The following is a 72,089-nucleotide window of genomic DNA, read 5'->3' as shown; positions in this document are numbered from 1 at the left end:
CAGTGGGATTTGATCACAGACCATGTGACATGGGAGTCAGGAACCTCACCCACAGTGCCACCGGCAAGGTCACATCCAGAGTGCTGAAAAAGCACTACAGAAATATTATCAACAGACAATGTAAAGTGTGTACTATTCTTGTGTTGCGGTACATGAACATAATTATATCGTTATTGATTTATTTAAATACGCGATTCCATATTAGTGGGATCATCTATTCTTTTTATGCTCAGGCACTAAGATTTCCCTTCAGTTGTAAAATTCCATATAAATATTCAATACTTAAACGGGCACAGTTAAGACATTAAATATACATATACATACTGTATACAGTACAGTTTGCATACGGTAATATGTTTATGTTCCTAAATCAATCTCTTTTATGAGCATGTGAAAGGCATGGTGAATCGATTCTCAAAAATTACTGTACTTTGCATGATTGGAAACAAATGTGTGATCGCGAAATGCTGTGGTGTTACTTTTACAAAGACGGTCAATGAAAAAAAAGTATGTGGACCAGGGCAATACTTTGAGTACACTTACATCTTGTCCAAGGTCATTCATTATTAATACTATTAGTGATATCTTCGTTAAAGACTTTGATGGCGACAGCTCAAACATGAGAGGTTGCTCTTAATTAGCTCCACCTTGCGGAAATTCCGGATACTGTTATTTTGCATACGGTATTATAGGAGAATTTACGGTAACTAGCGGTATTTACCGGTAACTCGCGGTAGACTGCATACAGCGCACCGGAAAATAATGCAGTATCGCCCGCGCATTTTAAATGGCTGCAACTGTATGAATTTAGCCCCAACCAAACAAAGCCAAGAGAAGTCAAAAGGTCTGCACCTTCAGTTTTTAATTAAACAAAACATAAAGATTGATTTAATTACAATGGCTTGAAACTCATGAAGAAATTTGCCAGAATTTGGAGCATTAAGGCCACATTGGCACTATTTTTATGATAATACATGCTTTATCTTACAATGAGTTCTAACATACAGTAAGTATGTTCACTTACAGATGCAGCCATTCAAAACGGGTGGGGTATTTCGCGGTATACTTCCTCCCCCCTACATTCTCAGAGTAGAATAGAATTTATTATCAGCACAATTTATTACTGTGCTAAATTTAATATTATTGATTACAAATAGTTTATGCTAACACCTAGCTTTCTTAATGCGAGAAGTACTACCGTAAGTACTGTATAGTAAGTACTTACTGTACTGTACTTAAGTACTACTACTATAACCAAAAAAAAGGGGTTTTGGAGGGGGGGGAGGTGTCTTTCGCTGGAAGACTTCTACTTTGAAAATACCTGTGAAACCGGTTTAATTCGTCACAGCCAGCACTCCCGCAGAGAGCGATGAAAACCGCACTGCGCCAGGCGAATGCACATAATGTTGGGCTTTTGGGCTCAGGTGGATTTGCACCCTACAGTTCAACCTGCGATACCGCTGTGTACTGTACATACAGTACAAACGTGTTATTTTGAAATATAAAAAATGTCAATATACTGTAGTGTCCATAATATTTGCTATTTTAGTTTTTCAAAGAAGTGTTTCTGTTAAAAGAAAACCTCATAGCGATTGCTGGATTTGAACACCCGACCTCACGTTTATACAGTACTGTAAATCGGTCGCTTAAGCCGTGAGGCAAGACATGTGACACACACCGAAACAGCAATACAGATATTACAGTAATATGGTCGGAAGGTCAACCACGTAAGACTTTGGTGCTTAAAATGTTTAGGGAGAAATTGAGTATTGGTGTGTATTTTTTCTTTAAAATACCAATAACAGCAACATACAGTTTACATAATATGTTTATGTTCCTAAATTAATATTGTTTATGACCTTCGTTATGCTCCTCTGCGTTTTATGCTTAGCTACTAAAATTTCCCCTTAGTGGTAAAATTCCATATAAATATTCAATACTAAGCAGATTAAAATGTGCACAGTAAAGAGATTAAATGATTAAATCTTTTCACTAATGACCAATACACCACATTATCTTCCATGTCGCATTAACATTGGAATGTTTTTTTACAAGTGTCAAAAGAAGCGTTTCCCTTTAGTGGTAAAATTCCATATAAATATTCAATACTAAGCAGATTAAAATGTGCACAGTAAAGAGATTAAATGATTAAATCTTTTCACTAACGACCAATACACCACATTATCTTCCATGTCGCATTAACATTGGAATGTTTTTTTACAAGTGTCAAAAGAAGCATTTCCCTTTAGTGGTAAAATTCCATATAAATATTCAATACTAAGCGGATTAAAATGTGGACAGTAAAGAGATTAAATGATTAAATCTTTTCACTAACGACCAATACACCACATTATCTTCCATGTCGCATTAACATTGGAATGTTTTTTTACAAGTGTCAAAAGAAGCGATACACATCCTGTCTCCTCTATAACTCTTCAGTTTACAGAGAAATTCCGCCAGAGCCTCACAACATTGTCCAATAATACTCTTCCTGTGTCTAATTTTTAGTTAAGCAGGATTTGAGCTACAGACCATAACAGACCAAAAAACAGAATCCACCTGTGATTCGGGTGTTAACAAAATGTGTTTACAAAGAAAGTGAAATACAGTAATACTACCAGCTATATAGAAACAACAGTGGTTGGGGGTTGAAAATACCTGTGAAACCGGTTTGTTCACAATGTACTTTAGATACAGAGTGTTACACCAACGCATTAGCATGTCAAAGCGATTCCATTGAGGAGCCGGGCGTGATAATTGTTTTGTTTCTTGATTTTCTGATCTGCAAGGCCATTTGGCTGCAGCGAATGTGAATTCTGTCTGGCGTTACCAGATTGTGAAAATATAAAAGTATTTTAATCAAGATTCCCTTATAAAATTAACGTGAAACAAAACAAAAACTAAAAATAAGATACAATCTACAGACATTCACAACATAAAATATTTTAAAACATTTACATATATTGTTAAATTATTACTTTAAATATATACTTTAGGTTACTGAAATAGCCAGTTAATAAAATCATTGCAATTTTGTTCTTGTTTGGAGGTGGGGATATTCTGACAACAACTGATTTAAAGACAATCTGTCAAAGTGCAATGAAATACAATAATTACACTGGGTGAACGTTCCAAGGTCAAATTCTTCCGCAACAGGGGTATCTTTAAAGCGCAGACAACGGCACCGAAAAATTTTGGCGCGCCCTCTCTTTAAAGCCCTGGCCAAATACGAAGACAGTACGTACAGTTATAATTCAAAGTGAATTAAAAACTACTCCTATTTGGCATTTTAGTTGTGGAGGCGGAAAGACGCCCCCCATCTCTGGGTGCCTGAGTTGTCGCCATCTTTAACCATTCCGTGTCCGAGTTGCAGTAGGTAGAGACACGTTCGAAAAAAAGTTCATCCCAGCTACAATACATAATTTTTTATGTTTTTGTGGTAAGAGGGAGCATAGCATCAGTATTTACTGCTAGTAATTAGTGTACAATCTATAATTGAAATCTGAGCCGAAATAAAAAGAAAAAGCATTTTCAGAGAGCAATTACGCTGAGTTTATGTAGAATAAGTGATTAGGTTTATGAGCAATCTAATTACTTATTTGTTTAAAACGCTATATAAAATAAAGTTTATTATTAATTTGCTGAATGGAGTGGTGAACATTATTATGCAGTAGACAAAGATAACGATTTACGTTAAAAGACATTTAATTAAACACTGGTTTGCGATTTAAATGGAAATGGGGGTGACGGGAACTCTTAATCTAAATAAAAATAAAATAAACAAAACAGGTTTCGATAAGTAATAACCTCTTTTTATGCACGAAACACGGGCAATTTTTCTTCCTCCTATTCAGCTTAGAAATCTGTGTACGCTGTAAGGTTTTTACTTAATTAAACTGTTTGGAATAGAAACAACATATGTTGTTGACTTCCTGGTGCGTAGAGCAGATCAGCACGTTTTTTCCCCAATTAGAGGGGTGTCAGATGGTGTCAGCCAATCACCATTCTGAAGCCCTACCGTAATCTCTGGTATAGGAAGACCCCAGAATTCTCTTCCATAGTTTAGATAGATAGATACTGTATTGATCCCGTAAGGGAAATAAAGTAAATTATTTTCATTTTAGGAAATTATGAAACACTCGGTTAAAAGCAAGGGAGATTGTCTGCTATAGTGGAGATAAAAACAGGAGTTTGCCGCGGCGTTATTGGAAACCCAAATTTAACAAAACATTGCTGGCATTATATCCTAGAAGACACAGACTGGCGCCAGACCGGGAGAATGCCCGCAGCGTAAAAGAAAATGCCTGATGAACTAGGGATTGGACAGTTTCCAAGTGCTTGTACAATCGATGGAAATGTTCAAATAAATGTGCAAAAGAAATAAAATAATCATTTATTTCTTTATCATATTGGCTAGCTAATGTCCTCTCTTTGCTAGTTAGTGGCTGTGAACGGAAAATGTGGTAAAAAGGGTGACGTAGTGGCACTGCTGCACACTGCTGCACAGCCACCCTGGGTGTTATACAGTAATTGCCATAGGTTATCGTAACCTAAAGGTCAAAGGTCATTTGACCTCAGAAACAGAGCTGTTGGTTGTCTGCCTTTTCTTGTTAGAGAAGTGAGTGTAAGCAAATAGACTGCACAGTCACTTGAGAAATTGTTTCTAACTGTTCTTTAAATTACAGTAAAGAGTGTTGAATTTAATCAAAGTGTGCTTATTGAAAGTGACCATACTGGGACCCTGGGTTCATTTGCGTGCTATTTGCATAGAGTTTATACTGTATGATCTCCTCATGTTCACGCGGATTTCCTTTGGGTGTTGTTGTTTCCTCCCACAGTCCAATGAAATGCTGGTATGTTAATTAGCTTCTGGGAAACTTAGTCCTGCTGAACAATCAAAAGCAATATGGTACATTTTATTTGAATATTTTAGGTTACCTTAGCTTACAGGAAGAAGAAACATACTTGAAGTTATTTGTGTGAATGTTGCACAACTGCAGTACATAAATATTCTCTGATGCTAAAACCATTTTTAAAAGGCCAAGTAGGTGGCAGTAAAAAAATACTGTAACTAAACAGCAAAATATAAATTCACGGTACATTTAAAGTTATTGCTACAAATGACTGAACACACTTTAATCTACTTACATTTACATCTTGTACATCTTAACTCATATAACTCACTTTACTTACTGAAGGAATATAGTTTCTTAACACCAGTATTATATTAGACGTGACAATACAAAGTGTATATCAAATATTTGTACAATTTGAATCTCAAAAAACAAAGTTAATAATTTTATAAGCCTTAATGGGACCTTTGTAAATCACAGTTCCTGACATGATATTTGAATGTTGTATATTTTAGTCACATACAGTATAAGTAGGTGTTCTAAAATTTATTTAAGAAAAAGTATTTAATACTTAATATTAAAAGAAATCACACTCCTTGTCAACTTATTCTTTTTTTTTGGGAGTTGGAAGTATACTACTGTTTACCATTACTTTGCTCCCGCCAATCTTGAAAAACTTTCCAGTTCCTGCTGATGAGAAGTAAACATACAGTATAGAAAGTATAACATAATATTGCCATTACTCTTGAGATGATGCTTTGCGGTAGGTGTGGTGTTGACTGAGTGATGCATAATGTTGGGGTGTACTGTACATCAAATGTGATGCTTTTAGACCACAGAGTTCCAATTTTGTCTTGTCTGACCACAAAATCTTTTGCCTCATACTTGTAGTATTATGTAAAGTAGATGCTTTGGTGCAAACCCCATGTAGGATCCCAGATATTATTTTTCATTTCCATACAAGCTCCTTTTCTGGAATGATTGGAATATTGTTGATCCATGAACATTTTTTCTCATCTCAGCCATGGAACTCTGTAGATTGTCTCATGGCGGCATCCCAACAGATTCCTACTAGCCTGGTTGTTTAGTTTGGTGGGACAGCCAGATCTAGTCAGTGTCTAGGTGCCTTCCACTTCTTACTGATTGACTTTTGATGCTCAAAAAATATTAATGTTTTTTTTAAATGTTGTTATATTCATCTCCTTATCTATTCCTTTAAACAACTTTCATTATGGAATTGTTTGATAGCTAATTGATCTTCCTGGTTGAATATTTGATTGAATTCTCTGCCTGACTGAGAGACCATACAGAGTATTGATTCTCCAGTCATGTGAAATGCCATTATTGCGCACAGAGACCCATAAATTAATTGTGTAGCTTGTTAAAGTAATTTTGTGGACTTAAATTAGGTGTGCCACACCAAACAGTTGGGATATGAATGAAATTATGACTTTGTCTTTTTATATTATTTATCAATTTACTTTTTTTCTTTTTGTCTTTTATCTTAAATATGTGGAGTAGTTGTTTGAATAAAATCTATTAACCGCTGTTGGAAAGTAACATTACTGCAGGCTTTAGAGCAACAAAATGTGAAAACCATTTTTACAAGGCACTACTATATTTAAATAACTAGACTGAATATATGGTCATAATTACTTTATAATTATCTTCTGTTTTCTGTTTTCTTCTTTACCAACTGCCTAAAACAGCTTCTAGTTCAGTCTTGCTCCTTGCCTAAATACAGTATGTTCTTGGATATTTAGAAAACTGTGAAACCCACCTTTGAACCCATTCTATGACTGCCTCTATTAGTGTTCATTCGCAAAGTGCTCTTTTCTCTGGAATATACTGTCGGTGCTAAGCTATTATTGTTTTTAGAAAAGCAGAATAAAATGCCTAGGCACCTGGATTCTGGTCATTGTGGCTGCCTGAATCAAATAAGGGAGAGCTGTGGAGTTTCAATGAGTCTTACCAAGTTTCAGTTTTCTTACCTTAAACAACTTAAACAAAAAGAATACTATAATTTGCTATTCATTTCTTGATACCCACACGCTTGTCTCCCAAAAATATTTTTCAGAACACCACTAACCTTTGTGATATTTCCGTGTTCAAATTGAACTTGTGAGCAAGACCTAGCTGTCTTTTTCATTCTACATTAGTTTGGTTAAACTGATTTTTAGTTGGATAGAAAGGTGTCAGGTTGGAGTCTTCTTAATATGGAAACTGAAAACTCTGACCTACAGTACAGTACCTCTTCCAGCTGGCTGGATTATTGTAGAGATTTCCTAGGCTACAGAGAACTTGGTTCATCCAGTTATAACACTGAATGTGCTCTGATATTAAGATCATATTTTGATGATCAAACAAATATTTTTTTTTGTTTCAAAGAATCCAGGGCTTAATTTAGTTTATGTATGGACTCTCTTTCAGCCTAGCATTTTGAACTCAAGTTTAAGTCCAGTGGTTGCAGTCATATTATTGGTGATGTTGTCAGATTACCAAGGTTTGAGCTGTGCAAGACTTCTAAACCGAAAAATCAAGGTTTGTCTTTCTCCATCCTTCAGGTTTCTTAATGGTCATCCTCTGGGTTATCGACTATGACCTTTTGACTCTGGGATTTAATTGTTACGCCCTCTGCAGCCAGAGGGCTCTCCTTCTCTGTCCTGTCTCTCATTTTCGTTTCTTTGCTGTCCTTCCGGTGTTTCTCTCTCCGAGCTATATATTTCAGGGTCTATCAGTCTGCCTTGGCTCAGCATTGACGTTCGGATGTCCTGAAACATGCCTAGCACCAGGTCGCCCCACATCCGCTACCTGAGGGCATAGGTTTCTATACGGCAATTCCTGAACAGCTGAGCCCGGCCTTACCCCCGTCTCGCTGCTACGCATAGGGTCTTTTCACTCTCCTGTCATTCCATGGTTCGTCCTTTCCAACATCCGTGACGTTAATCAATGTGGTCTCTCCTTGTGCAGCAGACTCAGAGATGATGTTGGACAGTTCATCATTAGGGAGGTTGTTTGTGGACCCAGGCTAAAGTGTCCTAATCTGTTTTATAAGAGGGATATGCAACTTAATCAGAGAAGCCTCTTTCAGATGTGTTCCTAGTACTTTGAACAGATCCCAAAGCTGTTAAAGCTGATTATTGTCTGTTCAAGCAACAGAAAGATTATTACAAATCTTTAATAACACTTCATTCTTAGTTTAATAGTACGCCTTGATGTTATACCATAATTTCTGTTTATTATTCCTTCCAAAAGTTATACCTAACTCCAATGCATTTCTTCTGATACTGTTAAGATACTGTATATATTTATACACTACATGTTCTTGGTTTTGACATTAGTCTAAAACTAGCAAATGTAGCAATTTTATTCTGATTGTTGTTTATGAGAAAAACATGATTTTATATCGATAGATTTTTACACTAGATTTATCAATCTTCAGATCAAATACCTGCAAAAAGAAACAGCACAAAGCATATATTTCCAAACTTTCAAGCCTTATTCAGTGCTTTGCACTAAATTCTAATGATAATAAAAAAGTCAATACAGGTGCAAGTAATTATCCCATGTGTGAGAAATAAGTGTTGAGAGATTAATTATCAGTTTTAAACAATGTTTTAAATTGGAGGGAATACAGAGAGACCTTTAATTAAATTCAATCATAAGAAGCAGCTCATGTTTACTATGCAAGTTCCTAATGTTTATCCATTTCATCAGTGTATGAAAACTAATTTGTTACTCATGAAAACATAATTAGCCCAAAAATAATTACTTGAACTTTTAGCAGATTGCTAAAGACACTTATTGAAACAGAATGTCACACCCATTTAAGTAGTCTTTTTTGTTTTTGTACAAATGTAAAAGATCTTATTAATGCATACATGTCAAGGAATCACACATGGGAGTTTGTTACAAATGTATTCCTTTCTTTAGGGATAGTTTTTTTAATTTGATATTATTATTGAAGGAGGGGTTTCTTTTTCCTGGTAATGTTTACAAGACTTAATGATAATTGAGGGTGAAACAAAATGAAAAGATAATAAATTTTAAAGGACAAAAAACTGTAATTTTCAATGGTTGAAATCTCTTTTCCTCACTCTTCTAAGATACAAATATATCATATATCCAGATGACTGATTATTCAGCCAATAAAGATGAAACCATCTTGACTTCTGAATTCATCCCTGTAAATTGAGAGTAATTCATTTCAATACCTGTGATTACTTAACTCTATTTTCTGCTGATAAGGTGGATCAAACTCTTTAGATATAGACAATTTGTTGCCCTTTTATCCTTAGAAAAGGCATTTTTATCCTTAAAAAAGACTGAAGATGCCAGTTGAAATAAAGAATCAAATCACCAAAGCATATGCAAGATACAGCTATAGCACCGAACTGATTACTGCACTCTGCGTTGCATGAAAAACTGCAATTACTAGTATTTGTTACAAAAAGGCATACTGTATTTGTTGGTTCTGATTACATGTGTATCTTCCAAGATTAAATTAATTTTCCATGAAAAAACGTTGTACTATCTTGTACTTGCAGTATTTCATCCCATGAGAATGCTGCAGTTTCCCTAGATAATATTCAAAGGAGACAAAGTGGGTAATATTTAAATCAGCAATTTGTATGACTAATTAGATTCTCAAGTATTTTAAAAGCCCTAAAACATAATGTATCTATTTGGCTCCAAACCTGGTTCTGCTGTGGGATGAGGTGGGAGTCAGGAATGCAGCTTCAAAAGGCAGGAGGTGTATTTCCCTTTTACTTACAGGAGTGTCCTATTCACTTGGGAGAGATAAGAAAGAAGAGAGACTGGGGTAAAGATAGAAAATGGAAAGTGCAATCTCTTTCTACTGCCATTATTATTATTATTATTATTATAAGAAGTCATTAAGCAGAGAAGTCATTAAGCCATTCAACTGATTTATACTAACTTTTATGGTGGTCTTAGAGGATACTTTACACCTAAACATGTTCATTAAAACATCATGCAAAAGTGTTTATTAGTAAGCAAGCATACCTTTCACTTCAACATTCCTGAATATCAAATATCAAATTAGAATGTGATTTGTCTTAGTAATCACTACAATATATTTGTATATACTGTATATATCTATCTGTCATTATTTACTTTGCTGTTTATGACAAACAGAACATGAGACACAAAGAAACTCTGTAAGTCTAAATAATGCTACATTTTCTTTGGCAGTTTCAGGTTTCCATGATTAGTAAGTACAGACTTGTTTTTTCATATCTCTTTATGTTTCATTGTGACTGTAGCAAAACACAGTGATATCATGGTATATTTCACCATTTCATGAAGGCCTGTTTTTCTTTTCTAATTACAGTCCAGGTAAACAATGTTAAATAGAAATCATCAGAAGTGGCATGCTATTTTATATTTTTTCAGATAGTTTGCTTTTTTGTCTTATAGACACTAACCAATCCCAGAAGAGATTGAAAAGGAAACTATAACAGCAGTCAAAAGAAGTTTAGATAGATTAATGAAGATAGCATTACATTACAAATGCATGAGTAGTTTTGCAGGGAGGATTTCACTTGAGTGAGCATATTTCTTGATATGCTCTTGTTCTCATTTTTGTCACGCATGAGTACATGTGACTGACAGATGCACAGAACTCTAGAAAATGTGGGTAATTGTCATTAGTTACTGAATCTGGGCTTATTTTGGGCAGCAGGTTCAAAACTTATTGCAAAATGAAGCAGGCTCAATTTATGATAGACTGAAACCATGACACAGAACATTACCTGAGCAAGATTTGTAAGAGAGTTCTGAACTACCAAACAGAGGTAACACCAAGCAAGTAATTTCCTTTAGTCAGCACCTCACAGCTGGATTGCTGACCTGTAGATAACAACTTGCATGTTTTCTGACTTCTGCCTCCTTGGGTAATATTCATACTTTACTGTGTCATCATAATTGACTTCAGTGTTGTCAACAAATCAATAGATTGAACCAGCAAAACTGGTATGCTGTGCTGTTCTGATTACATGAAATCCTTTGTTAGCCTGACTAATGACTGATAATGACAAAAATGTCTCACAGATTCAGTTTCATCAAGAAGTGAGCAGGTATCTCAGCAACAACATCCAATCACCAGAATAAAAATATGTCTACCTTTTAGCATTTGAATGCAGTCTTTTTGGATTTCCTTTCCCAGTACCATAAGACAGTCGTTAGTATCTGTTATGTGTAATCAAAGCTGAAGGTTTTGGATCTTCTTTGATATAATTTTTCATGAATATCATTTTGCTTCTGAAATAGTTGGTCAGAGCTATGTAGGAATGAACTGAGTGGAGCTGTACTATTATGTGGTTCCAGTTCAATGTGGTATATATTAAAATAAAAATACTTTACAGGTGTCACATGAGAAGAGACACTATAAGTGGTACTTTTTCCAGTGCTCTGCCATGCATAACATTGGTTACACACAGCAAGGGGGTTTCTCCATAGAGTATATTATTCACTAGGACTGTAGTTTGTAGATGGATATAACAAATTGAAGCTGTTTGAGTTTGTAATCAGTGAATGCATTAATGGATTTTCTAGATGTTCCATGTGGTTTATATATGGCTCAATCAACAATGATCCAAAGGTAATTGCCCGCACTTATATGAAATGTGGTGATTAAGGTGATTATCATCTTTGAACTGTCAGTCATTTGAATGGTAGATCATTGGCAAACCAAAGTATAGAAACCTGGTGGTCAGTACTTTGAAAATGAAGGTGAGTACAAAACGGAATAACAAACTGGATTCTACTAATAAAAACTGAGCATGAAAATTAAGAATTTCTTCAATAATTATAGCTATTCAGTTTCTAAAGAGACACTTGGACAGTGCTAAGTTAGTCGATTAAAAGCAAGATGAAAATGTTTGTGAACTACCTGTTTTTCATTTTAGTTAACAAAGAGGAAATCCTCAAGAAAATAATCTACTTTGACGATGACAAAGACTAAATTGCTTTGCATTTTTGTTTGAGTGAATTGACAGGACGATATGACGAAATTACGTTTTTGACAAAAACTCATACTGAAATGAATTTCTTCACGTGAGGTTCACCATTCTGTCTGGTCAGTAGCAGGCTGACTGTAGTTAGTTTAATCCTAGGGCTGCGACTGTCTCTGGACTGTGCAGTGCCTCCGGGCTGCAAATATCGGGTTATGCCGTTTTCTCTCCTCTTCCCTTTTGTTTTCTAACTGCCCCTCATTTCTAGATGGTCTTTTCCACACCTCAATACTTATCTGTACACCTGGGGTCTGCACAAATGTTAGTCATGTTGAATAATTGCCAGTCAAACAGACAGATATGGTATGATAAACAAGGAAGGTTTATTTCAGAATGGAAAAAAAAACAATAAAATTATCCTTTAGAGCCATGGAGAAAAATATTGCTTTTGAACAAGATACTATTGCATTTAAATGCAATAAGTATTGCATTGAATCAATATAACCTTACATTTTAATGCAAAATTATTGTGTTTAAACTTGATCATATTGTGTTTAAGAAAGATAATATTGTATTATTTCAAGATAGTGCTGCTAACACATCACCACAAAAGGACTCTTTTCATAATTACGTTAGTATAATCTTGGGTATGGCACCATTTTTTTGGCTTCCTGCAATTGTTTCTGGATTTTAAGAGTTGCATTTGTTTTTATACTATAGTATAGACTCTTGCCAGCAGCTGGAATAGAAGAGGCTAATTATATGTGTGGAGTCTCACACATTTGTAGAGTTCTGGGAGGCATTTTACAGGAGATGCACATTTGGAAAAACATGTGTGTGTTTAGTCGTTTAGTCGAGTCTGACTCTTCGTGACCTCATGGTCTGGCTTTAGCATGCCAGACCTGTCTGTCAACAACCTGCAAGGTGCCTAACCAGCATCTTGACTTTGGAAAGATGATGTTGGAAGCCATAGCAAGCATTATCTTAGTGGGTTATAAGCAATATGAGCATTTCCTCATGTTACTTGCAGCAGCTTTCATGCAGCAAGTGCTGCTTAGAAAGATTCAGTCTCAGGAACCTGACACTTTGTAATACATGTTTATTTCTCCTTCCAAAACAGACATTATCCAAACTGCAATGTGGGCATCTCTGAATTCACAGGTGTAAGAAAACTGTTTCATAGCCGTTCAGGGACGCCAAATATGTAATCATAGTGGCTCTCTGAAGGCACCAGTTCTGTAGGGTTTGGGCATTTACTGAGACAATTATTAATTGTAGCAGTAAATCACAAAGTTGATTCTTTTGATGGCTTTAGAATCCAACCATGCGACATAACTCAAACAACGCGCACACACAGGTACTAATACACGAGGATACATTTATTAATACATAGAATTTGCATATAAACTAACAGATCTTATCGAGAGGGTTATCAGAATACAAAAGGTATATTCGGTCAGTTACAAAGAGTTACACATCAAGAGGACATACGTTCAGTATATCATTCATTAAGACCGTTTCGTAAATGAACTTGATTATAACTTCTACATTCGATACTCAAAACAAGTACATAACTCTTAGGAAATAAATTGATATCAACTGGTTGGGATAACAATGGAATTCTCGAGCTGTAATGCATTGAAGTTGAATACTCATCCAATCTTTGGGGATTCAGATCTCCTGCGGGCACAGAGAAACAGTTGCAGGCTGTTGCTGTCCAATCCGCGCTCTCTGGCTCTGTGCCAGGCTGTGCTGTGCGGCTTGCGACGGTGCGCTGCAGATGCTCATTGACCGGCTAGTTAGTGTTGGCTTTAACTAGCAAAGTTTGCGCACAGGAGAAAAGATGACTGTGGGTCCCAGCAAGTCAGGAAGAGGACCGGTTCGTTCCTGGTGAAGAGCTAGTTCTGAATAGTGATTCAGCTTTCCACAGTTCCGACCTGTTTACGAGCCCTGCTGCTGGTGCTAACCTCGGGTGGATCCTCTGGTTATTCTCTGGCAACCTCAACTCTAGACTCATAGAACAAAGGAAAGTTCTGGCACTCGGACACACTGGCCGTTCCGTGGTTGTCCGGGCTGAGTCTCAGGATGGTCAGGAGGTTCGCTGCGAGAATGTCCTGCCCTTGGGAGCCTTCTGCTCCTGGGCCGTCCTGCCCTGGAATTCTCCTTTGAATTCCCTTTAGAATTGTCCACAGAATTCTCCTGAATCCTCCCTTCTGAATCTTACTGAATCTCTCAGTGTTGCCTGTTTTTACCTGGAGGAACTTCAGCTCATTGATTGGCTGGAAGTTCCATGGGCATCAGAGTCCCACGTGGGTTACTCGGCCCTACCAGTCCCTGATTGGTTGATCAAGGTGAGATATGAGTCACTTACTCCTGACACTTAGTAATGCAGTCCAGATGTCCAACTGGCACTCCCTAGACAGATAGGCGCCAATGGATGACCATTGATCATGATAGCCAGGCTTAGCTAAGTTCATCCCCGTCTGGGAGTTTGTTTCTTATCACAAGAAAACATCTTAAATCAGTTTGCATTAATTATTTCTCTGTGGCTGCACCACAGAGATGAACAGAGAAATGGGGCCTCATTTGGGAAGGCTCAGAACACTTAATTCTTTCTTATTAATAAGCCTCGCCGCTACACAGGGATACTTGAAGTTCATTTATATAAAACGTTTCAAAGAGCTGACAACATCCAACAGATTGCTGTAGAAAATGCTAATCAAGATTTGGTAGAAAAGTCAATGTTTGTGATTGATATCTGGACTGAATTCTTGAAAAGTCTAAGGTTCACAGGATTCTGAGGCAATTTTATGAGAATACGAAATAAAGAAAGAATTGAATCGCTTTCCAGAACCCAAGTGTTTTTGTCGAAGAGAGGTTTCTGGCTATTGAAGTATGTATAGAAACTTGATTATATAAACTTTCCCCTTTCCTCAGATTCTGCACAGGTGATGATATTATATGAATAGATCAAATTTAGGTGACGGTCTTAAAATTCAAAGGACTAGCCCTACATCCACTGTCTCATACTTGTGGGTGCACATTGGAATTTCCTGAGAACTATCAAGTTATCAAGAATTTTGAAGTTAGTTTTTATTTTAACTGTTCTTAAGTCTGGTGTTTGGGTAATGGACATACTGTAAATTACTGTCATGACCGCACATCATCAGACACAAGCCTGTAAATGCTAACACATTCCTATGAGCACAGATTCCTGCAAATGCCAATGCACAGATTAATTATCCAATCACGTTTCCCTTCTTGCACCACACCCTCAGACTACCTACTACTTTAGGACTGCTCAGCCGCACCAAAATGTTCAGTATTGGACTTACCAATGGAGATCCCTGTTCTCATTGCCGAGATTACCTTTATTATTGCTAAACCTCTGAATCCTTGGCTTTCTAACCAGCAATGCGATCCTGACTACGATTTCTGACTACTCAATTTGGCTAAGTACACCTGGCTTCCTTTCTTTCTTCTTTTGGATCTCAACCTGGGCTACTTAACAGTTATCGCTTAGGGTCCAATAACATTTCAGCTTAATTTAATTATAATTCTATAAGTATATAATTTCGGCTTTAACATTGTTACAACTACAAAGGAACACTAACTGAAAAGTCCACACTACTTAACATTTTCAGTCTGCCCATTTTTTAAATCACACCCCTTTATTTCCATTAATGTTTTAAGAATATGTTTATATTTAGTTTTGCTCTATTTATTAACAAAACTTGGAAATATGAAAATGTCATATCATTGAATAGGCTTTATTCTGAGTGAATACTATTACAGATGAATGTTCTACAGCAGATGTTTTATGTTGACAGACTTTTACTCTTGATGTTTAGAATTCGAGATCACTGTTATCTCGGCCCACAGCACACGTTTTATGTTTATGACACTGCTATACTTGTGTTTTATGTACTGCATTACAGAACTAAAGTCCCTTGGAGACTTTTTGCCATTTTTTGTTCAGTTCTATGAGATGCACATTAAAAAGCAGAAATCTGTGCATCCTGCCCGCCTCAGTCTCCGGTTTCCTGTGGCATAACTGTTAGGCTGGTCCACAGCTCTGAAGTCAAGAAACTGACCCTATCCAGATTCCAAGATTTTTCACAGAAAATCCAAAAAAGTTAACGAGGGATATCCAAAGCCAGAGTCTAGAGGCGAGCGAAAGTCGAGAACCAAAACGATAAATCCAGGACCAACAACCAAGAACACAATCCAAAAGTCGAAGATGAGAAACAGGCTAAAGTCCAAAACTAGGTAAGGAATCCAGGTAAAAAAGAAAAATCCAGGAACTGAGAATGACAAATTGAGGAAAAATAAACTAGGATACAACATCCAAACAAACCCAGGAAGAAAGACAAGGCAAATGATAAACAGGGAAGTGATCAGGAGCAGGAAAAAAATACAGGAACAAGGGAAAAATTCACAAAAGGAAAGATGTAGAACTCTAAAGTAGTGTAAACAACACTGAGCAAAGATAGAACAGTGAGCAGGGTTTAAACATATGGAAGCCCGTTTCCGCCAGGGAGTAAAAAAAAAATCGTTATGGTATCTCACAATTGCGACTTTGTATCTCGCAATTGCGACTTTATATCTCAGAATTGTGACTTTTTATCTCAGAATTGTGACTTTTTATCTCAGAATTGCAACTTTATATCTCTCAATTGCATCTTAAAATCTCAGAATTCCCACTTAAAAACTCAGAATTGTGACTTTATATCTCAGAAGTCTGACTTAAAATCTCAGAATTACGACTTAACTCAGAATTACAACTTAAAACATCGGATTAAGACTTTATATCTCGCAATTGCAACTTTTTATCTCACATTTGCGACTTTGAAATAGCCCACATTTCACTGTCTGTCCTTTTGTTATTGTAATGGATTCGGGTTCTAGGGTTTGTGCCCTCGCCTCTCCCACCCTGGTTCGTGCCTCACAGCATGGGCTCGAACCCAGGTCTTGCCAGCTGAGCTAAAGAAGACCTTCTTTTTTAAGTAAAAAAGGAATTGTACCAAAATTGTTTTGGATAGATTACCAAAATGTTATTGTTAAACATTTAAAGGTAAATGTTAAATTTAAAGATTTTGATATTTTATATTTTTATATTTAGATCCAATTTGGATAAAGGATATGTTCTTATTATTAATCTGTTAATTATGTTGGTGAAATACGTCATCCACAAAATTCCTTTTACAATAACAAAAGGACAGACAATGAAATGTGTGCCATTTCGAAGCCGCAAATGTGAGATAAAAAGTCACAACTGCGAGATATAAAGTGGTAATACTGAGTTTTTAAGTCACAATTCTGAGATATGAAGTTGGAATTCTGAGATTTTAAGTCGGAATTCTGAGATACAAAGTTGCAATTGCGAGATATCATAGTGTGTTTTTTTTTACTCCCTGGCAGATACGGGCTTCCATATAAACAGGCTTTAGGAGGGGAGGCATGGTGAGCTACGGACACTAGGCAAGCAGGGAATGGCCTCTGCTGTGCAATTGGAGTAGGTACTAGAGGTTGGCGTGCAATTGGAGTAGGTACTAGAGGTTGGTGACAAGATGATGGAACTGTTACAATAACAATCACTGTTTTTGAAAGCTGGTAGTTTGGGCACAGGGGAAAAGAGAAGGAGAAAGAGAAGTAAAGAGAGATGGAGTTGGAGAAAAAAGTAGTTGATCAGATAGATATAATTAGAGAGCTGAGGTAGCTGAGGAAAAGATAGGGAAATGACAGAAAGAAGTCAAGAACAGTATTCCAAAGTGAAAGAAATGTTGGGAGAACAAGAAGGATTAAGAGATGTACAGTGGGATGTAGGGTGTGAGAGTGATTTTCATTGAGAGAAGGAGAGAGTTTGAAGGATTGTTAGCTTACTTGAAGATAATAGATTACATCTTTTTTAATGTTGAACATGTTTTTTTTAGCATGGTTAGTAGCACTATCATTACAAACTCTGGGAAGCTCATGTTGAATCTTGCCTCTGTCTGTGCATGTCTTCTTTATAGCACCAAAAGATACAATTATATGTAGGTTTTTTTCTGAAGTTAAATCTTACCAAGGGATTTCTATAACAAACTATGAGTAGTTGACTGATTAAGTGCAAAAATGGAAATGAACATTAACTTCTATTTTGTTCTGCAACAGTTTTACTTTGATCATTTTGATAATAAAAAAACAACATTTCTCTGTGTTCAGTCTTTACATGATGTCAGAAAATGATCCCAGCATGGTATTAGATCATTTTAATCTTTATATACAGCTTTAATACCAAGGCATCCTTGAATAAATTGTATCTTCTGATCTACATGTGCTGCAGGCACATTTTAAGAGGTCTTTTGATACTCATCATTTTGTTAGAAAAAGATTAATATTAATCCTCCAACATTTAATATTATGTCTATATTTCAAAATATCCACTTTATCCAAGTTCTCCTAAACTTACTAATCAAGAGTTTGCTATCTTATTTCTGACTCTTAATTGATAATAACCAGACACAAGTGGGATGACTTTGAATCACCCAGCTCCCACAGTGAGTCAATGTTTCTCCATCTACTTCAGTACAATTGGTTATAATTTAGCTCACATACTGTACCTGAATAAGGGACATCCTAAAATGTACTAATTAGTAGTAAACCCAAAGAGAGAGGGGTTACCATGTTCTCAATGTGTGTTTCTTAAAACAAAAGCTTGAGTGTGGCAAAAAGCCTAAGCAAGCAAGTACATCATATAAATTACTACAAACTATTTACACTGGTCATTTATTTATAAGTTCATTTTTCTGTACTTTAAAACCTTCATTTTCAGTTGTGCTTTGTAAACACTGTGGTCCATGTTAAAACATTGTGATGTGTCACATTTAACAGTTTCTAAAATATACAAAGATTACAAAATCAAAAATGATCTTTTCACACAGAATGGCCCAAATAATAATAATAATAATAATAATAATAATAATAATAATAATAATAATAATAATAATAATAATAATAATAATAATAGTAGTAATGATTGCTTACACTTATATAGCCATATCACCCTGTAACTCACTACTGGCAACCCAGTGAAGCTAAGCAGGTGTGAGCCTGGTGAGTACCTGGTGAGTACCTGGATGGGAGACCTCCTGGGAAAAACTAAGGTTGCTGCTGGAAGAGGTGTTAGTGGGGCCAGCAGGGGGCGCTCACCCATGTGGGTCCTAATGCCCTAGTACAGCGCCGTCCTTCGGATGAGACGTAAAACCGAGGTCCTGACTCTCTGTGGTCATTAAAAATCCCAGGGCGTTTCTCGGAAAGAGTAGGGGTGTAACCCTGGCGTCCTGGCCAAATTTCCCATTGGCCCTTACCAATCATGGCCTCCTAAAAATCCCCCTCTATGAATTGGTTTCATTACTCTGCTCTCCTCCCCACTGATAGCTGATATGTGGTGAGTGTTCTGGCGCACTATGGTGGCCATCGCATCATCCAGGTGGATGCTGCACATTGGTGGTGGTGGAGGGGAGTCCCCATTACCTGTAAAGCGCTTTGAGTGGAGTGTCCAGAAAAGCGCTATATACAGTAAATGTAAGCAATTATTATTATTATTATAACATTATCTCATTTAAATGAAATACATATTCACTTTAAATATTATCTCATTTGATTTTTTTTTCTCTGTGGCACTTATAGGCTTATGTGGCTATACGTTGTGATACAGTAGTTCAAATGTAATTATTTTCCTAAAGTTTAATATACTTGCACTGTTCTGCAGCTTGTGGCCATCTTTTGTCAATACCATACTATTGGCTCTGGGATTCTGAGCACAAATTGTGGTTTCCTGAGAGAGTTATGGTACCTTTACACCATCTCAAGCTCATAATTGTTTGCAGACTAACTCTGTTCATGTATACAGTGTAAACATCTTATACTATAAGGTTTATGTCTTCTGGTACAGTAATTCTAAACAAAATTCAATAAGTCAAAACACAAAAAAATATTTTTCTTTAGTCAAATACTGTAATTCTCAACAATCTATGGGCAAATTGTATTTGTACTGTATGTGTTTTGGTAATAGGGCATGTTCATCCCTCAAGGGTGCAGGGGATGGAAATGCATCACAAGAACTACAGTATAGCACACAAAAATATTTTTAATAATCCACAAAAGGTTGTGACTGAAAACCAATTGCTTATCCTGTTCAAAACGTTTGCAAGTGAAACCTGGGTTGTGGATGTGCCATCAGAAAAACATTTTAGAATTAGTCAGTTCATTCTAAAACAAATCAACTCTTTCTGAATAAAATATCCTATAGCTAATATAGTATGTCAACTGTATTGTTCAGTATTCTTCCTAACCTTCAGCATCTATTAAGCAGTCATCCCAATATGCCATAGCCCTGCCTTCCACTGCACATTTGTTGCTGCCTTCAGCAATAAATCTCACTTTGAATAAGGCTTCAACTGCCTCTGGGCAAAGTTTCTTTTCAGAGAAGCAGAGGTGATTCAAAAACACCTAATGGGGTTGCTCCATAGCCCCTCAAGAACACTTTCTAGGTTTTTGCAACATGACCCCCTCCCCTTAAAGGGAAAAAAAACATGTATACAGTATATAATGGAAAAATTGCATTTAGATATTTCTGATGCTTTTACAGCTATTTCTATTTTTCCAACATCTAGTGATTTAATTTGCATTTGAAGGACTGGAACAGCATAATTACATTGTGGGATGTAGATGAGCATGTCTATTTTCCCAGACCTACCTTGTAATCATAGACACATCCTGTGAGATTATGTGCTACTTTAGATAGTCTCGCACAATTTGTTCCTCATCTTGGGTAATTCTGATTACACTCAAACTACCAGCAAGATAGAGGTCAACAGAATGCACATCTGTGATAAAGTACCCAGTAGTGCTTGATGACTACATCTAAAACAGAAATGTGACGAGTTTGTAAAACAAATGTAATAATCAGAAACAACACACTAGAAGTGTGAAATACATTAGGATATTACTTATGCATAGATAAATAATTTAATTGCTTTAACTCAATAAATGCAGTACATGATAAATGTTACTGTACCATATATTTAATAAATCTACTATAAATAACTGACAGTTATGTACCTCATTCAGGATAGTTTTAAGTTCTTCATCATCAGTCTCCTCTATAACTGAAGGGCAATCAATGACCAGAAGATGTTTTACATTAAAAGAAATGCAAAATATGCATCACAATGTGCTAAAGACAGTAATTACTCTTCCAGCTAGAAAATATTCATTATTTTTAGAACATACAGTATATCACACAGCTATTTGAATTTTTCCAATGACTAGAGATTAATTTTGCATTTGAAGGACTGGAACAGCATGATTACTTTCACCAAGAGAGTAGTGGATGTAGATGAGCATGTCCATTTTTCAAGACCTACCTCGTAATCATAGACACATCTTGTAATATTATGTGCTACTTTAGATAGTCTTACACAATTTCACCTGAAGACTTGAACCATTTAAGAGCAGAAACTCCAAACACAGTCTCACGACAAGATATTTTAGTTAGCTGTGTCAAAAGCAGCACTGAGGTGAAGGAGAATAAGAATAGAAAGAGAACCATAATCAGAAGTCATAAGAAGATCGTTAGTGACTTTAACCAAGGAAGGTTCTGTCCTTGTCTGAAACCAGATCGGAGGGGATGGAAGAGGTTATTGGATGTCCAGAGCCATACTTGTCTTTTTTTTGGCACAGGGGCAACTGCAGCTGTTTTAAAGGCTGTTGGTATGACCCTAGTGCACAAGGATTCATTTATTATGTTGAGGACAAAGGGACATAGAGTAGAAAAACAGCACAGGAATAAAGTACAGTAGTTGGAATGAATTCTAATGGGCAGATGGTGGATTTCATACATGATACCAATTTACTAAGGCATGTAGCGGCAAGTAGAGAGAAGGTAGCATGCATTGTAGAGAGAATTTGATATCAGATGTTGTCAATCTTGAAGCTAAAGAATTCTAACAATGTGTTGCAATGTTGGAAAGAGGCAGGTAACGTAGTGGGGCAGTTTGGCTAAAACAATATATTGATGGTGGAGAATAGGAGTCTAGGAATTCTATGGTTGTTCTCAATGATGTGGGAGAAGTAGCAGGATCTAGCAGGTAGAAAAGCAAATTAAAGAGGAAAGAGCAGAATTTGCAAATCTAGTCTGACTAAATGATCACCAGTCACAAAATTGTACACAGCATGAGGAAGAAGAGTGAGAAACAGGAAATTCTAAATCAAAGAGAATAGCTAAGTGGTAAGAGAGGCCTAGTTCAAGATAAGAAGAGTGAGAAATAAGAGTCATTTGTAATTCCTAATTCCAAGGTGTGACCTTTGTTATGGTTTGGGCTGAGAACAAATTAGATTAGATCAAAGCCTTCCAACAAAACTCTCGCGATGTACTGTTACATTTTCTGATTGTTTTATCATTTAAAACCCACAATTACTTACACACTCAAGCAGAGAAAGTTTTTCTCTCTGTGATGAACTCATTTAGTAAAACAGCCTTGTTGATCATGAATCAGATGTTGAAAAGTGCTGATGTGGCCATTCTTGGTGAGCCAAGGGTTTTTTTGGAAAGCGGAGTGTGTTCCAGAGATGGAAGGGAGAGTAGATTGTTCACGTCAGTGTGAGTGCTGGACAATCTAGCAGCCTTGCACCGAAAAACAAGCACAGCCACTAGTGGAGGAAGAAAGAAAACGACATCCAGAGCTGTAGTGGAAGTACAGTATCTCATTGTATCTCATTGTTCCCCATCTCGCAACTATTGTTAGTCTAATTCTGGTCTCCTGTCTGTTCTGCAATCCTATTGACACTCTTAGGGTGACTGGGCCTTCTCCTGCTGTCCCCCAAAACTCCGGAGTTACAGTATATCCCTAATGATTTCAGAGATTCAGCTTCCCTGAACCCTTTCAAAGAATGTTTTATCTAACTTGTTCTTTGTCTGCCCCTTTGCTTTCCAACTGTATTCTCAAATCGAAATTGTAACTGTGTAATTCTGCTGTCTTCTCTGTTTTTGTCTTTTTTTTATTGTAAAGCGCTTTGAGAAGCCACTTTCAAAGGTGCTATATAAAATAATGTTGATTATTATGTAGGGAAAACCGGTTCAGGGACGCCAAATATGTAATCATAGTGGCTCTCTGAAGGCACCAGTTCTGTAGGGTTTGGGCATTTACTGAGACAATTATTAATTGTAGCAGTAAATCACAAAATTGATTCTTTTGGTGGCTTTAGAATCCAACCATGCGACATAACTCAAACAACGCGCACACACCGGTACTAATACATGAGGATACATTTATTAATACATAGAATATGCATATAAACCTAACAGATCTTATCGAGAGGGTTATCAGAATACAAAAGATATATATTCAGTCAGTTACAAAGTGTTACATATATCAAGAAGACATACGTTCAGTATATCATTCATTAAGACCGTTTCGTAAATGAACTTGGTTAGAACTTCTACATTCGATACTCAAAACAAGTACATAACTCTTAGGAATTAAACTGATATCAACTGGTTGGGATAACAATTGAATTCTCGAGCTGTAATGCATTGAAGTTGAATACTCATCCAATTTCTGGGGATTCAGATCTCCTGCGGGCACAAAGAAACAGTTGCAGGCTGTTGCTGTCCAATCCGCGCTCTCTGGCTCCGTGCCAGGCTGTGCTGTGCGGCTTGCGACGGTGCGCTGCTGATGCTCACTGTTGGCTTTAACTAGCAAAGTTTGTGCACAGGAGAAAAGATGATTGTGGGTCCCAGCAAGTCAGGAAGAGGACCGGTTCGTTCCTCATGAAGAGCTAGTCCACTGTCTACTGTCCACAGTTCCGACCTGTTCACGAGGCCTGCTGCTGGTTACTCTCTGGCAACCTCCACTCTAGACTCTTAGAACAAAGGAAAGTTCTGGCACTCGGACACACTGGCCGTTCCGTGGTTGTCCGGGCTGAGTCTCAGGATGGTCAGGAGGCGCGCTGCGAGAATGTCCTGCCCTTGGGAGCCTTCTGCTCCTGGGCCGTCCTGTCCTGGAATTCTCCTTTGAATTCCCTTTAGAACAGTCCACAGAATCCTCTCCAGAATCTTACTGAATCTTGTTGAATCTCCCTTACTGAATCTGAATCTTACAGGCTCTCTGTGTTGCCTGTTTTTACCTGGAGGAACCACGTGGAGTCCCACGTGGGTTACTCGGCCCTACCAGTCCCTGATTGGTTGATCAAGGTGAGATATGAGTCACTTACTCCTGACACTTAGTAATGCAGTCCAGATGTCCAACTGGCACTCCCTAGACAGATAGGCGCCAATGGATGACCATTGATCATGATAGCCAGGCTTAGCTAAGTGCATCCCCCTTTGGGAGCTGTCCTAGGACCTTAAATTACCTTGCATGAATGGTTTCTCTGTGGCTGCACCACAGAGATGAACAGAGAAATGGGGCCTCATTTGGGAAGCTCAGAAACACTTAATTCTGCCTTATTAATAAGCCTCGCCGCTACAATTATTACAAGTATATAATGAAGTATATAGTATCATAATGTTGTTTTTTTATCAACTTTGCTTTCTTTTTGGTGACAAATGTTGTTCTTTCATCTCTTTTCAGATCACAAAAGTTGAAACACCACTATAAAGCATACAGTACTTGTAACAATTTTTTTTAAATATAGTTATTTACGCTTACCAATATCACTGTTTTGTTGTTTAAGGTTTTGTCACACCCTCTGCAGTCAGAGGGCGCTCCTTCTCTGTCCTGTCCGTAGTTTCCGGTCTGCTGTCCTTCCTGTCCCTCTCTTTCCCTTGGGCTATATATTTCCGGGTCTTGCACTCTGTCCTGGCTCAGCATTGACGTTCGGATGTCCTGAGACCCGACTAGCACCAGGGCGCCCCATGTCCGCTCCCTGAGGGCATAGGTTTCTATACGGCATTCCTGAACTCTTTGCACTAATGAGCCTGGGCCTTTTTCCCATCTCGCCAATACGCATATGGGTCTTTTTCCGCTCTCCTGCTCCCCATGGTTAGTCCCTTTGGACGTCTGTGACAGGTTTAAGTTTTTATACTTGTTTTGAGGGTATAAAACGTGTATTTGGGGGCTGTGGGTTGTCAAAAAGAAATACTGAACTTTATTAGCTCAATGTGTTACGTTGCTAGTTTAAAAGTAACTATTCAAGTGCATTGTAATTCTACTGTTAGTTATTATTATATTGCGTAGTGTTTGAATGAGTTGTTCTATTTGTAAACGTGGGAGAATGTAATATGAATGAGGTAGTTAGATCCTCACTACCAGCTTACAGTACTCCTGATTTAAGAATACCTCTGGAAACCTTCCCATGTTTTTATAATTTTTTAGAAAATAAACTTTTAAAAAGGAATCCCATGTGAAATCCTTCTGCATATGCCGGTGACAACAAACAACCAACTGTGAAACTGCCAGAACTGGTAGGGCTTGTTAGATGTAACCACAGTCAGGCAGCATACTGTAGGTACTATAATGTAGACACCATCATGAAGTTGTCCATTGCTTTTTATGAGACACTATAACTGTAAGTGATTATAACCAGTTTTTATTTGTTATCCTGTAAATCTTGGCTGGTTTTAAGTTTAAGGTAAGTTTGAACTTTTATGTATTTTTAACTATAACAATTAGTTATAGAGCATGTACTGTACAGCAGTTTATTTAACAAATGATGTCTATTTTAAAGTAATTGTTCATGGCTTACTTGGATGTTCATGGTCTTCAGGTTGGAACACAGGCAATAAAGTTAGATTGTCACATTTACCAAACCTTGGTTTTCTGTTGAAAACCAGGAAAGAATAAAATTAAAAAACAAAAATCAAAATCAAATCTCAGTATATTCCCTACATTAATACTGTACTTTACTATAAACCTAACCCTCAAGGGTGCAGGGGATGGAAATGCGTCACAAGAACTACAGTATAGCACACAAAAATATTTTTAATAATTTCCTTTTTCAGAATCCACTAATATGAACAATTCAAATTATTATTAAAGCATTATTTCTCTTGAGCAGACTGTCACTGTATGATTGACAGTCTAACAGTTCTATGGTCTGACTCTTTCCTAATGCTTAGGGCTGTGGTCATAGGCTGTCACTGGTTATTTCTGTTTCTCCATGTTTTCAAAAGGCCCAGCAGTCCATGAATTAGAAATAGTGACAGTTTCTGCACCCACTCTGTCAAGAAAAAGAAATGCTCTAATGAGCACTGGAATGAATGAAATACTGTCTTTGTTCTCTTAAAAGAAACGTACATTTTCCTGTTACTCTTCTATTTCTAGCCAAGACTTACTGTGATGTTGGAAATTGATAATAGAAGAACTATAATTTTATACTCAAAGAGTATAATTTCAATATCTGTTTTATCCCTCCCTGTAAAATTGCTTATCTTTGTAAGTACAAATTACTTTTCTTTCTTAGGTGCTTTATAAATATAGTATTCATTTAACTGCAAATTGCAATTAATATAATTTTTTTCCTAATTTTTTCACAAGTTATTTTTGCTTGTGCAAAATCACTGAAAAGCTGTTTTTGAAGTACAGTATTAGTAGCTTCCTAAAATAAGTTAAAAATCAAAGGAAAATACATCTACTTCAAATTTCTCATTAATGCACAGCAAATTGTTCTGCATTAATCATTGGAAATTACTCCTAGGAAATTTATTAAATTGTAATATAATAGTCATGATCATGTTAAAAACAATATCACAAATTTGTTCTGTTTTCAGTGTTTCAGTTTTCTCCAGAGTTTTTTAAACTGCAGTATATGGTACAAACATGCTAGTTATGTCCCTTGTCTTCATTATTTTTATTTTCCAATAAAGTCTGGTATCAGTAAACTGCTTAACATGGTGAGGAGCTGGTAAGCTAGACCCAATCATGAAAGCAAAGGGTGCAAGAACCTGGAGCACACAGCACAGTGAATTCCAGCCCAAAAGTTACAATTCAGAGCAGATAATGGAACCCATCCAGCATGTCTTTGGGAAGTAGCACCTCGTGGGATCCCACATTCAATTATACACAGAGAAATCAAAGCATGAAATCCAGCCAAGGACCTGGAGCTGTGAGACTTCAGTAATAGCGATCATGACATTATGTTGCCCTAGTCTTTTTTTATGCAACTCTGATTAATAGGAAATTACTGAATTTTAGTTAGATGAATGACTGGTTATTCACTTCAGAAAATAATAGCAATAATAATAACCTTCATTTTATATAGCACCTTTCATGGCACTTCAATGTGCTGAATAATAAAACAAGCAAACTATGCTTATATTGTTACCTGAAAGATTTACAAATGACATGGGTCCTTAGGAAGTAAGCAGTTCACTGATGTAGTCAGGAGTCAGGAGTCAAGCCACCGAAACTTAAAAGTGAGTAACAATAATGAGAATTTTATTCTGAAATCCACAGGAAGTCAGTGCAGGGAAGCTGAAACAGGTGACATATAGTCATGGATTTTATTTTTGGGTAAAATCCAAGAAACCAAGTTGTCTCCTTTTCTGAGGTGAGGTGTGTATGGGTGTATGTGCAACATTATGAAGATTAAACAAAAGACACCTTCACAATGCTGCAAACATGCTCTTCCAATGCACAGTCAAACATAAACCCATAATTCTTCGCCCAAGTACTTGGATGTAATCCAGGACAATCAATAGCCAGATAAAAATTAACACATTAGCAGAGTTGATAAGGAGAACCAATGAATATGTCTTTATTTGATTTCAGTTAGACTCTATATGCAAAATGTTTTTTTGCATCAATTCTTTATAATTTATGCAGATATCAATAAAATGTAATTTTTCTTTTAATGTGTACTTCGTATGTTAGTATAGTATAATTTAAAGTCATTATAAACAACAAAAAAGCCAAACAAAACAAGTTAACACCTAAAAATGTACTTATGGTACATTTAAATAAATGGTAAAGTACTTGAGTAAAGAATTGTGGATTTATGTTAGATCTTGCATTTGAGGAGCATGTTTGCAGTATTGAGAGTAAAAGGAGAGAAAATAACTGCACTGTTCAAATACATCTCCTGTATAGGCATATGACTCATGATACTGTTCATTACCCACAACAAACAATTGTCTTCCCTCCATGTTTTACATAAAACATTAACAAACATTTAATATAAAACTGACCTTTAGAACAACTATATAAAAATTATAAATGAATAAATATGTATAATGGTAAAGTGCTGTTTTGTTACAACAGTGGTTGTGAGAGGGTACAAAATGATATGAAATCTTATGGGAAATCAGTTTTTACTTCAATGTTTTTGATTCAACTTTCAGGAATGTGCCATCTAAATTAAGAACTACCTGCACATTATCATTTTATTCCACACCCTGTGTTAGGTTCCCTGGGCAATCTGATAGTGACATTTTACCTGATATTATTTTATATTTCAATCAATTCAGTATATGAAAGGTCTACAATTGTATTTAAAGCTGAGACTATAATAATAATTCATAAGGAGTTCATAAAGTTCTAAAGTTTTCACAGTTTCTCATTGTTAGTAGAATTTGCTTGAATATACATGTATTCCCATTGTTAGTTGATTAAACAGTGAACTATGTTTACTTGGGACAGCTTTAATGTCCACAAAAGATTTCAAAGTTTTTATATTTAAATGAGGTTAGAGTAGTGACACCCACTAACAGTAATTTAGTAGCTGGGATATTTTTAAAGGTCAAACAAGTTAAATCTCTAGTAACATTCCCTGATGAATAAGCACAATACCAATCATTTTAATAGTTCTACTGCTGTAGACTGCTGTTTTCATTTCCCAGACTCTTTTTATTCAGTGCTTAATGACTTTCAAACAGAATCTGGAAGTACTGATGGACAACTAGCAGCTGCTGATAGCAGGAAATTTAGCAGTTATACAAATTTGGTGGAAACACAGCTGCCTATATTGTCACATACTGTATGTCTATAAGCAAAAACGACAAAGATAAAAAGATGGCTCTGACTGAGTAATCATGGAAGGATAGTTTGTCACTTGGATGATAATGATATCACTCTCCTTGCAGCCTCCGTATGATGTAGACAGTATGGTAGAGTTTATCACATGGATATTGAGAACACGGTACAGCCTCTAATTATTGTAAATAGTTATAAAACTGGGTGTTAATATTATGATTACTAAATTTGGAAGTCTCACATTTGTATAATTAGGCTTCTTTTATTTGGTATATAAAGAGTGTGCATGGAGTAGTGTCGATTTTATAAGTGGTTATTATAGTATAATATTGTACTTTTTCTGAGTAAGACATTATATAATTAGTAAAAAAAATTATGATATATTATATGATATTTTTGCTCATATTTCTCTTCGGAATAATGAATAAATCTGTGTAATGTGTGTAATGTGATGTTGACAGTTGGTGAGTTCAGGCAGCTTTGAGTGTAAAAAAGTATTATAGAACAGACTTTCAATGTTTCTTTCAATGTTTCTTGATACTCTGTCGAATTGAGGAATGCTGCTGGGACTATTCCCTTGGAAGTATTAACTTAAGCTGTTATTTTAACTGTAAATTATGGCTGTACATGGGAAAATAATCCTGTTCCATTCTCTTTAAATAAAAAAGGAAAGCTAGATTTTAATGTAACAAATAAAATACTTTGTTACATGTCATACCCCATTATTGGGTGCAGGTAGCAAAGGTGGAAGAACAGTAACTAAAATCAGAGCCATACAAAAAGGATTCTCAATGAAATTGATGACCAAGCTTGCAGTAGCACTTCAGTTTTATTTTAACAATTTCTATTCCCAAAAAACATAATGTACAGGAAACACAAGGTGACAAAATATTTACACTGCTTAATATATATTTGAATATGCTGTAGGGAAAATATGGAGAAAAATAGCCTTGACACAGGGTAATAAACACAACCACATTCTGAGACAAAACACTCATTTCCAAAATTGTGGCAAGAAAGTAGATCCTTTTCTCCACTAACCCCCTCCCATGAGAGCATTGATCCTGTGCAGGAACCTACAAAGACAACCTATTGCAGAGGCTCTGTTTCTTTGAGGCCTAAACCTGGAAGTGAAACCGAGAATGGTGGATGTTGCTTCTTTGCTGAGTAAGTATATTTGTCATATGTTATAAATAGCAGAATATCCAGTGAATGATTTATTTACATATCTGCACCCATAAAATCCATCTCTAGAAACAAAGTAGTGAAAGAGAAAGTGAGATTAATTGCATGTTTGAATACATTTATACAAAAATAATGGCCTAGTTGTTTCTGAGTGTTGCAGTCAACAGAGGACAGAGCATTCTGTTACATTACAAAACCCTTTTAAAATAAATTCTTAACAGCACACTGTTCACAAAACAACACTAATCTCTAATTGCAATGCATATTAATTTAATTACATTGACCTGAATGCAGTAAAATATTTTACCTCTGTGCTAAAAATATTTTAAAAGGTCAATGATATTTTTACATTTAATTAATTTAACTTTAATGCTTAAAATTTAAATAAAACCTTCACTTCTTTATGGTTGCATGAGCTCTAAAATGCACATAAGATTGTTTTTTCATATAGTACGTGAAGCATGAATGAGTTATAATACAAATCCTCAGGGCTCTTCCAAGAGGCTTAGCTAGAACTGGCACTCACTCCTAGTGCTGGACAATTGAGCTCTCTGATCCAGATGTCACGACACAGATTCATGTCCACATGATTAACTGACAGTGACTCGGATTCCCCAAGTGGCAATAGACATTAGGCTCAATGCCACAAATGCTAGACTTGGGATTAGTCAGCAAGTGTTCTTTCAGGACACATTAACCCCTCCAGTATTCTGGGTTTCTACAAAGCTCAATGTAAACCTCCTTTACATTGTCATAAAAATGGGGAAAAATATCCTTTAAGCAGCTCAAGAGATTTGGTAAAGCATACCTTTTAAATAACTGAAGTATTTTTATTTATATTTAGGCTGTTCATTTCTCATAATGTGCACAAATGCCAAAAAGAAAACAGAAATCCACAACATATTACATTTAGTTTGAAAAATTTACTTCCAAAACCACCAGCTTTGACAAAACCTTTATTATGACCATTATTCTACATTGTAGAAGACAAGCAGTATGAGTTTGGAACTATCCTTTTGGCAAAGGGTTTTGACAAAGAAATTGAAGTATTGACTGTTTTGTTATCTGTAAAAAAAATGTTCTGAATGGAAAATGGAACATCTGGAACAGTAGTTAACATTGCAGCCTCACAGCACTGAGCCCCTAGGTTAGATTCCTACTCAAAGCTGCACCTTGACTGGTTGGCCAGTAGCCAGAAGATGCCAGGACAACGCCTATTGGGCCACCGCTGAAACAGAGGTTGCAACAGAGCCTGCAACAGAGCCTGTCAGCTGGTTTGGTGTTCGTGCCGAGAAATCCCAAATCCATACACAGTGGATAAGTAAACTCCATGTCCTACATTGCGTCTCAAGAATTTAATTTGTACCTCAACACAAGTTGTTATCGATTTAATTCATGAGTAATGTATTTACTTCCGAGTCTAGTGTAACAGTGGGTAATAACACTGATTAGCGATTTGGTATAGCCAAACGATATATTGAAATATATTCTCTTTTGTGTATCTCTTTGTGTTTGCATCTCTTCGAGATTATATACCTTGCATATTGATAACCCTCACAGTAAGGTCTGCCGCCTGTATCCAGGCAGACTGGTATATGTTTGGTGCACAATTTATGTTTAAGAAATGTATCTCGTGTATTGAATCCGTGTGTGTGCATTGTTAGTTGTTCTGACTATTGATTTTCTAAAAGCCATAACAAACCACCTCATGATTACTGTTACAATTAATAATTGTCTCAGTAAGATCACAAAACCACTACATTTATTGGCGTCCCTGGGAGGGCGGTTTTAGAGTGAAATGAGAATCAATTGCACAGAAAAGCTGATGCTGCTGCGAGTTCAGCGATACCGCAGCACCGCAGTTCCTGTACACGAGAATACAGGGTGTGCTGATAACTGCTCTTTAGCGTCTAGTGTAACCTGTGCTGATTGGAAATCCATCTGCTCGGGTGTTTAGATTCCATACTGTCGTGTGTAAAAAAAAAAGGGTAATACTCTTTAAGTTTCTCCGACGCAATGACAATGGCTGCTAAAACGTCTGAAATGGAGTCGCTTATAACTACTATTTCTAGCGACGACAATCCTGGTTACTGGAGCGGTATCAAAACGTTAAACTTTGATGAGATTGAGAAACTGCAATTAGATTTGGTAGCTAAGGTAGCAAACCAGCTTAACACTGGAGGTTCTGTGAACGCAGTTCAGGTCCTGTCTAGTTTCTCCTTAAATCTAGCTAAACAGCTTGAACTGTCTTTGTCCGAGCTGACAAAGTTTCAAAAGTTTCAGGGAAAGCTAGAAAGGTATAAGGCAGAGCGAGTTGATTTGTTGGATATAATCAAAGAAAAGAGAGTGGAAAATGAGAAAAGTGATGACCAACTCAAGGAAGTTTTAAGTAAATTAGATGACCTGTCTGCTAGAGGAATTGTGGCTGAGGTAGCTAGGAGAGACCTGGAAGCGAGCTTGCAGGAAAAAGAAAAAGAAATTAAGATTTTACATGAGCTCAGCAAGGAAAGGCAAAAGGAGATTGTGCGTGGTAGGGATGAGAGAGAGAGAGACAGAGAGAGACTGCAAACGAAGCTAGATGCTGCCGTACTGGAAGCAAAACAGGCTAGATCCCACCGGCATACCAGCCCACCTAGCAGCCTGGAGTGCTCACCCAGCGTGCCGGGAGGAGCTTTCTCCTGGCCAGGGTCTGTGGTCGGTCGGCATGGGGGAGATCGCCGAGTCCTGTGCAAGACGCAAGGGTGATTCAATCCAGGCATAGACCCCCCGGTCCTGATCACAGCCATCTCCCTGCCCGCGGAGAAGCCGTAAAAATTAATCTTTACTCCCTGAGACAGCTAGCAAAAAATGTAGAAAGGTTTGACCCGTCAGTGTCAGGGAATAATGTGGAGACCTACATCGATGAGCTGAAATACACTTTGCAGTTTATTCCCGAAGCGACAGAACAGGAAAAGGCTATGTTAGTAAGAAAAACTACCAGCTGAGCGGTCCATGAGTGGACGTCTAGACAAGGACCGGAGGTCTGTTATAGCTTTGAGGAGCTGTGTCAGGCAATGATCGGAGAATTTTCGTCTTTTATAGATCCTATATCTGCCGTGGTCGCTGTGCACCATATTAAGCACGAAAAAACTGAAGCCCTTCGCGAATATTATGAGAGGCTTAGGGGCACTTATTTTGCAGGGCGGAATGAAGAGGGTTGCGAAGAGAACGTGAATTTCAAAGGTTTATTCATTGCTAATCTGCATACCTCAGTCAGGAAAATGACTGTGATGCATGCTGATGCAAAAGTGATGAAAATGGCTGACATTAGAAGGTTGGCACAAACAGCCTGGGGAGCTGAAGTCTCTGCTTTATCAGAGCGCAAACCTGCTAAAATGGTAGTGTTCGCCACTTAAGCCAGCAGGGTTGACGACTCGCCTGAGCTGAGGTTCCTGAGCCTGCTAAGCCCCAGCAAAAAAAAGGCAGGCAGGACTGCACTAAGCGTCAGAGCGATCTGGGGAAGGCAAGGGCTCAGGCAGAGCCTATCATAAGGCTGGACGAAGGGAGTCGACTGCAGCCTGCCTGGCCAGGCTTGAACAAGCCTTGCTTGAGAGATCAGGACAGGGTAAAACATCTGCACTGACTGCCGGAAGCGTGAATGAGCTGAGAGGGACCACGCCCCTCCTCACTGGAGGAGGTGGGGACCTTCTCCAAGCCCCTCCCTCAGTCTATCAGATTGGGTGGGAGGGTTCCTGCCTGGAGGAAGGCTGTGACTCTGAGCTGGGCGCTGACCCTGCCCCTGAAGCCAAGGAAAAGGCAGGCTTCAAACAATTCTTAGGGAATCTCAGCCAGAAAGGCAGAGCAAGGCGTATTTATATCAAGGTTTCTCTTGAAAACCTCTTGGATAGTGAAGCACTGATTGACACTGGGGCTGAAATTAGTTTGATGTCAGCCGGTTTACTCAGTGAGCTCAAATGAGTAGCGAAAGGAAAAAACATCAGACTTAAGGTAGAACCGTGTGAGATAGATATTTCTTGCTATACCCAGGATCATGCCAGGATCACACACCGAGTGTGGGTGGCACTAAGGTTTGGGCCAATGAACGTAGTGCATCCTGTTTACATCTCTAGGTTTAAAACAGAGCCTCTACTCATTGGCCAATACCTGCTTGACAGGCTGGAGCCTCTGGTGGATTGCCAGCATGGAAAATTATGGGGTCAGGTAAAAAACACTAAGCCTGTCGTACAGAGAAGAGGGGGGTTCAGTGGTTATGCTGTGCTCACACAGTGCCCACTGAACACTATAGCTGAGTCGGAGGTTCCTCCTGGTTCCTCTGGACGAGAAATAAATGCCTCTTCTTGCTTTCCAAAAATACAGGGAAGTCCTGCCCAGGCCAGCACCCCCACGGTCTCCCTACCACAGGAGCAGTGCTCCGAGCAGCTGCTTGACCCGGCAGGTAAAGCACACCCCTTTTTCATCCCTGAAGAAGAGTGGATCTCCCTGTCCGGTAATGAAAGACAGTCCTTTCTGTGCATCCTGGCACCTCAGGGGGACCAGGACTACCACCCCATGGTGGTGGGAGGGGTCCAGGTGGCAGAAGTGCAGGTTGATGATGTAATTCTCAGCCTCAGCTCTGAGAAGTCCATAATCAGTGAAGGTCTGTTCGAGCACCTGTCGCGAAGCTGTCAGGTGACCCTGGTGACGCAGTCACAGGTTCTGTGGTGGGCACTCCCACCTTACAGGTCCGTATGGAGCAAAGGAAGCTGTGTAGCTTCCATCTCCATCGGAAAAATGAAGTTTGCTCACTACTTCCAAGTAGCACCTCAGCTGACCCACTCGGTGAACCATTGGTGAACCTGTTGGTTCGACTGGGTCCCCATCTGGACACAGTCAACAGTGTGCTGTGGACACGAGTGAACCCAATGCCCACTCTCTAAGCGGCAACCCCAAGAACATTCGGTCAGGTCAGATGATTCCTCAGGCCTGCCAGGTACTAAACGAGTCGGACCTGATCGTTCCTGCGTTGACAGCAGAATTTCTGGTACGCCTAGTCCTAAAGAAGGGACAGAGAATGGACGCCGAGATGGTTTTCTTTCAACCATCAGCTCAGTTTATCAGACTGAACCTAGCAGTCTGTGGTACCCCCAGACTGGAGCGGAATGGCCGAGCCACCTGCCTGTTAGTGCAGAAGACAGAAAAACAGGATGTCAGAATCCCTGCTCGCACTAACCTGGGACTGGTAATTGATAATGGGTTCTATGATTTTGAACTGGCCGTCCCAGTGCTTGGGGGAACCGAGCAGGTGTACTGCACCTACCCCCGGCGGATGATTGCAATTATGCCAATAGAGGGATTCCGCAACCAGGAGGTGTGCAGGGTGGACCTTAGCGATAAGGATGAGGTGGTTGTGTATACAGTACACGCAGGTGTTCCGACGGACCACTCAGCCGAGGGTGCGACTCGGGACACCGCCATGCCGTCAAGAGCAGGGTTCCTAGATCAGATACAGGAACAGGTTGGTAAAGCAGAGGCCCTGGAAATGGAAAGCCAGTGTCAGCAGCTGCGTTAGATCTTCCAGGATTTCCAGGAAGTGTTTGCACAGGATGCCTATGACTGTGGGGTGACGGATTTGCACATAGTGCGCATTCCCACTGCCCCAGGTGCCTGGCCAAGATCAGGAGTTAGCCAAGGTGACAACTGCGAAATATTTCACCACAGGGGATGTGGCCAATGAGTTCTGGACCCTTAAGGTAGAACTGACAGACCAGTACAAACTGGCCTTTTCCTCTGGAAACAGGCAGTTCACCTGGAATCGATGCCCCTTTGGGTACTCCAACTCCCCAGTGGAGTTCAATATATTTCTGCACAAAGCCATGAGCGATGCAGCTGCCCAGGGCAACCTGGTCTATGTGGACGATATTCTGATGCTGAGTCAGACCTGTGAAGAACACAAGGCAGAGATCAGGCATGTGTTGACCAAGCTCTCCCGTGCAGGGGCCAAACTGTCCCTGGCCCGGGACAGTGGTGTAGGACCCAAGTGGAGTATGTGGGACTATTGGTTGGAGCCCAAGGCACACAGCCACAGTCCAGCAGAGTCCAAGCTATCCAGAATATAAAATTGCCCACTAACCTGTCTGAACTGTGCAGCTTTCTGGGAATGTGGAATTATTCCCGGCAGTTCATTGAGGATTACGCTGAAATAGCAAGGCCCCTCCACAGGCTGTTGCAAAAAGAAGTGCCATTTGAGTGGGGGCCCTCCCAAGAGCAGGCGGTAATGGAGCTGAAGCGCAGACTCGGTAGTGTGCTGTGCTTGGCCTACCCTGACAAAAATAAGGTCTTCTACCCTGAAGCAGGGTTCTCAGAGCACTGCCTTGGGGCTGCTCCGAGTCAGCAATATGACCTAGAGTGAAGGATGGTGGCGTATGCCAGTCGAGCCCTGAGCCCAGTGGAGCAAAAGTTCTTGGACTGCGAGAAGGCCCTGTTGTCTACAGTCTGGTCTGTAGAACATTTCTGTAGTTATGTTGGGGGACAATAGATCATCATCGAAACCTGCCACCAACCTGTGACCTTCCTGCACAGCCAGAAACTGATAGCGTGCAGGGTGTCAAATAGCAGGATTGTGGAATGGATCATGGCCCTACAAGGCTATGAGATAGAAGTATGTTATGCACAGAGGAAGAAAATGTACCTGGGACAGGGCCTGGCTTTGGGCCAGGCATGTCACGGCTGTGACACCGACATGGAAACTCCAGAAACTATTCCCGCTGCGAACAGTCGTCAGTACAATGATGAGAACGTGGGCCAGGGCTTACCCATGGCCTATGTTGACGGTTGCTCTTTTTGCCACGAACAGCAGGTGCTAGCAGGGGTAGGAGTAGTCTGGCAAGACAATACTCCCTGTAAGCCAATCCGATATAAGCTAGGACCAAAGACTAGTCAGTATGCGGAAGTAGTTGGGGTGCTGATCACCCTCCAGCAGGCCCTGACACATGGCCTTAAACATTTGTCATCTGTAGTGACTCGAACTGCGCCCGACACAGCTTCGTGTCCCATCTTCTGTATTGGAAGAGTAACGGCATGAAAAATGCCCGGTGCAAGGAGGTAAAGAACAAAGAGTTGTTCCTGGCCAGTGACAAACTCACATCCGAGGCTGGAATGATGGTTTACTGGAAGAAGGTGAAGGGACACTCCCAGGTGAAGGGACCCAACAAAGACGGGAATGATGAGGCCAACTGGCTGGCCACATCTGGTGCATTGGAGGGTGAACCCTGGCATTTCCAGCAGGAATGACTACCCCCAGAAACCATGGCTGAAGTCAAGGCGGTCACCCGACGCAGGTTAGACAGGATGGCGGAGCTGACCCTCAATCTGTAGCGTATGGGTCACAGGGTTTTAACACTGATCTTGCGGAAATGCAGAAACAGGACCCAACGATTGGGGAAATGTATCTGGCTGAACCAGTTCGTCAACCTCTTTTGGAGCGGGGGCTGAGCCAGTCTCCAGAGCTGGCAGAGGTGAAAGACAACCTAAAAATTATAAAGGTGTTGTTGGTTTGTGTACCAGTTGCACAAGGTGTCCCAAAGTGGGTAGCTCCCCGCTGTCATCGGGGGGTCATGATCCAACATGCTCAGGACGAACCCTGTGGGGGTCACCGGGGAATCAAGGCCACGTACGACACTATCCAGCAGGTGGCATTCTGGCCTCACATGGGGTGAGACATTGCCGCGTATGTAAAGGGGTGTCTGACATGTAGCCAGTTCCATCCGTCACAGCCCTTGCACCGTGCACCACTACAGAAAAAGGACATGACATTCCCCTGGTCCAATTTACAAATGGATTGGGTGGGTCCACTGGTGAGGTCATCCAGAGGGAACAAATATTTCCTCACTGTGCCGTGTGCATTCATAAAATGGATAATAAATGTAATGGTTTTGTGATCTTACTGAGACACAATTATTAATTGTAGCAGTAATCACGAGGTGGTTCGTTATGACTTTTAGAAAATCAATCGTCAGAACACCTAACAACGCACACACACGGATTCAATACACGAGATACATTTCTTAAACATAAATTGTGCACCAAACATATACCAGTCTGCCTGGATACAGGCGGCAGACCTTACTGTGAGGGTTATCAATATACAAGGTATATAATCTCAAAGAGATGCAAACACAAAGAGATACACAAAAGAGAATATATTTCAATATATCGTTCGGCTATACCAAATCGCTAATCAGTGTTATTAGATAATATTTTAGCCACTGTTACACTAGACTCGGAAGTAAATACATTACTCATGAATTAAATTGATAACAACTTGTGTTGAGGTAACAATTAAATTCTTGAGACGCAATGTAAAACATGGGGTTTACTTACCACTGTGTATGGATTTGGGTTTTCTCGGCACCAAACCAGCTAACAGGCTCTGTTGCAACCTCTGTTTCAGCAGTGGTCCAATAGGCATTGTCCCAGCATCCTCTGGCTACCAGCCAACTAGTCGAGGTGAAGCTCGGAGTAGGACAGGCGGAGGAATCCAACTGCGGTGCGCAGGGCAGTAGTTGTTCCCAGGAGTCTACCAGTAGTCCAGCTGACTAGTAGAAAGTCTCTATGCACAAAGTGTGACTGCGGGTCCTTGCACGTCACTCTTTTGCACGGGAAGAAAACTGGTACATTCCCGGTCCAGCGCTGCTTCTGAATAAGCTATTCAGATTGTTGACGAGGGTCCAACTGTAGGCTGCTGTTGATCAAGCAGAGCATTCACGTTGGTAGAATTCTGAATACGTATGGGATCCTCGGCCTCGTGCTTAGAACAAAGTCCAAGTCCCAGTGCAGACAACAGCGGTTGTCACGTGATTGTCTCTGAGGGTGCGCGAAAATGGCCAAGGAGAGCCCTGACCTGAGCGTGTGCTACCTTTTTGACCAAGACACAGATGTGTGCTGTTTGGTTGAGAGTTTGGCGGGCATTGGAGATCCACGTGGTGTTACCATGCCCTGCCTGTCCCTGATTGGTTGATCAAGATGAGATATGAGTCACTTACTGTGCTCCTGACACTTAGGAATGCAGTCCAGATGTCCTTCTGGTACTCCCTAGACAGATAGGCGCCAATGGATGACCATTGATCATGATAGCCAGGCTAAGCTAAGTGCATCCCCGTTTGGGAACTGTCCCTTATCAAAAGAAAACACCTTAAATCAGCCTGTATGAATAGGTTGAAGAGAGGATGGGGCCTCATTTAGGAAAGCACAGCAACACTTAATTCTGTCTTATTAACAAGCATTGCCGCTACACTGGTAAGTTAATTGGCTTCTGAGAAAATTGGCCCTGGTATGAGTGTGTCTGTATTTGTCTGTGAGTGCCCTATGATGAACTGGCAACCTGTCCAGAGTGTATCCTGCCTTGCACCCATTGTTTGTTGAGATAGAATTCTGGTCTCCACAACCTTGAATTAGATGAAACAGAAAATGTATTGATGACTGGAAATTGAGTGCAATGAACTATATATTTCCATACATTTAATACCATATAACATTTCTGTGCTCAGATGTTTTAGTGATGTTGCCTTGAGGAGACGCTTCTAACTAAAGCTGGAGATTCCTCTAATTATGGAAGGCCTGAGCAGAACATATTGTACTTTCTAATGGGGCTAGAGACATGATAAATTCATACTAGTGTTTTTCACAGTTTCCCCTCAAATATAAGTCTTGTATTGTACCCAGTTTGGAGGTTTTAACAGAGATCTACCGTATTTTAACCTGTTTGAATATTTTCCCAACACTTATGAAGATTTATCAAAATTTGCAAGCCTCTGCCTTGCCAAGCCAGTAAATAAATGTTCATGTGATTTTAAAAGTTCAGCTTAAATTGGAAGTTCTTGTTCAAGTATGCAGTAGAGGGCTTACTGTATCTGATAGTGTTTGAAGTACTTTTTAAAGAAGCCTTCTTGAACTACAGTATGTACAGAAAAACTGTCCCTAGCAAAAATTGCAGTTATTTACTAATCTACTATCAATATCTGCTAATAGTTACATACAGTTGTAGGGAAAACCGGCTCAGGGACGCCAAATATGTAATCATAGTGGCTCTCTGAAGGCACCAGTTCTGTAGGGTTTGGGCATTTACTGAGACAATTATTAATTGTAGCAGTAAATCACAAAGTTGATTCTTTTGATGGCTTTAGAATCCAACAATGCGACATAACTCAAGCAACGCACACACACAGGTACTAATACACGAGGATACATTTATTAATACATAGAATATGCATATAAACCTAACAGATCTTATCGAGAGGGTTATCAGAATACAAAAGGTATATATCAGTTACAAAGAGTTACACATATCAAGAGGACATACGATCAGTATATCATTCATTTATACCGTTTCATAAATGAACTTGGTTATAACTTCTACATCAGATACTCAAAACAAGTACATAACTCTTAGGAATTAAATTTATATCAACTGGTTTGGATAACAATTGAATTCTCGAGCGGTAATGCAGTGAAGTTGAATACTCATCCAATATTTGGGGATTCAGATCTCCTGCGGGCACAAAGAAACAGTTGCAGGCTTGTTGCTGTCCAATCCGCGCTCTCTGGCTCTGTGCCAGGCTGTGCTGTGCGGCTTGCGATGGTGCGCTGCTGATGCTCACTGTTGGCTTTAACTAGCAAAGTTTGCGCACAGGAGAAAAGATGACTGTGGGTCCCAGCAAGTCAGGAAGAGGACCGGTTCGTTCCTGGTGAAGAGCTAGTTCTAAATAGTGATTCAGCTGTCCACAGTTCCGACCTGTTCACGAGGCCTGCTGCTGGTGCTAACCTCGGGTGGATCCTCTGGTTATTCTCTGGCAACCTCCGCTCTAGACTCTTAGAACAAAGGAAAGTTCTGGCACTCGGACACACTGGCCGTTCCGTGGTTGTCCGGGCTGAGTCTCAGGATGGTCAGGAGGCACGCTGCGAGAATGTCCTGCCCTTGGGAGCCTTCTGCTCCTGGGCCGTCCTGCCCTGGAATTCTCCTTTGAATTCCCTTTAGAACAGTCCACAGAATCCTCCTGGATCTTACTCTGAATCTTGCTGAATCTCTCAGGCCCTCTGTGTTGCCTGTTTTTACCTGGAGGAACTTCAGCTCGTTGATTGGCTGAAAGTTCCATGGGCATCAGAGTCCCACGTGGGTTACTCGGCCCTACCAGTCCCTGATTGGTTGATCAAGGTGAGATATGAGTCACTTACTCCTGACACTTAGGAATGCAGTCCAGATGTCCAACTGGCACTCCCTAGACAGATAGGCGCCAATGGATGACCATTGATCATGATAGCCAGGCTTAGCTAAGTGCATCCCCCTTTGGGAGGTGTCTTTTATCAAAGGAACCCTAAATCAGCCTGCATGGTTTCTCTGTGGCTGCACCACAGAGATGAACAGAGATATGAGGCCTAATTTGGGAAAGCTCAGAAACACTTAATTCTGCCTTATTAATAAGCCTCACCGCTACACAGTATATAATATTTATATATATATTTCACATATACACCTGAAGTGACATGACACCTGAAGAAGGCTCCACGGCCATAACGTTGTGTTCTCTTTCTTCTTTTTTTCAGCTTGGAATAAACCTATTACTTGTTCCTTTGCAGCCTACGCATGCCGACGCAGCTACCCACCTGAACTATTTCACATATATACAGTATATATATTAATAGTTTCATATAATTTTTGTTAGAATGGTCTCCCATTCAGAGTGTATCCCATCTTGAGCCTGTTGCTTGCTGGGATAGGCCACAGCTTCCCCAATACACTGAATTGGATGAATTAGAAAATGAATGCATGGAAGGATACAGTAGTTTGTTATAATGCTTCATCGTAATACATTTTGGGACATATGAGTTTAAGATCAAATAAGTTTAAACCTATGATGCTTCTCCCTTTTTTTGGTTGTACTCCATTAAGAATGGAAAATCTTCCCATAAATCTGACTGCCAGTTTACATGCTTATTTATTCACCTGTATAGTTCAAGAATATATAATTACATAGTTCAAGAGCTGAATTGTTATGCTACAGCTGCTGTTAAGCTGAGCTGCAGTGCGATGATCGGTCAAAGCACAAGCGCAGTTCTCAGTGTACTGCCTAAGATCTTTCTACAGAAGCGGTGAATGGCAGGATCAGTGAATTAAAAGAGACCAGTAAAGAACTGTCTGGAAAAAAAGAAAAAACGAGGCCAAACTTGACAGAAACTGATTTGAATTTGATCAAACGTCATAAACATACACACTTCAATGTAACTAAGTAAAAACTGTTGTAGAAAACAAATTGGGAAAATTACATCATTTAATTTTTAACTCATCCTTTTAGGAACTGTTACACATAATGAATCATCAACTTCAAAATCTGTCTCAGAGGTCTGCTTCTGTTAAAAAGATCAGGAAAGTGTTATGCTCGGGCTAGGAGCAGCTCTTTTCAAGTCATGCAAGATAAAGGTTCAATTTGTCCAGTACAATGTAATGCATAATGAACTCCAGATCTAACTTGCCACTTTGCTTTTCTGTAGTATTTCATAACAGCACATTTTTGTCAGTTGGTATGGATTTCATTATTGCTTAGTGAGGATACAAACTTATGTATTCTCATTTTGTAACAAATACCCAAAAGGAGCCTAAATGAAAGAATTGCTTCATTATAGTATTGTAAAATTGCTTAATTTTTGACAACTGTTTGCACTTCTAGTTTATTTAAATTAAAAACAAAGATAAAACCTTTTTTCTGCACAGACATTTATTACAAAAGCATCTGTAATTTATGTGAACCAATAAACTTAAATTGTTTGAACAATTCAAATATGTTTTTTAGTTTTTACAAATGCAGTAATGCTAATTATTTTTATAGATGGCGTGTTTCTGATGTAACATTTATAATCTACATTTAAATATTTATCACTGGTCATCATCATTAATGTTTTTTTTGGTTTAGAAATAAAATTGAAGTTTTGTATTTCAGTTTCAATTAATTTCCATATCAATGATGTCTGTTCTTATGGAAAAAAAAATGGAAAAACAGCTAGACTTGTGATTAAGTCATTGATTTCTTGTATACTTAAAGGCTTGGTGTGATTCATGAGGTGGAATACCGGTTTCTCTTTGTCAATAACAATTAGGGAAACTATAAAATCTAAGGTAAGGCTTTTTTTTGTGTTCCTTTATTCACCCTTCTGCAAAAAAAATCTTACTTCATTGGGGAGATGAGACCTGACTACGTTATAGGCTCATTTCTTTCAGAGCAGCTCGGTGCCAAGACCACTGTATAGTAACAAAAGGGAGGAGAGTGATTCATCTGCAACTTTTTCCATATTTTTTTTATAACATACTGCATGTTTTATTCAAATATTGCTAAATATTGTATCCTATTATAGCTTCAGCACCAGAACTGCCATGGATGATGCAGTGTTACTATATAATGTGTACTAGCAATTTGGATCAATATGACAGTCTGACTGATAGGTAGAATTAAAGCATATTGTTTCGGACTCTGGATTGGAAGATTGTGGTTTCAAATCCTTTGTGATGTGTTGTTTGTACCTTTCCTCTCACATTGCCCCAGTGACTGCTTTGCTGTATATTTGGATGTTCGGTTTATCTTTGGAAATACAGTAGGAATTTCTCTACTAATTTACCTGGTCTTAAATCTGGTCTAAAAAAAATTTTAGTGTTATCAGTTGCCGTTTAAATAATTCACTATGTTATAGAACCACTTTATAAAATTATTTTCATTTCATAGTCAGTGAATTGGAATTTGAAAGCAACACCTGTAACCCAAGTTCCCTGCCACCAACCAATGGGATGTCACTCCTCCTTATACCACCACTGGACAGTCAGGAAAGTGACACCCTATCTCATGTGGGGAATTTGGGCTGACAATTCCAATTGTGTTAGGAAAACCCATGTAAAAACTTCCAAACAAATTAGTAAATGTTCTTGTAGGGAAGCAAGGACAATGGTGTAATAATGTTACTTTTAATTTAGAAAAATAGCCACAAGTCAATGTGATTGTATCACATAGTAGTCCTGTGAGAATAGTAATACTAAGTAATTAATATTACTTAATATTACTAAGGGCACAAGGCTCCTCTGGTTTTGTTAATATTATCTCTAAATTTCATAACTGAACACACTTTCTGTATAATTGTGCATAGTAAAATTGTTCCAGGTCTTTAGAAATTAGTAATTCAATGATTAAATAAATCTGTTGGACTAAGGCTCCCCAAGAACAGACTAGAAGACCTGTGGTCTATGGTAATGTTTTTTTTTAAAAAAAAAAAACAAGCATAAACACTTATTGTAATTTTTTAAAATATTTTAGATTGTGTTGCCAGTGGTGCTTTTTTATTCCCTTTCAATAATAATTGTATATGCAGTATGTATTTATTATTTTACCCAGGACTTTCTTCATTTAAAATAGCCACAAACCGAGTCTTACAGTATATGATTACTCTTTAAGTGAGTGTTAGAATTTGTGTTATTCAATTGTCAATAAAAGCTTCTTTCTATTTCAGATATACCATACACCCAACCTATACACTGTTGCCAGCCATCACTAGAATAATCTAACTGGAAATGAAATGTGGCACATCTTTTTCAGCTGTCTTTCACAAATAATTTCTTGGATGAGGAAAAAACAGTCTTTATACTTGAGTTAGTCTCTGTTTTCTTTGAAACGCCAGCTCCAATACAAGTAAAATTAATTTGAGGTAAATGAAAAGGCAGGAAAAGAAATTAAGATAAAAACAGTATGAAACACCTGAATGTTTTCCAACTTTTGTTATTATTTTGGCCATTTTTGTTTTCCAATATTCAAGATAAAACTATCTACTTTCAAAGGCTTGCAGGATTACTAACTATAATATCTTTGTATGAATAAAGAGAATAATTATTCTGAAAGTGGCAAAGGTCTGGCATAAGGTTTATTCCATGCTGAAAAGAAACGCAAAGTTTTGGCTCTTTATCCTTTACACTCAAAGAAGACTCCACAGACAAAACTTTGTACTTCTTTTCTTCTCTTTGCAGCATGGAATAAACCTTTACTTATCTTACTAAGATTAGATGAATAGTTAACATGCAATTTGTGCTCTGGTAAGATTTCCCTCTTTATTATTTAGGGGGAAATATCAAAATGTTAAATAACACTTGTTATCATTATGACGTGGCTTTTCCTTAATACTGTATTTTGGATAACTACACAAGAAAACACAGCTTAATTTGATTTAAGTATTTATAAATAGAGTGGCCACCAGTACTTAATACACATTGCTTTGTGTAAGCTCTGTTGCTGAGAACTAGGAGAATGTTTATTTTCTGTTCTCCCTATATTTATTTTTGAGTTCTTTTTGACAGATTGGAAATTTATTTTCGGGAATTAATGGAATGAAGTCTATATTAATTAGATTGAAAGCTATTGGAAATTGGAAAACATTTTATTTGGAATTACCTATAAAGTTGGCCTACTTCACCATCATCTATCAGCTTTAGTAAAGAATGTGGGTGTTCTTTGCACTGCACTTTATTTGATATTTATCTCAATTCTTAGTTTAGGGTTCAATCAGTAGAGAAACGTCAATTTTTCTTGGATATAGATAATATTCTGAGGTACAATATTAGTACATTTTGTGTCCTCAAACTTGTATTGCTTTACAACTGTTAGCTGGCATTTCTCATAATAAACCCAACAGGTTTCACATTCTGTATAATGCAGCACTTACTTGCATGTGGTTTTATCATATTACCACATTGCTCAGGCAATGAACGTTTTGTGCAATAATCCATTAGCATCATGGATGAGGTGGAAATTATAATTCTTCTAATTGCTATTATGAGGAAAAAACTTACAGATTTATATTGTTATTACAAAGCATTGACTTCAATCATGTGAAGCTCTCAGCTTCTTTGCACCTCACCATGCAAAGAACTCATGTCCAGTCTATATTTGGAAGGCTAAACGAATTGTTACATAAAGTGAAACTTAGAATACTGACTTTTTAGAGTGTACTAAGTGCACTTTCATACAAGTCTAGAATCACCATTTAATTTTTTTGTCTACCCTCTCTTCGGAACAGCTAATTGTATTTTTCAAGTCTAAACCCAAACACAAGGAAGAATGTCTAGTTAGAAATTCATTTTTGGCACAATTCTGAACAGGCAAAATAGTGCAGGTTAAGTGCTGTTGGAAAATCATTCATCCACACCCTGTGTGCCTGCAAGAGCTCTGACTAACTAAACCCACTCTACCTTAGGCAGCTCTCAGCCAGTGGTTCTCTGACACATCCTTGAATCCTGGTCACAGTTGACTAGTGACATGACCAGACGTGAACCTGAGATCCTTGAGCTTAGCCTGGGTGCCTTTAATGTTAGTGTAAGTCAATCAATCAACAAATTAATTGAAAAACATGCACATCAAAATCACATTCAGGAAGTTCCCTGTTTTCATTGGAAATATTTTTTTCAGTTCATTCGTTCAAATATCAGTTTGTTCAGTTCTCCATCTCAAAGAACTCTAAGGCATGCCAAATTGCATATGGCATGGTATTTGGTACACCTTACGCAATATGCAGGGTCCTGATAATAATGAATTGTCGCTGATTAATCATCATTCATTGAATGATAGTCAATGATCCATCAACCATTCGATTATAAAACATGGGGACAGTTTTGCCTATGTCAGGTTTTGGCAATGGTCCAATCAACAGCAAACCCAAGGTTTGTGACACCAACTAAGGAAAAGAGACTGAAAAGCTGATAATATTAGATTAAAAGTGCAGAACCTACAGTAACCCTATACCAAACCCTGCATTGTAGACAGCACAGAAAATAAAAACTGAAGGGTGAAAGGCAATTTGACAGCACAGTCATAATTTGTTTAAATTTGTGATTTTTGTGCCATTTAATAGAAATATTTCAATATTAGTTTTTGTTTGTTATTTGTATCCCAGTTTTTCAATATGTTTTTGCTTTTTCAGTCTTGGGAAGAAAATTAAGTTAAAAAATGTTTCAGTAACAGTTCAGTTCACTTATTCACAAACCCATATTTTTAGAAATGTCACTGGACAGCTGCTTGTGCAGAGATAATTTATATGTCCATGTGTTGCTCTTTACTATTCATACCCTTATACCTTCAACATACAAAGAATTCCGACAGAGGGTGTCTTTTCAATACAATTTATTGTAACTTATTTCGGGAGAAAGGCACAATTTCAAATAACCGCTGTATTAAAATCTCTATGAGATGTTTCATATGTTGTGAAATTAAAAAAAAGTTTGTGTAATATATGGAGATAGAAAAAAATCATACAGCACTTAAAAATGTAATTGAATTTTCTATCTCAAAGAGGACACCTTAGCTTACCATTTTCTTTCCACAGGTTTTGGAATTCACTACATTTCGTATTGTGTATCTTTGGGGGTCTTTCATCTTTTGTAATTTTGGGTAAGAGGGAAATGGAGAATAAACATCTAAACACAAGGAAAAACACAAAACCTGAATTAAGAAGTTGTTTTGAAACCTAACAAAAGTGTACATATTTAAAGAAGGACACTCATCCAATTAATTTTAGTAATTTCACATTCATTGTGTCTGTCTGGTTTTTGTTTTAAATAATGTATTTGTTTTTTTTTGGTAAATATATAGTTTATACAGCATATAGAATGTATGTATATAGAGAGGCATTAAAAGCAGAACAGATGCTATGGGTTCCAATACTGATTTGTCATGTTCTTAATGCCTTTATGTACTGTATATGTGAGTGCTTTACGAAGTTAAGAACATTAAATTACAGCAGCCTGTAAAAACAAACTCTTTAACAGGGTTCAGTGGAGACTCAGAATGAGTCATCGTAAGTTCTCTGGAGAATTACTTTCCCACTCTTGTTTTAAGATGAGAGCACTGTTGCCACAGTATGTTAGGATTAAAATACCCTTTTTTGACCCTCAGTTCCCCACCTCCTCTTCTCACGATTCTTGCCATGCTTTGAACTCAATATCCGATGCTGTCAATGTGGTTGAGTGGCCAAATCATTAACACTTTCTTAAAGGGTTCTCAAGGTTAATGCATGGTCTTAACCTCTATTCTCTCTCACACACACACCACAAAAGAGAGTTGTCATTATATATAAAAGTTAAGCTTACATGGGTTATTTACGAGAAAGTATATTGTTCTAAATGAAACAAAATCTTTCATGTAGTTCAAAGCCAAAAGGAGCAGTGAGGCTACAATAAACATGTCTGGCAATATCCCACAAATTATTAACAAATTAATTATAATTTTTATAAATGTTATTTTAGAGAGAAGATGTAAATTTTCAGTTGTAAATTTCACATGAAGTGGAATCGGCATAGAATATGATTCAGTGTATATTAGTAGACTGCTTACCTCTTAGTGTTAAGATATAAAAGAGCCTGTTTATCAAAGCTCTTTGCCTTCTCACTTTGGAAATTGCATTTAAGGATGTACATTTGCTGTCACTCTGCAGTCAAAATGGTATACAGGTAAGGTGATGTTAATCTATGAAAATGAAAACTTGGAGCACATTAAGGTCACACCAGCATATTCTGGTTCAAAACCACTAATATTAAATGTCTTTTGTTTTAAAGTTATTAATCTCTAGGTTATTTCATCTACTTTTTTATTTGGTACATACCAAAAAGAAGCATTTTTTCTCAGTAGTTCTTACCTATATACAAATTTTGAAACTCATGGATACCAAATATCTTATTAAAAAAACTTTAAAACCTTTGTGACTTCCATCTTACATGTCTATGAATCTTTCACTCTTGAATAAAATCAAGAACACATTTGCATTCACTTGCTCTGTTCAGCCTTCCTCAGATATTGTCTTATTTCGCAATGGATGAAAGTTGTTCTTCAGTTTTATTCTATACGATGTCTAATTCTTGATTAAATGTTTGGAGGGGTAAATTATTTATTTTAAAAATGTCTAGCTACATCTTGCTAGTTTCAACATTGTGGATTTGTATGACTTGATAGTTATTTGTTGTTTCACTAGTTATTTTATGCTTTGACTTATTTTTCTTATCTGTGGTTAAACTTTTAATTAAGCTTCAGAAAAATGTCTGCTAAAAAGAGAATATTGTATATCATAACTGAATATATTTATTTTAATTTTTTTGAGTATTTATTTCAAAGCTAAAGAATCAAAATGTAAAGAACAGTAAATCCAGTTTCAGCTCACAACAGATACCAGTATAAAATAAGTAATTCTGATTGATCACATTTATGATAATTCTTTAATAAAATTATTTAATAAAAATTGTAATTTTATTTCAAATTTTAACTTGGGAAATTTGGAAAGATAAATCAGAAACCTTTTGCAGAATAAACATGAAATATCATCAGATCAAGTATAAACTATTCTATTAATACTCTTTGCAATGTTCTGATGATGGAACAAATGTATAACTTTAATGTATACTGAGGAGATCTGAAGAGAAATTCCTTTCAATGAAACACACCACTGCAAAAGACTACCCATTTAAAATGACAAAGTTTTTATGGTGTGTAGTTGTGTTAGGGGTGATGGGACATGTCATTATAAAGGAATAGAGAGGGAATTTATTAAGAATGTGTTTAGCTGTATATGATAATGTTTCTTTTGAATTGATTATGATTATGATTATTTGTACAATGAAATGTTAAATGTTGTAAAAATGTTTAATCATTGGTGATGTTACTATACAGTTGCTTTTGCCCCAAAGAGCTAGATCTTTTTTTACACTGTAGGAACATGCAAATCACTTGGCATCAGGACACCCATCTCAAGCCAGCCAATGTTCACAAATTTCAAATTAAACATGATAAAGTCATTGTGGTGTGCTGAAGCAGTTGATAGAAACATTAATCTTACTGTCAGGTTTTAGCACTGATATTGAAGGTCATTTCTGTAAAGTGATGGTAATATAATTTACAGTAGTATATGTGCTCATTTGATTTGGTTCCAGGAATCACCACTGAAGTTAAAAACTTTGCTCTGTAATTTGGAATGACAAGGCATGGGTTAGACTTACAACACAATGCCTTTTTAATCAGACGTTTCGTAATGGCATTCTGGAACACATTCAACTGGGTATAGTGTGCATTTCAGATAGTGTCTGAATCTAGTTTTGGAAAAAATCTCTGAACTTTATACTGTGGTCCGTTATTAGCTATGACCATATGATGCAGAAAGCCTCACTAAACCTTACTTAATAAACATTATAACCTGTGTGGACATGTTTATTTTTAACATTGCAAGTTTTAGGAGAGGTAAATAGTAATCAAGCAGTAGCACAGTTTTTCCCCTTTAAGTATCATTATCTAAGCCATTTGAACAAAACCCACCCAGAATTAATAATGTATCTCCATATTTACATACAGAGACTTTGCAAGGTTAGCAGACCAGCCCTGTGTTATTGTTTGTGTCATTAGTGCAATTCTTCTTGATCAGATTCATGGAAATGACATTATCCTATTCATTGTGGTCTGTATTCTCTTGAACAGTGCTACTGTTCAGTTCTAATGTACTCAAGCACATGCAACATATTCACACAAATGTAGCAGGAGTACGTTTAAGATCAGTAGATGAGATCATGTTTCTGCAATCTGAAAAATAACATCTGAATTCTTTGTGGAATGCTCTCCTTTTTGTAACAAGTGGTCAGCATTTATTTTCAGCTCACCCTGGCTTCCCATATATGTACATATGAAACATTTCAGATCATTAAGCTAGTGCTTTTTTAAAATTTGTGCATAGTGGTACCCAAAGAGTATCACTCACTGTAAGATCTCTGGATGTATACTGTATGCTTCAGCCAGACCTGCACTTTGTATCATATTACTGTAACATTGCTACCCTAATACCTTAAGGGTATTTTTACCCAAATACCTTAATAAGTGCCCTTAATTCCTCACGCAATTTCAATTGGCTTTCACTCCAAATTCAACCTGTCAAAGAAAGTTTTTGATTTGACTGCTGTGTGAAGCAAGGCAGGACACTCAGTTTCCATATATTATTCACTATGCTCATTCTTCTGTATTCTTTATCTATGAATGTAAGCAAGTTTTAAATCATTGTTGCATAGTCATTTGTCATTGTTTAGTGACAGTCTGCTAGCTATGGTGACCTCTAGTGTTCTTTTTAGCCTTTAATATTGTCATGTTTTCAACTGTCTTTTCTACAATTAATAGCTAGTGAACTACCTAGTTAGTAATTGCAGACAAGTAATTATGTATTGTATAAATGTGTTGGCTCATATATCAATTTCAATTGTATACTTCTAGTTATTTTAGTTATCTGTTTTAGTTTCTTTAAACACTTAACCTTTCATGGTTTTATACTGTATACAGTATCAGTGGTTTTTAGAGCTTTTCTGACTCAGTTCTGTGATGTAGATTCAACTTAGTTTTGCTCTAAAAAATGTCTTTCACATGAGCCAGTCCTGTCATTCACAATATGTACTAGTATAGTTCATTTGTTCTCTTTTACAAATGACACATCATACATTTCACCATCTATAATTAGAATTGTTTTTCTGTCTGGACTGACATTCACTTTTCTCTTTTCATTTGTGCACTATTTCTGGCTAGTGTACATTGTCCATATGAGGAAATGTGACTTCAAATTCCATGACTAACTCATTTTCAGTTTTCAAAGGAACAAGTAAAGGTTTATTCCATGCTGAAAAGGGAAGAAAAGAAACAGCGTTTCGGCTGTGGAGCCTTCTTCGGGTGTGAGGGAGCTTTTCAGCATTTAATTAACTTTTACTTGTTCTTTTTCAGCCTACACATGCTGATGCAGCTACCTACTTGAATCATTTTCAGTATATACACTACACTTGAAAAAATCCTCTTGTATAGAGGCAGGTATGTGATTTCTTCACAAGAGTTTGTACATAAACATCATAGATTACATTTTCAGAGTCAAAGATTTATGTGAAATGGTACTTTCTTTTGCTCCTTGAATCATATAAGTCTAATGCATTATTTCATGATATTACACAAGAAGCACCCTGCTTGCTTTTTGCACTTCACCAATTTCATCAGAGCAGTGTCTCAAAGACAGCACACAATACACTGACTTATCTAATATCAACCATTAGCATTGCAGTGACTTCAGCAGAAGATTTTTGATCAAACAGACAAAGAATTTGTTTGAGGCCAGGTTAAAAAAGGGTGTAGTTACAGCCAACCTGTGACTAAAGATCACTAAGAGCCTCTATTTTTTGTTAATTGCTACACTTGGCGTTAATTACAGTATCTAAGTATTGTTACTGATCACAGGTCTGAAACTGCACATTCTGCAGTAGATGCATGTTACAATCCCCTCTCTGCGGGAGTGCTGGCTGTGACGAATTAAACCGGTTTCACAGGTATTTTCAAAGTAGGAAGTACAGTAGGACAGCACAAAAAAAACAGACATTGTGTGGTACAGCATGGAGTACATTGGGGTACGGGAGTACGGGGTTGTACTCGTTAATGTCTTAGCACAAAGCAGAAACTTCTTGTATTTTCAGATGACTTACAAGTGGAAAGATTACAGATTTTAATCGTCTTTTTTCTGAACCAGGGAAAATCTGATCACGTTTCTCTCTAACAAAAATAAAAAACTTTATTTTACATATCACCTTTAAAAGTGGCATCTCAAAACAATACATGTTTATGTCCTACAGACCCAGAAACAGAATGCTAATCCTGTAAACTCAGAACACTATGCAACACTAAGAAGTACTAAGAAGAGCAGAGGGGTGAATAATGGAACCAGTTAAGTAAAGGCTTTTCTGAAGAAGAAGGTTTTGAGTCTGGATTTGAAGGAGTTTAGAGAAGGTGACTCTCTGATATCCTTGGGCAAAGAGTTCCAGAGCTTGGGGGCATAGCAGGAGAAGGCCCTGTCACCCATACAATGTACAGTAGACGGGCTTGGGGGACAGTAAGGAGGGCAGAATTTGAAGAGCGGAGGTTGCGAGGTGGAGAGTAGGGCGATAATAGTTCAGACAGGTATTGAGGTGCCAAGCCATGTAGAGCCTTATAGGTGAGCATGAGGATTTTAAAGTCTATATACAGTCTAAATACAGGTGTTTGAACAGAGAGTAAGGTAATGTTATACTGTAAATACTCCAGCAACAAAAAAAAATCTCTTTTGTAATCTTTTACACATTACTTACCATACAAGTAACACATTGCTGGAACTTCTGTGGCCCAACAGTCCAGGCTGTACAGTGGGTGCGTAATGGCTACAATATTGTTTGCAGATCTTCCTTTGTTTGTAGGAATTGTTTATATTGCTTGAATAAAATAAAGTGTTGGATATACTTTAAATATCTGACAGACTTAAAATAAGGTATTTGTAATTTGTCAGGAACAGTTTTTTTTTTTAACTTTTTGAAACATTTGTGTAAACATAAGTTACCAAAAGTATAATAGATACTACGAAGACATTTTTGTGTTGTCATATAAAACTGAATTTAAGGGAATGAAAAAAAATGTATGCTTAAAAAGACAACGTACATTTGACTGAGATCAGTGACCATTCAGCCCTCACATCATTGCTAATTGGGCTATTGTCAGCGCTTCTGGCTCACCTGACCCACAAAATATTTTTAGCACTGCAAGCACAGAAAAGCTTGGCAGGTGTAAAATACATGCCTTTTTTCTATGCTTACATTTGGAGGGATAATAAGATTCAGCATTCAGTAATTGTATTTGACATACAGTATTAGTTAAAAGCTTGGTTTCCCTTAAAATACTGTATGCTTAACACATTTGGTAAAATTGATTTAACCTGTCATTAAATATGTTCAAATGCCTATTACATTTTATACCAGTTAGCAATATACAGAGAGCTGCTAAAAATAAGTTTTTAAAAGGTAATTTACGTTTTTACTGTCAGAATAACTGAGAAACGTACATGTTTTTTTGGTATGTGGAAGAATTATTGAATGAGGACATTTAATTATTTTACTAAAGTACAAACTGACAGATAAAGTGATTTCGAATAATATATTAATTTTAAACAATTGAATTCATTCTTGAATATGCTAAAAGATCTTCTTTTTCAGTATTTTCAAATCTTACACAAGGTGCATTCTTTATGTAAAATGACAAAATTGCAATATATTCTCTTTGAATTGCATTTCTGAAATAAAAATAAGATTGTTAAATGTGTAAATGTTAGTGAGTATCTAAAGGCAAGAAAGACAAAATAAAAATAATGTTTATTCAATTATTAGTATAATGCAAACATTTAAAAATGCAGGTAATTAAAAACTGTTGTCTGAGAAACCTCTACATAGTCTTTTTTAAAATATACTATAGATTTTAAAACCTATTGAATGTTTTGTACTGCTGGATCCAACAATTTTTAAAGCATTTATAGTAGAAATGTTTTATAAATTCAGTTGACTTGCTACTTATACACTCTCAATTTACGATATCCCAGCTTAATTTAATTGGCTCCAGAAAATCAAAATATTGAAAATGCTTTATTCTCTAGCACATTGGTGGTGGTGGAGGGGAGTCCCCATTACCTGTAAAGAGCTTTGCGTGGAGTGTCCAGAAAACCACTATATGCAGTAAGTGTAAGTAATTATTCTTATAAGGGTTTTTTATGAGGGTTACAGAGTAAATTTGACCTTATATGAATATGGATTTACATGCTACTCAAAATCCCTATAATGATTATGTAAGTTACAAGTTGACTACATTCAGTTTTGTTATACTATATATTGCAGCATGTACTGTAATGCCCTCTGTTTCGGGATCTCCTCTTATTTTTAAAGAAACCTTATTTTATCACTTAAATTCTCTTATTTAGCTCTTATTCAGTCATTACTCAACTTTGACTTTTATAAAACTTTTATAATTGACAGTATTATTTTTTAATAGACAAAACAGTTTTTTAAATGTGAATCATAACTCTTTCTGACAGTTCCAGATACTTTTTAGTAAGGCTGCTGCCCATTTCACATCATGCGGTAGGAGAGTGTATCATAACCTGGTTTCATATCTGTAAATAGAGTTCACTTTTTGTCTTCCACATATGTTTATTCCACATTGTTCTGACATATATAGTAAGTAATTAATTTTGTTATTTACTATATATGACATAATGTTATTTTATTGTTTTACATTATTTTTACTGGAGTAAATCATTGTGTTCATATTAGTTTTTGCAGTGGATCCATGGTACAATACAATACTCTGGCCCACATGGGGCATACAGAGATTTAAATCCCTAACTTTAACTGGTGAGAGTCATTGGTGAGGCGAGGTCTTGATGTGGTAACTTCAACTCAAATTTTGCCTAGCTGGAAGTGCTTTTAGGTTAAATCCAGGAGTTGTTTCTATTGTAGTTTCCTATAGTAGTTTTAATGATAAATGTTTCTGTGTTCTATACAATAAGTGATTAGCCTTCATATTGTTGATTTATTTTCCTGTGCACAATACAGTGCATTTTTGTTTTTAAAACACAGCCATGCTCATCGATCACCACCTTTAGAAACTCAAGGACATTTAATTGCTTACCTGTCCCTCATTATCTTTGAGGGGATCTTTGCTGCTTCATTAACATATTTTCTTTTCACTTTGGTATCTTTAGCTTTATTTATGTATTTTATTTTCCTTTCCTACAGTAACTTGAACTAAAAAAGTTATATCTACATCAAAACCTTGTAGAACTTGCTAAAAGTCTTTCTATATAGAAGAAATATACAGTAGCTATGGAATATGGTCCAACTATAGTGAACAATATCATAATCTAGATCATTTACATAGAGCAATGGTACAGATCCTTGTAGAGCTTTACTAATTATGTAATTGTCATTGAATAACATATTTTAAGAAATAACATCTTATCACTAAACTCTGTTCCATGTCCACTAATCTCTTCTTCTCTTCAAACAAGTTTGTTATGTTTAAGATAAGTTTATCATAAGTCTTCTAAAATATAGGTATACCATATCAAATTTTCAGTTTTAATCCATTGATACTATTGCTTAAGCAAGACCTACCATTTTTCTAATGTCATGTTGACTGTTCCTTAGAATCATGTCTCCACAACAATGATCCTCTAATTTAGTTGTAATTAGTGTTTACATAATCTTGCATGTAATAAAAGTGAGACTTATTGTTGTATAATTACTTGGTTCAGTTTTATTACCCTTTTTATGGATGGGTGCTGTATTTCAGACATTAATATTACATTGACTTGAGGAGCTGGTAGAACTGTGAATATGATCTCATCTTCTTAAGTGCAATATACTGTAGCTCCCCAGAAAAAAAACATTGTGATGCTGCAAAGGACAGTATCACAAGGAAAATACAAATGTTACAGTGTTGATAATTTAGATGCAAAATGTTGAGAAATATGTCTAATTAAATATAAAATCATTACATGTGTCAGTTGTACCTGGGGCACTTGAAGCGAGAATGGGATATTAAATGTGCCCTTTAGATGAAGGAAATTAATCTAAAGTAGATGTTATACCTTTTTTGGAGATCATTACTGATGCATTCTGATCAGGATTACTGATCACAATTCTTGTCATTAATCAGATATACTGTATGTAATCAGCAGCTAAGTGATACAACAGCTTGTTTTTATATAGAATTTATTATTTAGGATAAAATGTATTAAATTAATCATGTTAATAGAGAATCAACAATACAGAAAAGTATTGTAAAAGTCTAAAACACACTTCACCAATTGTTTTCAGCATTAATGTGAGAGTCTTTCACTCAGAGGTAATTAAGCAGAATGAAGTACTTTGATATTTAATTAAAATGTAGATAATTATATTTTAAATCCCATCATATTACAATAGAATGTAACATTTTGGGAACATAATTATTTAAATCAGTACATTTAAATAAAAATAACTATCATAGTGACTTCCCTCTGTTATCTAGCTCTAACAGAGAGTCACACATTGCACAACCCATTCCCAAGAAAACCTGCCTTGCATGTAAATTAATTTTTATTTAACTGCATCTGTGTGTGTACATACACATGGGCTGCAGGCTTACAGAGATATGCCTTTTAGAAATGTTGTTGAAAATGTGCTTAAAACGTGGTAAGGGTGCTTATCATGAGTAAAATGTGTTATATACAGTATATAAGAATATACTATATACTGTACAAATGCAGCTATCTAAAATGTGTAAGGTGTCAGTTGGTATACTGCAGTAAGCACTGCAGCATGACACGGTGTGACACAGTGTTTTAATTTTTTTGGACTGCACTACTCTAAAACTACCATTGACTCCTTAAAGCACCACAGTTGTGTGTGGTTGTTTTGTCAGAATCATCGGTACAGTATTAAATATTTATTAACCCATTAGTATTTTCCTATGCTAATCATACTGTATGCATACTGTGTTAGTGACAATTTCATTAAATACAATGATTACACAACTCCAAATACTGTATGTCAAAATACTGTTTAACACAGATTCCACAGATAGCGCCCTTTAAACATCAGTGCTTTGAAAGAAAACAAAAGTGAAGGTGCATTGATGAGATGTCCACACATGAAACCTCTAATTTTAACAATTCATTTTACAGAACTAAAAAAAGCATGAGATACAGATGCAGCCATTCAAAGTGAGCGGTACAGACACGTACCGCAGGTAAGATGACACAGGGTACCGCGGTGCGTGATTGGTTGACCGACAGGGGCACTCGTGGTCCGTTGGTCTCTCGTAGAAAGGCTTACTATAAACGTCTTTACTGTGCCCGTTGTAGATATTGAATTTTACCACTGAAGGGAAATCTTAGTAGCTGAGCATAAAAAGAATAGGAGCATACTGTAACGCGTGTGAAGGCCATAAACGATATTAATTTTGGAACATAAACATACAGTATATAGCTGGTCTTGGTACTTTAAAGAAAAAAATACACACCAGTTTTCCATTTCTCCCTAAACACTGTAAGCTTCGAAGTCTTTAACTAACGTGATACCGGAGTCAACAAGCATACTTTTAGAATTTGATTAAAAGGGAATATAATATGGAATCGCGTATCTAAAGAATTTAATAACGGTATGATTATATCCGTGTACCGCGACAGGGCTGTGTAGGGCTGTTTCGCCTGCCTGTTCATGCGAGCTGTCTTGTAGCCTACTGGTCTAGGTGCGTGACTACCAACTGGCAGGTTGTGTGTTTGAATCCAGCTGGTGCTGGACTTTTCTTTTAACAAACATTTCTTCGAAAAAATAGGTAAGCGATATTATGGACAATCAATTGACTTTTATATTTCAAAATATCGCAACATGATCGATATTTGCGATATTTTGAACATATCTTCCCTTCTGACAGCGGTTCCTGCTTCTAGTGTGTGTGTGTGCAACAGAGTAAATTTTTATAGAGAAATGGAGGCTGGACAGTATGCGTTACAATATAAACATTTATATTGATTTAAATCGTGTTCTGATTTAAATCGCAAACGCGTGTTTAATTATGTGTTTTTTAGTCATAATCAGGCTAATGCATTTCTACATTTTCTGTATGAACCAGCTTAGAGGTTCATACAGAAAGACAGCTTGTGTTTAAATTGAGTGTGAGGTAATTTATGCTTCTAAAGGTATGGTCAGCATTTATTATTGTACTGTGCTGTAAACTTTTTCTGTGCTTAGTCACATTATTTTATAGCATTTTTATTGCGTTATTAAATCCGGTGGCGCTGTGTGTTAGTTTCTTGACTCCCATTATTTAAACTGTGACACTGATCATTCATCTCTAAATAAACTTTATTTTATATAGCGTTTTAAGCGAATAGGTAATTAGATTTCTCATAAACCTAATAGCTTTTTCTACATAAACACAGCGTGATTGCTCTCTGAATATGCTTTTCCTTAAAGCGATTCTATTGAGGGAGTAGCTCAGCTACCACTTAACACTGTACTTCCTACTTTGAATACCTGTGAGACCGGTTTAATTCGTCACAGCCAGCACTCTGGGAGTTCATATTGCTTGACTAATTTTAAAAACTAAGTTATAAATGCAAACACTCCCTCGGTACGCTGCTCTGGTACGCCGGGTCTTACACAGTGCCTGGATAGATACAGATGCAGCCATTCTAAATGCACGGTACAAACCCACGGTACCGGAATCTACCGCAGGGAACCGTGGTAAGTGATTGGCTGGCCAAAATGACCGACAGGGGCACTCATGGTGTATTGGTCGGTAGTGAAAAGATTTAATCATTTAATCTCTTTACTGTGCACATTTTAATCCGCTTAGTATTGAATATTTATATGAAATTTTACCAGTGAAGGGAAATTTTAGTAGCTGAGCATAAAAAGAAGAGGAGCATAACGCATCTGAAGGTCATAAACGATATTAATTTAGGAACATAGACATTACTGTATGTAAACTGTACTGTGTATGGCTGGTCTTGGTAGTTTAAAGAAAAAATACACACCAGTCTTCCATTTCTCCCTAAACATTTTAAGCATGAAAGTTTTATGAAACAGTACCAAATATGCGATTTCTGTGTAGCGGCGATGCTTGTTAATAAGACAGAATTAAGTGTTGCGGTGCTTTCCCAAATGAGGCCCCATTTCTCTCTTCATCTCTGTGGTGCAGCCACAGAGAAGCTATTCATGCAGGCTGATTTAAAGATGTTTTCTTTTGATAAGGGACAGCTCCCAAATGGGGATGCACTTAGCTAAGCCTGGCTATCATGATCAATGGTCATCCATTGGCGCCTATCTGTCTAGGGAGTGCCAGATGGACATCTGGACTGCATTCCTAAGTGTCAGGAGTAAGTGACTCATATCTCACCTTGATCAACCAATCAGTGACTGGTAGGGCCGAGTAACCCACGTGGGACTCTGATGCCCATGGAACTTTCAGCCAATCAATGAGCTGAAGTTCCTCCAGGTAAAAACAGGCAACACAGAGCTCCAGGAGAATTCTGAGACTTTTCTAAAGGGAATTCAAAGGAGAATTCCAGGGCAGGATGGCCCAGGAGCAGAAGGCTCCCAAGGGCAGGACATTCTCGCAGCACGCCTCCTGACCATCCTGAGACTCAGCCCGGACAACCACGGAATGGCCAGTGTGTCTGAGTGCCAGAACTTTCCTTTGTTCTATGAGTCTAGAGCGGAGGTTGCCAGAGAGTAACCCGAGGATCCACCCGAGGTTAACATCAGCAGCAAGCCTCGTGAACAGGTCAGAACTGTGGACAGCTGAATCACTATTCAGAACTAGCTTCATCAGGAACGAACCGGTCCTCTTCCTGACCTGCTGGGACCCACAGTCATCTTTTCTCCTGTGCGCAAACTTTGCTAGTTAAAGCCAACACTAACTAGCCGGTCAGTGAGCATCAGCAGCGCACCGTCGCAAGCCGCACAGCACAGCCTGGCACCGAGCCTGGCGGATTGGACAGCAACAGCCTGAAACTGTTTCTTTGTGCCCGCAGGAGATCTGAATCCCCAGAGATTGGATGAGTATTCAACTTCACTGCATTACTGCTCGAGAATTCAATTGTTATCCCAACCAGTTGATATCAATTTAATTCCTAAGAGTTATGTACTTGTTTTGAGTATCTAATGTAGAAGTTATAACCAAGTTCATTTACGAAACGGTCTAAATGAATGATATACTGAATGTATGTCCTCTTGATATATGTAACTCTTCGAAATTGAATATATACCTTTTGTATTCTGATAACCCTCTCGATAAGATCTGTTAGTTTTACATGCATATTCTATGTATTAATAAATGTATCCTCGTGTATTAGTACCTGTGTGTGTGCGTTGTTTGAGTTATATCGCATGGTTGGATTCTAAGGCCATCAAAAGAATCATTTTGTGTTTTACTGCTACAATTAATAATTGTCCCAGTAAATGCCCAAACCCTACAGAACTAGTGCCTTCAGAGAGCACACTACAGCTGTATAGAATGAATTTTAATTTTAAAAAATTATTTAACACGAAAATTAAGCTGTTTACATCTTCCACCTGAGAATATACGTAGTCACCCGTTGCTACCCAATGCAGAAACACAGCCACTAACACAGCATTCTGTTGATCTAACTAACAAGGACGGGACATTAGCTAGCCAATATGATAAAGAAATAAATGATTATTTTGTTTATTTCTTTTGCACATTTATTTGCACATTTCCATCGATTGTACAAGCACTTGGAAATTGTCCAATCCCTAGTTCATCAGGCATTTTCTTTTACGCTGCGGGCATTCTCCCGGTCTGGCGCTGGTCTGTGTCTTCAAGGATATAATGCCAGCGATTTTTTGTTAAATTTGGGTTTCCAATAACACCGCAGTAAACTTTTGTTTTTATGTCCACTATAACAGACAATCTCATTTGCTTTTAACCGAGTGTTTAATAATTTCCTAAAATGAAAATGATTTACTTTATTTCCCTCACGGGATCAATAAAAGTATCTATCATCTATCTAAACTATGGGACAGAATTCCGGGGTCTCCCTATACCAGAGATTACGGTAGGGCTTCAGAATGGTGATTCTGGTGAATGGTGAATGGGGAAAAAAGACGTGTTGATCTGCTATACATACTGTTCCAAGGAAGAGGATTTCTTTCTATTTGAAACGTGTATTTTAAAAGTTTAATTAAGAAGTAAAAACCTTACAGCATACACAGATTTCTAAGCTGATCAGGAGGAAGAAAAATCACCCGTGTTTCGTGCATAAAAAGTGGTTATTAACTATCGAAACCTGTTTTATTTATTTTATTTTTATTTAGATTAAGAGTTCCCATCACCTCCATTCCCTTTTAAATCACAAACCCGTGTTTAATTAAATGTCTTTTAACGTAAATCGTTATTTTTGTCTTCTGCTTAATAATGTTCACCACTCTGTCCAGCAAATTAATAATAAACTTTATTTATTATAGCGTTTTAAACAAATAAGTAATTAGATTGCTCATAAACCTAATCACTTATTCTACATAAACACAGCGTAATTAATCTCTGAAAATGCTTTCTCTTTTTATTTAGGCTCAGATTTCAACTATAGATTGTACACTAATTACTAGCAGTAAATACTGATGTTTTGCTCCCTCTTACCACAAAAATATTAAAAATAATGCATTGTAGCTGGGATTAACCTTTTTTCGAACGTGTTAAAGATGGTGACAACTCAGGCACCCAGAGATGGGGGGGCGTCTTTCCGCCTCCATAACTAAAATGCCAAATAGGAGTAGTTTTTAATTCATTTTTAAAGAGAGGACGCGCCAAAATGTTTCAGTGCCGTCGTCTGCGCTTTAAAGGTACCCCTGTCACGGAAGAATTTGACCTCGGAACGTTCACCCAGCATAATTATCGTATTTCATTGCACTTTGACAGATTGTCTTTAAATCAATTGTTGTCAGAATATCCCCACCTCCAAACAAGAACAAAATTGCAACGATTTTATTAACTGGCTGTTTCAGTAACCTAAAGTATATATCTAAAGTAATAATTTAACAATATATGTAAATGTTTTAAGATATGTTTTTGCTGTGAATGTCTGTAGATTGTATCTTATTTTTAGTTTTTGTTTTGTTTCAAATGGCTTTGCAGATCAGATACTGTATCAAGGAACAAAACAATTATCGCGTCCTGCTCCTCAATGGAATCGCTTTAACATGCTAATGCATTGGTGTAACACTCTGTGTCTACAGTATTTTGTGAACAAACCGGTTTCACAGGTATTTTCATCGGTTGTTATCCTGTAAAGCGCTGTGAGGAGCCAACTTTAAAGGCGCTATATAAAATAAAGTTTATTATTATTATTAATATTGATCATATTTTCCTCCCAGAACTTGTAAATTGCTGTTGTTATTGTTGTTGTTCTCCAGTAAAGCGCTTTGAGAAGCATACGGTCCAGCTTGTCAGGTGCATTCTTTTGTAAAATAATAAGTAGAGCTTTGGGCTTTTTAGTGCTCCACTTACAGCAACCCAATGTAAATACATTTTGTCTCCAAATCCACCACCACTTGTATGAATCATAGCCCTGCCAAATGATATAAATTCCGCTGCAATGGTTGTGTGCAGGAATTATTCAGTTTGGCATCTCCATGTTCAAGTAAACACTGCTGTTTGCAAATGCATTTAAAAAAAGTTTATTTTTAAAAAGCCACCTTAAAGGCGCTATATAAAATAAAGTTTATTATTATTATTAACATTGATGATATTCTTCCTCCCAGGACTTGTAAAATTGTTGTTGTTATTGGTCTCTCTCTCTCTCTCTCTCTCAGGCCCGCGCTCTTGGCGGGTTTGTCTTGTGTTTCTCTCTCGTCTGGGCGCGGGAGTGCTGCTGGCGGGTGGTGACATAGAAGAAATAAAGCGCAGTTTTTAACTCCATAGGTTTCAGTCTCTGTGTTCGTCCTCAACGAACCCAAATTCATTACATTGGTGTTAGAAGCAGGAGGATGGACAGTGAATGGCCGGTGATGTCGGACTCAGAGAAGCGCCGGTTCCCCCACCAGCCGAGTGACCCCCTAAAGCGCCTTTTGGGGGTGAGAAGGAGATAGCACTCCAGGCGTTCCTCTGGGCCCTGGTGCCGACTGAGGTGCAGCGCCACGTGATGCTGGCCACGCCGATCCTCTGGCTGAGCAGGCTGATGCCGTATTCGAGGAGACCGGTGGGCACCAATGGAGGGGTGCATGAGAAATCAGATGGGGAGAAGGAGACGGCCAGCGCAGTGATGCTGGGGGAGCTGTGGCCAACCCTTCCCACAGCAGGCATGGTGAAGCACTGTTTCTGGCTTTCCGGAGCGAGGGTAGCGTTGCTCAAGGGCGGCCCCCCCGTTGCCCCCCTTTAGGCCGCCCCACTTCCGTTTCCCAACAGCCTCCTGAGTCCCCGGGGATCCAGCGCCTGGCCTCTTGGGGGGAATATTCTAACAAGAAGTGGTAAGACGATCTGTCAAAGTGCAATGAAATACAATATGGTGGACAGTATGCTTCTCAAAGCACTTACAGGATAACAGCAATAACAACAACAATTTTACAAGTCTTTGGAGGAAGAACATAATCAATATTAATAATAATAATAAACTTTATTTTATATAGCGCCTTTAAAGGTGGCTTTTTTTTAAAAAAAAATGTTTGCAAACAGAGCAATGTTTACTTGAACATGGAGATGCCAAACTGAATAATTCCTGCACACAACCATTGCAGCGGAATTTGCATCATTTGGCAGGGCTATGATTCATACAAGTGGTGGTGGATTTGGAGACAAAATGTATTTACAGATGCAGCTATTCAAAGTGCGCGGTACACACACGTACCGGAGGTAATTGGCTACGGCGTCGCACATTGTGACGCAGGATGACGCGCGGTACGTGATTGGTTGACCGACAGGGGCACTCGTGGTCCGTTGGTCTGTCGTAGAAAGATTTACAGTAAACGTCTTTACTGTGCCCGTTGTAGTGTTGAATATTTATATGGAATTTTACCACTGAAGGGAAATCTTAGTCCCTGAGCATAAAAAGAATAGGAGCATACTGTAAAGCGTGTGAAGGCCATAAAAGATATTAATTTTGGAACTTAAACATACAGTATATGGCTGGTCTCGGTACTTTAAAGAAAATATACACACCAGTATTCCATTTCTCCCTAAACATTTTAAGCATCGAAGTCTTTAACTAACGTGATACCAGAGTCAACAAGCATACTTTTAGAATTTGATTAAAAGGGAATATAATATGGAATCGCGTATCTAAAGAAATTAATAACGATACAATTATATGCTTGTACCGCAACACAAGAATAGTACACGCTGTACATTGTCTGTTGATAATGTTTCTGTAGTGCTTTTTCAGCACTCTGCATGTGACCTTGCCGGTGGCGCTGTGGGTTAGGTTCCTGACTCCCATGTCACACGGTCTGTGATCGAATCTCACTATGGAACCATGACTTTTTTTTAACAAACATTTCTTTGAAAAAATGAAATGTTTCCCTTGGTCAGAGATTAAATTAAACCTCACTCGCACCAAACAAATTTATATTTCTAAATATCACAACATGATCGAATTTAAGTCATTTTAATAACAATGAATAGTCACCTAGGCATTACAATATAAACATTTATATTGATTTAAATCGCAAACGCAGGTTTAAATATATGTGTTTTTTGATTCACAATCAGACAAATGGAACATAAATTGATATCTTTGTCTTCTAATTATCTTAATAAACTTTCAGCATAGCTTTCTCCCCGTTTAGATTTATTTTTCTTGGGATCTTGGGATCAAATGTGGAAAGATTAGATTGTAATCGTTTTTATTTTTTAAGTACATTGCAGAGTTAAAGCAAGTTAAAACCTTGATTTTATTTATCACCTTTAAAAGTGGAATCTCAAAGCAAAGTAAATACCCAACACCGATTGTACCCATCTGTCATGCTAATAAAGCACCTTGAATTGAATTGATTTGAGGGAGAGAGGGGGGAGGGCGAGCGAGAGAGCCAGGACAGACAGGCAAATAAGATACACTCCACAGACATTCACAACAGTGACATGTCATAAAACGTTTGCACATATAGTTAAGTTATTACTTGGTTTTCAAAGTGCAATGAAATACAATATTGTTGTTGTTGCTGTTATTGTTGTTTTTATCCTGTAAAGCGTTTTGAGAAGCCACCTTTAAAGGCGATATATAAAAGCGCTGAATCTTATGGAATGTGTTCCGCCGGAGATTCAGAAAATTTATTTGTTTTAATCGCGTATCTAAGGAAATAGCAGTATAACTTTGTTCATGCACAAACAGTGGCATGTTACATTATTAATTTGCGTGTCTCCTCTTGCCAGAAAGCTCTAAATTGCATTTTGAGTGCGGTTTTTGACTTTTTCTAAATTGCAACCCATAAATAAAGCTGATACAGTTTAGACTATTTTAAACTGTATTACAGCAGCACAATGGACAATGCAACGTAAATTGCAAAAATGCACTTGGAAGCTGTCCAAGCCCTACTTTGGCAGGCATGTTCTTTTACTGCAACGGACATAAAAACTCCTTTGCTTTTAACAGAGCATTTCATAATTTCTAACTACGAAAATTATTTAAACTGCGACACTTATCATTCATTCCATTCCATTCCATTATCAGTCTTCCATTTCTCCCTAAACATTTTAAGTATGAAAGTTTTATGAAATGGTACCCAAATATGCGATTGGTGTATGGAATGAATTTTAATTTAAAAAAATTATTTAACACAAAATTAAGCTGTTTACATCTTCCACCTGAGAACAGTCATCTATTGCTACCCAACGCAGAAACACAGCCATTAACTAGCAAAGAGAGGACATTAGCTAGCCAATATGATAAAGAAATAAATGATTATTTTATTTATTTTGCACATTTATTTGAACATTTCCATCGATTGTACAAGCAGTTGGAAACTGTCTAATCCCTAGTTCATGAGGCATTTTCTTTTATGCTGCGGGCATTCTCCTGGTCTGGCGCCGATCTGTGTCTTCTAAGATATAATACCAGCGAACTCTTGTTTTTATGTCCACTATAACAGACAATCTCCTTTGCTTTTAACCGAGCGTCTAACCCCTCTGATTGGAGAAAAAAGACGTGCTGGTTTGCTATACTGTACATATTGTACCAGGAAGATGATTTCTTTCTATTCGAAACGTGTATTTTAAAAGTTTAAGAAGTAAAAACCTTACAGGGCACATAGATTTCTAAACTGATCAGGATCGTTATCTTTGTCTTCTCCATAATAATGTTCACCGCTCTGTCCAGCAAATTAATAATAAACTTTATTTTATATAGCATTTTAAACGAATAAGTAATTAGATTGCTCATAAACCAAATCGCTTTTTCTATATAAACACAGCGTGATTGCTCTCTGAAAATGCTTTTTCTTTATATTTAGGCTCAGATTTCAACTATAGATCATATTATTTTAAACTTTCTTGGAAAAATGTATTTTATATAAACCATGTTTGCTATTAATTCATTTAGGGCTAGAATATGTTCATTGTCTTCCAATCGAGTCGAGTTGACATTAGAAGCTTGCCACGCCGGACTGTTACTCCAATGTATTAGCATGTTAAAGCGATTTCATTGAGGAGCCTAGCTTTCTTAACTAGTAAGTACTGTACTTACTGGGTTTTTGAGGGGGGGGGAGGTGTCTTTCGCTGGAAATCACGCCCCCTTCTACTATGAAAATACTTGTGAAACCTGTTTAATTCGTCACAGCCAGCACTCCCGCAGAGAGGGGGGTTGTACTCATTAATGTCTTAGCCGGAACACATTATATCTCATTTTGTATTTCTTTAAAAAAATCGTTTGCCCAGCTTAACACTATTGCTGTTGTTTTTATCCTGTAAAGCGCTTTGAGGAGCACAGCTTTCTCACCACTTACATTACTTTTTGATACCATCCTTACACAAAGCAGAAACTTCTTGTATTTTCCGATGACATACAAGTGGAAAGATTACAGATTTTAATCATCTTTTTTCTGAACCAGGGAAAATCTGATCATGTTTCTCTATAACAATAATAAAAAACTTTATTTTACATATCACCTTTAAAAGTGGCATCTCAAAGCAATACAGTAGATGTAAACCACAGATTACAAAGTAAATACCCAGACAAACGTAAACGCGTTTTTAATAAAATGCTTTTATTCATTCAGCAGAGAGAGAGCGTAAAACCTGGGCGTAACAGCTGTTCCTTTTTCTGATCACTCGCTCTCTGGATACACGTCTCACCTGTCCTGTTCTTTGTTTTCCAAATTTGCTGATTATGCCTTCTGCAATCCACTCCTGCCCTCACACCTAAAGAAGACTATATTAAATTTCTTTGCGCAGTCCATTGTGCAATTAACCCTTGTATGTGCTGTCCTTAAGGTGATATTACATAAAGGTGATATGTAAAATAATGTTTTTATTATTGTTATAGAGAAACATGATCAGATTTTCCCCGGTTCAGAAAAAAATATCTAAAGTATACTAGTTTGTCACTAGTATACTTTTAATACAGTCTTTGCTGTGCTCTAGAGGATCCTTGTGATATTTCGAGCTCTGGTTGAATGATAAGTGTGGAACGTTCTGTTAAAAGCAAGGGAGTTTTTATGTCCGTTGCAGTTTTTTTTTAAACTGAATCAGCGCTAAACTTGTTTGAATTGACTGAGCTCCGTTCTGTACCACACAATGTCTGTTTTATTTGTGCTGTCCTTTGAGAAACAAGGCTCACCAGATAATATGAATCGAAACCTGTTTTTCTAGATTTTAAAATCGTGCGATGTGTAAGCGGGAACACATCATTATTTCTTACATATGAAAAATACATAATATAGCTCCCAAACAAACGCAAACGTGTTTTTAATAAGATGCTTTTATTTGTTCATAATCCAACGATTTCAGGAAGACTAATGGAGGTCTGGCTTTTTTTCTGGAAAACCATAACTCTGGTCTTGTCCAGATTGACTGTCAGCGCCCAGGTCTGACAGTGGTGCTCCAGCAGTGCCAGGTTCTGCCGCAGCCTCTGTTTTGTGGGCGACAGCAGGACCAGGTCGTCTGCAAAGAGCAGGAACTCGATTTCTGTAATTAATGCAGATCAGTAAATCAAGGGACAAAACAGTTATTACGCCCGGCTCCTCAATGGGCTTTGACGTGCTAATGAGTTGGTTTAACAGTCCGGGTGTGGCAATGTTTTTTATTATTGTTATAGAGAAACATGATCAGATTTTCCCCGGTTCAGAAAAAAAGATCTAAAGTACTGTATACTAGTTTGTCACTCTTCTCATCCCCTCTTTGCTAAATGGCTTTTGAATAGAGTCACATGAAGAGAGAGGTGAAACAGCCCTACACAGCCCTGTCGCAGTACACTAATATAATTATATCTTATTAATTTCTTTAGATACGCGATTCCATATTATATTCCCTTTTAGTCAAATTCTAAAAGTATGCTTGTTGACTCTGGTATCACGTTAGTTAAAGACTTCGATGCTTAAAATGTTTAGGGAGAAATGGAATACTGGTGTGTATATTTTCTTTAAAGTACCGATACCAGCCATATACTGTATGTTTATATCTTTTATGGCCTTCACACGCGTTACAGTATGCTCCTATTCTTTTTATGCTCAGGTACTAAGATTTCCCTTCAGTGGTAAAATTCCATATAAATATTCAACACTTGAACGGGCACAGTTAAGACATTAAATATACATATACATACTGTATACAGTACAGTTTGCATATGGTAATATGTTTATGTTCCTAAATCAATCTCTTTTATGAGCATGTGAAAGGCATGGTGAATCACTGTACTTTGCATGATTGGAAACAAATGCGTGATTGCGAAATGCTGTGGTGTTACTTTTATAAAGACGGTCAATGAAAAAAATAATGTGGACCAGGGCAATACTTTGAGTTTACAGCTTGTCATTCTTTATTAATACTATAAGTAATATCTTTGTTATAGACTTTGATGGCGACAGCTCAAACATGAGAGTTTGAGCTTTATTAGCTCCACCTTGCGGAAATTCCGGATACTAATATTTTGCTTGCGGTATTATAGGAGAATTTACGGTAACTAGCGGTATTTACCGGTAACTCGCGGTAGACTGCATAAAGAGCACCGGAAAATAATGCGGTATCGCCCGCACATTTTGAATGGCTGCATCTGTACATTGGGTTGTTGTAAGTGGAGCACTAATAAGCCCAAAGCTCTACTTATTATTTTACAAAAGAATGCAACTGACAAGCTGGACAGTATGCTTCTCAAAGCGCTTTACAGGATAATACCAACAATAACAACAGCAATTTACAAGTTCTGGGAGGAAAAATATGATCAATATTAATAATAATAATAATAATAAACTTTATTTTTTATAGAGCCTTTAAAGGTGGCTCCTCACAGCGCTTTACAGGATAACAACCGATTAAACAACATTGGTTGGGGGTTGAAAATACCTGTGAAACCGGTTTGTTCACAATGTACTGTAGACACAGAGTGTTATGCCAATGCATTAGCATGTTAAAGTGATTCCATTGAGGAGCCGGGCACGATAATTGTTTTGTTCCTTGATACAGTATCTGATCTGCAAGGCCATTTGAAACAAAACAAAAACTAAAAATAAGATACAATCTACAGACATTCACAACATAAACATATTTTAAAACATTTACATATATTGTTAAATTATTACTTTAGATATATACTTTAGGTTACTGAAACAGCCAGTTAATAAAATTGTTGCAATTTTGTACTTGTTTGGAGGTGGGGATATTCTGACAACAATTGATTTAAAGACAATCTGTCAAAGTGCAATGAAATACAATAATTACTCTGGGTGAACGTTCCGAGGTCAAATTCTTCCGCGACAGTGGTACCTTTAAAGCGCAGACGACGGCACTGAAACATTTTGGCGCTCCCTCTCTTTAAAGCCCTGGCCAAATACGAAGACAGTATGTACAGTTATAATTCTAACTGAATTAAAAACTACTCCTGCAGAGAGTGATGAAAACCGCGCAGCATCAGGCGAATGCACATTAATATGTTGGGCTTTTGGGTTCGGGTTGATTTGCGCCCTACAGTTCAACCTGCGGTACTGCTGTGTACTGTACATACAGTACGAACATGTGTTATTTGGAAATATAAAAAATGTCAATATACTTTAGGAGAAATTGAGTATTGGTGTGTATTTTTTCTTTAAAATACTAATAACAGCAACATACAGTTTACATTATATGTTTATGTTCCTAAATTAATATCGTTTATGACCTTTGTGACCTTCGTTATGCTCCTCTGCCTTTTTCTGCTTAGCTACTAAAATGTCCCTTTTGTGGTAAAATTTCATATAAATATTCAATACTAAGCGGATTAAAATGTGCACGGTAAAGAGATTAAATGATTATATCTTTTCACTACCGACCAATGCACCACGAGTGCCCCTGTCGGTCATTTTGGCCAGCCAATCATGGCTTGTGGGTAGTTGTGTGCGGTACGGGTTTGTACCGCAAAGTTTGAATGGCTGCATCTGTACAAACTTCACAAATATAGCACCCCAGGAATTTAACCCAGCGCTGTGATGCAGTAATGCAAGCCACTGCACCATTGTACCACCCTAGTTACTAACATTTTATGGGAAAGTGTAATTGTTGCTCTCATGCATAGATAAAATCTGCATGCAGTGAAATGTCCAGATCTTAATGCGGTGAAGGACATTCATATCCAGTTGTTCCCAACAGATCATACATTTTATTAAATGTTTTTTCTTTCTGATTGGAGATTTATTTTTTCACAGCTTTAATTTTTTTCCCAATCAATGACCCATTCTAACACCCTGGTGAGCTGAGTTGGTAGTAGAATCACAGTGAATTAAAATCAATAATCTACATACAAGTCACATCTAATCTGTCTCTTTAAAGTTAATGACATTGGAAAAATATATAATAATTTCAGCCATATACAGTAATGCAACATATAGAATTTTTCAACTTTTCCTTCAGCATATTTCTGTATAAACTGTATGCATAAAACTTAAACAAATCCATAGAAAATTCTTGCAGATTTGTCACATCTTAAGGGATTTGTGATTTAATTTGCATTGTAAACTCTTTCATTTGAAGTAATGATTAATGATAATGTGAAACGGAGATGGTTAATCTAGGACATAAATCTCTAGTAACTTTTATAGATGAGAAAGAAAAATAAGGACTTATGTGAACTTTTACTGAAATAAAAGGAGGTCCGTCCAAATGGGAATATAGATTCTGGAATTGTTTTTCTGAGCTTTATCCTTTCTATTGGTATAAAATCTGCATTAGTCTGTCTCAAATGGTTATTTCCAACATTTGGGACATACACCTGCATTTTATACATTGTTAGTCTTTATCCCATCCACTAATCGGATGAAATTTTTTCATTTCTTGAATCCCTGCAATATTGAGATTTAAATGCCTGAGCAAATGACTGAATTTCAATGAGTAAATGAATCCTTCAGCTCAATATACTACATTTAAACAATTCCTAGGACCTTATTTTCATTCATCTTATCTGGTAAATATGAAGAAAACATTGCTCTGAAATAACATTTATACAATGGTTAGTGGAGATGCTAATTAAAAGGTCAAATATTTGTCTAACACTACTAAGTCTAAATACTTCTGTTATGTGTGCCCTTTGCAACTTGTATGGAT

The sequence above is a fragment of the Lepisosteus oculatus genome, chromosome 2 (assembly GCF_040954835.1).
Source record: "Lepisosteus oculatus isolate fLepOcu1 chromosome 2, fLepOcu1.hap2, whole genome shotgun sequence".
Lineage (NCBI taxonomy): Eukaryota > Metazoa > Chordata > Actinopteri > Semionotiformes > Lepisosteidae > Lepisosteus > Lepisosteus oculatus.
Note: the sequence above shows the minus strand (reverse complement) of the source record.